Genomic DNA, 72,089 nt, shown 5'->3' with positions numbered 1-72,089 from the left:
CCCGTGTGAATTTCACAGCAAAATGCCCTTCTTTTCTTGTTTCTTGAAAGTTCTCAACACGTTAGGAGAAAGATCTGTTTGAGCAAGAGTGATGCAGTGTGCATTTTTCTGCATAACAAGTGATTGGGAAACATACTCCTTATTTTTCCACATTGTGTAAGAAACAACGTGAGGCTTGCAAGAGTTTGAACAATGCACCCCAAAACGTATTCCAGGAGTGAAAACACACGTTACTAGAAAGACTCTGAAGCAGCAAGTAAAAGCATAGTGGCTGAGTGTTCCATCAATGAGAAACACACGCATTTCACTCTTCTGGAGTCAGTTTTCAGCCAGGAATTCATATGCATTTTGTACTGTGCAGAATGTAGCTACATGCTCGGAGGTTGTGTCATAGAAGCACCTCTTCTGCAGGAGCTTATTGCAACATTCATTATTTGGCTAAGTTCATTAGGGTTGGTTTTGGAAGGTGTTTCATCTTTGGTGAAATCCCGCTTTGTACGAAATATTTTCACAGCGCTGTTTCCAAGTGTCCACAAAGATCTGCTGCTTGAAACTGCCTACATGCACATCTCCCATACTGCTGTGCTCGTTTCACTACCTGGATTTTGGTTTCCTCTTCTTGCTTTGAAATGACAAGCCTTCATTCTGCATGCTACACACACCTTGTAGCAGTTTCAGTTTGAAGCATGTTGGTGCTCTCAAAAAGCTGTGTAACCTAGTTAGAGTGTGTCACTCTCCGGCACTGAATACACAACTTAGAGCTCCTTTCACCACAGACACGCAAACACATCTTTTTGGAAAAGTGCTACCTCAAGTCACTTGCAAATGTAAGGCTTTCATAGAGAAAATGAAGTCAATCATGGTTTTGCACTCTGCAACAGTAGAAATGACCTCTTGTGCATGCCCGTGTGAATTTCACAGCAAAATGCCCTTCTTTTCTTGTTTCTTGAAAGTTCTCAACACATTAGGAGAAAGATCTGTTTGAGCAAGAGTGATGCAGTGTGCATTTTTTGCATTACAAGTGATTGGGAAACATACTCCTTATTTTTCCACATTGTGTAAGAAACAACGTGAGGCTTGCAAGAGTTTGAACAATGCACCCCAAAACGTATTCCAGGAGTGAAAACACACGTTTCTAGAAAGACTCTGAAGCAGCAAGCAAAAGCATAGTGGCTGAGTGTTCCATCAATGAGAAACACACGCATTTCACTCTTCTGGAGTCAGTTTTCAGCCAGGAATTCATATGCATTTTGTACTGTGCAGAATGTAGCTACATGCTCGGGGGTTGTGTCATAGAAGCACCTCTCTTGCAGGAGCTTATTGCAGCATTCATTGTTTGGCTAAGTTCTTTAGGGTTGGTTTTGGAAGGTGTTTCATATTTGGTCAAATCCCGCTTCGTACGAAATATTTTCACAGCGCTGTTTCCAAGTGTCCACAAAGATCTGCTGCTTGAAACTGCCTACATGCACATCTCCCATACTGCTGTGCTCGTTTCACTACCTGGATTTTGGTTTCCTCTTCTTGCTTTGAAATGACAAGCCTTCATTCTGCATGCTACACACACCTTGTAGCAGTTTCAGTTTGAAGCATGTTGGTGCTCTCAAAAAGCTGTGTAACCTAGTTAGAGTGTGTCACTCTCCGGCACTGAATACACAACTTAGAGCTCCTTTCACCACAGACACGCAAACACATCTTTTTGGGAAAGTGCTACCTCAAGTCACTTGCAAATGTAAGGCTTTACTAGAGAAAATGAAGTCAATCATGGTTTTGCACTCTGCAAACAGTAGAAATGACCTCTTGTGCATGCCCGTGTGAATTTCACAGCAAAATGCCCTTCTTTTCTTGTTTCTTGAAAGTTCTCAACACATTAGGAGAAAGATCTGTTTGAGCAAGAATGATGCAGTGTGCATTTTTCTGCATTACAATTGATTGGGAAACATACTCCTTATTTTTCCACATTGTGTAAGAAACAACGTGAGGCTTGCAAGAGTTTGAACAATGCTCCGCAAAACGTATTCCAGGAGTGAAAACACACGTTTCTAGAAAGACTCTGAAGCAGCAAGCAAAAGCATAGTGGCTGAGTGTTCTTTCAATGAGAAACACACGCATTTCACTCTTCTGAAGTCAGTTTTCAGCCAGGAATTCATATGCATTTTGTACTGTGCAGAATGTAGCTACATGCTCGGGGGTTGTGTCATAGAAGCACCTCTCCTGCAGGAGCTTATTGCAACATTCATTGTTTGGCTAAGTTCTTTAGGGTTGGTTTTGGAAGGTGTTTCATATTTGGTCAAATCCCGCTTCGTACGAAATATTTTCACAGCGCTGTTTCCAAGTGTCCACAAAGATCTGCTGGTTGAAACTGCCTACATGCACATCTCCCATACTGCTGTGTTCGTTTCACTACCTGGATTTTGGTTTCCTCTTCTTGCTTTGAAATGACAAGCCTTCATTCTGCATGCTACACACACCTTGTAGCAGTTTCAGTTTGAAGCATGTTTGTGCTCTCAAAAACTCTGTAACCTATTTAGAGTGTGTCACTCTCCAGCACTGAATACACAACTTAGAGCTCCTTTCACCACAGACACGCAACCACATCTTTTTGGGAAAGTGCTACATCAAGTCACTTGCAAATGTAAGGGTTTCAAGGAGAAAATGAAGTCAATCATGGTTTTGCACTCTGCAAACAATAGAAATGACCTCTTGTACATGCCCGTGTGAATTTCACAGCAAAATGCCCTTCTTTTCTTGTTTCTTGAAAGTTCTCAACACGTTAGGAGAAAGATCTGTTTGAGCAAGAGTGATGCAGTGTGCATTTTACTGCATTACAAGTGATTGGGAAACATACTCCTTATTTTTCCACATTGTGTAAGAAACAACGTGAGGCTTGCAAGAGTTTGAACAATGCACCCCAAAACGTATTCCAGGAGTGAAAACACACGTTTCTAGAAAGACTCTGAAGCAGCAAGCAAAAGCATAGTGGTTGAGTGTTCCATCAATGAGAAACACACGCATTTCACTCTTCTGGAGTCAGTTTTCAGCCAGGAATTCATATGCATTTTGTACTGTGCAGAATGTAGCTACATGCTCGGGGGTTGTGTCATAGAAGCACCTCTCTTGCAGGAGCTTATTGCAGCATTCATTGTTTGGCTAAGTTCTTTAGGGTTGGTTTTGGAAGGTGTTTCATATTTGGTCAAATCCCGCTTCGTACGAAATATTTTCACAGCGCTGTTTCCAAGTGTCCACAAAGATCTGCTGCTTGAAACTGCCTACATGCACATCTCCCATACTGCTGTGCTCGTTTCACTACCTGGATTTTGGTTTCCTCTTCTTGCTTTGAAATGACAAGCCTTCATTCTGCATGCTACACACACCTTGTAGCAGTTTCAGTTTGAAGCATGTTGGTGCTCTCAAAAAGCTGTGTAACCTAGTTAGAGTGTGTCACTCTCCGGCACTGAATACACAACTTAGAGCTCCTTTCACCACAGACACGCAAACACATCTTTTTGGGAAAGTGCTACCTCAAGTCACTTGCAAATGTAAGGGTTTCAAGGAGAAAATGAAGTCAATCATGGTTTTGCACTCTGCAAACAATAGAAATGACCTCTTGTACATGCCCGTGTGAATTTCACAGCAAAATGCCCTTCTTTTCTTGTTTCTTGAAAGTTCTCAACACATTAGGAGAAAGATCTGTGTGAGCAAGAGTGCTGCAGTCTGCATTTTTCTGCATTACAAGTGATTGGGAAACATACTCCTTATTTTTCCACATTGTGTAAGAAACAACGTGAGGCTTGCAAGCGTTTGAACAATGCTCCCCAAAACGTATTCCAGGAGTGAAAACACACGTTTCTAGAAAGACTCTGAAGCAGCAAGCAAAAGCATAGTGGCTGAGTGTTCTTTCAATGAGAAACACACGCATTTCACTCTTCTGGAGTCAGTTTTCAGCCAGGAATTCATATGCATTTTGTACTGTGCAGAATGTAGCTACATGCTCGGGGGTTGTGTCATAGAAGCACCTCTCCTGCAGGAGCTTATTGCAACATTCATTGTTTGGCTAAGTTCTTTAGGGTTGGTTTTAGAAGGTGTTTCATATTTGGTCAAATCCCGCTTCGTACGAAATATTTTCACAGCGCTGTTTCCAAGTGTCCACAAAGATCTGCTGCTTGAAACTGCCTACATGCACATCTCCCATACTGCTTTGCTCGTTTCACTACCTGAATTTTGGTTTCCTCTTCTTGCTTTGAAATGGCAAGCCTTCATTCTGCATGCTACACACACCTTGTAGCAGTTTCAGTTAGAAGCATATTGGTGCTCTCAAAAAGCTGTGTAACCTAGTTAGAGTGTGTCACTCTCCCGCACTGAATACACAACTTAGAGCTACTTTCACCACAGACACGCAAATACATCTTTTTGGGAAAGTGCTACCTCAAGTCACTTGCAAATGTAAGGCTTTCATAGAGAAAATGAAGTCAATCATGATTTTGCACTCTGCAAACAATATAAATGACCTCTTGTACATGCCCGTGTGAATTTCACAGCAAAATGCCCTTCTTTTCTTGTTTCTTGAAAGTTCTCAACACATTAGGAGAAAGATCTGTGTGAGCAAGAGTGCTGCAGTGTGCATTTTTCTGCATTACAAGTGATTGGGAAACATACTCCTTATTTTTCCACATTATGTAAGAAACAACGTTAGGCTTGCAAGAGTTTGAACAATGCACCCCAAAACGTATTCCAGGAGTGAAAACACACGTTTCTAGAAAGACTCTGAAGCAGCAAGCAAAAGCATAGTGGCTGAGTGTTCCATCAATGAAAAACACACGCATTTCACTCTTCTGGAGTCAGTTTTCAGCCAGGAATTCATATGCATTTTGTACTGTGCAGAATGTAGCTACATGCTCGGGGGTTGTGTCATAGAAGCACCTCTCCTGCAGGAGCTTATTGCAGCCTTCATTGTTTGGCTAAGTTCTTTAGGGTTGGTTTTGGACGGTCTTTTATCTTTGGTCAAATCCCGCTTCGTACGAAATATTTTCACAGCGCTGTTTCCAAGTGTCCACAAAGATCTGCTGCTTGAAACTGCCTACATGCACATCTCCCATACTGCTGTGCTCGTTTCACTACCTGGATTTTGGTTTCCTCTTCTTGCTTTGAAATGACAAGCCTTCATTCTGCATGCTACACACACCTTGTAGCAGTTTCAGTTTGAAGCATGTTGGTGCTCTCAAAAAGCTGTGTAACCTAGTTAGAGTGTGTCACTCTCCGGCACTGAATACACAACTTAGAGATCCTTTCACCACAGACACGCAAACACATCTTTTTGGGAAAGTGCTACCTCAAGTCACTTGCAAATGTAAGGCTTTCATAGAGAAAATGAAGTCAATCATGGTTTTGCACTCTGCAAACTGTAGAAATGACCTCTTGTGCATGCCCGTGTGAATTTCACAGCAAAATGCCCTTCTTTTCTTGTTTCTTGAAAGTTCTCAACACATTAGGAGAAAGATCTGTTTGAGCAAGAGTGATGCAGTGTGCATTTTTCTGCATTACACGTGATTGGGAAACATACTCCTTATTTTTCCACATTGTGTAAGAAACAACATGAGGCTTGCAAGACTTTGAACAATGCACCCCAAACGTATTCCAGGAGTGAAAACACACGTTTCTAGAAAGACTCTGAAGCAGCAAGCAAAAGCATAGTGGCTGATTGTTCTTTCAATGAGAAACACACGCATTTCACTCTTCTGGAGTCAGTTTTCAGCCAGGAATTCATATGCATTTTGTACTGTGCAGAATGTAGCTACATGCTCGGGGGTTGTGTCATAGAAGCACCTCTCCTGCAGGAGCTTATTGCAGCATTCATTGTTTGGCTAAGTTCTTTAGGGTTGGTTTTGGAAGGTGTTTCATATTTGGTCAAATCCCGCTTCGGACGAAATATTTTCACAGCGCTGTTTCCAAGTGTCCACAAAGATCTGCTGCTTGAAACTGCCTACATGCACATCTCCCATACTGCTGTGCTCGTTTCACTACCTGGATTTTGGTTTCCTCTTCTTGCTTTGAAATGACAAGCCTTCATTCTGCATGCTACACACACCTTGTAGCAGTTTCAGATTGAAGCATGTTGGTGCTCTCAAAAAGCTGTGTAACCTAGTTAGAGTGTGTCACTCTCCGACACTGAATACACAACTTAGAGCTCCTTTCACCACAGACACGCAAACACATCTTTTTGGGAAAGTGCTACCTCAAGTCACTTGCAAATGTAAGGCTTTCATAGAGAAAATGAAGTCAATCATGGTTTTGCACTCTGCAAACTGTAGAAATGACCTCTTGTGCATGCCCGTGTGAATTTCACAGCAAAATGCCCTTCTTTTCTTGTTTCTTGAAAGTTCTCAACACATTAGGAGAAAGATCTGTTTGAGCAAGAGTGATGCAGTGTGCATTTTTCTGCATTAAAAGTGATTGGGAAACATACTCCTTATTTTTCCACATTGTGTAAGAAACAACGTGAGGCTTGCAAGAGTTTGAACAATGCACCCCAAAACGTATTCCAGGAGTGAAAACACACGTTTCTAGAAAGACTCTGAAGCAGCAAGCAAAAGCATAGTGGCTGAGTGTTCCATCAATGAGAAACACACGCATTTCACTCTTCTGGAGTCAGTTTTCAGCCAGGAATTCATATGCATTTTGTACTGTGCATAATGTAGCTACATGCTCGGGGGTTGTGTCATAGAAGCACCTCTCCTGCAGGAGCTTATTGCAGCATTCATTGTTTGGCTAAGTTCTTTAGGGTTGGTTTTGGAAGGTGTTTCATATTTGGTCAAATCCCGCTTCGGGCGAAATATTTTCACAGCGCTGTTTCCAAGTGTCCACAAAGATCTGCTGCTTGAAACTGCCTACATGCACATCTCCCATACTGCTGTGCTCGTTTCACTACCTGGATTTTGGTTTCCTCTTCTTGCTTTGAAATGACAAGCCTTCATTCTGCATGCTACACACACCTTGTAGCAGTTTCAGATTGAAGCATGTTGGTGCTCTCAAAAAGCTGTGTAACCTAGTTAGAGTGTGTCACTCTCCGACACTGAATACACAACTTAGAGCTCCTTTCACCACAGACACGCAAACAAATCTTTTTGGGAAAGTGCTACCTCAAGTCACTTGCAAATGTAAGGCTTTCATTGAGAAAATGAAGTCAATCATGGTTTTGCACTCTGCAAACAGTAGAAATGACCTCTTGTGCCTGCCCGTGTGAATTTCACAGCAAAATGCCCTTCTTTTCTTGTTTCTTGAAAGTTCTCAACACATTAGGAGAAAGATCTGTTTGAGCAAGAATGATGCAGTGTGCATTTTTCTGCATTACAATTGATTGGGAAACATACTCCTTATTTTTCCACATTGTGTAAGAAACAACGTGAGGCTTGCAAGAGTTTGAACAATGCTCCCCAAAACGTATTCCAGGAGTGAAAACACACGTTTCTAGAAAGACTCTGAAGCAGCAAGCAAAAGCATAGTGGCTGAGTGTTCTTTCAATGAGAAACACACGCATTTCACTCTTCTGAAGTCAGTTTTCAGCCAGGAATTCATATGCATTTTGTACTGTGCAGAATGTAGCTACATGCTCGGGGGTTGTGTCATAGAAGCACCTCTCCTGCAGGAGCTTATTGCAACATTCATTGTTTGGCTAAGTTCTTTAGGGTTGGTTTTGGAAGGTGTTTCATATTTGGTCAAATCCCGCTTCGTACGAAATATTTTCACAGCGCTGTTTCCAAGTGTCCACAAAGATCTGCTGCTTGAAACTGCCTCCATGCACATCTCCCATACTGCTGTGTTCGTTTCACTACCTGGATTTTGGTTTCCTCTTCTTGCTTTGAAATGACAAGCCTTCATTCTGCATGCTACACACACCTTGTAGCAGTTTCAGTTTGAAGCATGTTTGTGCTCTCAAAAACTCTGTAACCTATTTAGAGTGTGTCACTCTCCAGCACTGAATACACAACTTAGAGCTCCTTTCACCACAGACACGCAACCACATCTTTTTGGGAAAGTGCTACCTCAAGTCACTTGCAAATGTAAGGGTTTCAAGGAGAAAATGAAGTCAATCATGGTTTTGCACTCTGCAAACAATAGAAATGACCTCTTGTACATGCCCGTGTGAATTTCACAGCAAAATACCCTTCTTTTCTTTTTTCTTGAAAGTTCTCAACACGTTAGGAGAAAGATCTGTTTGAGCAAGAGTGATGCAGTGTGCATTTTTCTGCATTACAAGTAATTGGGAAACATACTCCTTATTTTTCCACATTGTGTAAGAAACAACGTGAGGCTTGCAAGAGTTTGAACAATGCTCCGCAAAACGTATTCCAGGAGTGAAAACACACGTTTCTAGAAAGACTCTGAAGCAGCAAGCAAAAGCATAGTGGCTGAGTGTTCTTTCAATGAGAAACACACGCATTTCACTCTTCTGGAGTCAGTTTTCAGCCAGGAATTCATATGCATTTTGTACTGTGCAGAATGTAGCTACATGCTCGGGGGTTGTGTCATAGAAGCACCTCTCCTGCAGGAGCTTATTGCAACATTCATTGTTTGGCTAAGTTCTTTAGGGTTGGTTTTGGAAGGTGTTTCATATTTGGTCAAATCCCGCTTCGTACGAAATATTTTCACAGCGCTGTTTCCAAGTGTCCACAAATATCTGCTGGTTGAAACTGCCTACATGCACATCTCCCATACTGCTGTGCTCGTTTCACTACCTGGATTTTGGTTTCCTCTTCTTGCTTTGAAATGCAAGCCTTCATTCTCCATGCTACACACACCTTGTAGCAGTTTCAGTTAGAAGCATATTGGTGCTCTCAAAAAGCTGTGTAATCTAGTTAGAGTGTGTCACTCTCCGGCACTGAATACACAACTTAGAGCTCCTTTCACCACAGACACGCAAACACATCTTTTTGGGAAAGTGCTACCTCAAGTCACTTGCAAATGTAAGGGTTTCAAGGAAAAAATGAAGTCAATCATGGTTTTGCACTCTGCAAACAATAGAAATGACCTCTTGTACATGCCCGTGTGAATTTCACAGCAAAATGCCCTTCTTTTCTTGTTTCTTGAAAGTTCTCAACACGTTAGGAGAAAGATCTGTTTGAGCAAGAGTGATGCAGTGTGCATTTTTCTGCATTACAAGTGATTGGGAAACATACTCCTTATTTTTCCACATTGTGTAAGAAACAACGTGAGGCTTGCAAGAGTTTGAACAATGCACCCCAAAACGTATTCCAGGAGTGAAAACACACGTTTCTAGAAAGACTCTGAAGCAGCAAGCAAAAGCATAGTGGTTGAGTGTTCCATCAATGAGAAACACACGCATTTCACTCTTCTGGAGTCAGTTTTCAGCCAGGAATTCATATGCATTTTGTACTGTGCAGAATGTAGCTACATGCTCGGGGGTTGTGTCATAGAAGCACCTCTCTTGCAGGAGCTTATTGCAGCATTCATTGTTTGGCTAAGTTCTTTAGGGTTGGTTTTGGAAGGTGTTTCATATTTGGTCAAATCCCGCTTCGGACGAAATATTTTCACAGCGCTGTTTCCAAGTGTCCACAAAGATCTGCTGCTTGAAACTGCCTACATGCACATCTCCCATACTGCTGTGCTCGTTTCACTACCTGGATTTTGGTTTCCTCTTCTTGCTTTGAAATGACAAGCCTTCATTCTGCATGCTACACACACCTTGTAGCAGTTTCAGTTTGAAGCATGTTTGTGCTCTCAAAAACTCTGTAACCTATTTAGAGTGTGTCACTCTCCAGCACTGAATACACAACTTAGAGCTCCTTTCACCACAGACACGCAACCACATCTTTTTGGGAAAGTGCTACCTCAAGTCACTTGCAAATGTAAGGGTTTCAAGGAGAAAATGAAGTCAATCATGGTTTTGCACTCTGCAAACAATAGAAATGACCTCTTGTACATGCCCGTGTGAATTTCACAGCAAAATGCCCTTCTTTTCTTGTTTCTTGAAAGTTCTCAACACGTTAGGAGAAAGATCTGTTTGAGCAAGAGTGATGCAGTGTGCATTTTTCTGCATTACAAGTAATTGGGAAACATACTCCTTATTTTTCCACATTGTGTAAGAAACAACGTGAGGCTTGCAAGAGTTTGAACAATGCTCCGCAAAACGTATTCCAGGAGTGAAAACACACGTTTCTAGAAAGACTCTGAAGCAGCAAGCAAAAGCATAGTGGCTGAGTGTTCTTTCAATGAGAAACACACGCATTTCACTCTTCTGGAGTCAGTTTTCAGCCAGGAATTCATATGCATTTTGTACTGTGCAGAATGTAGCTACATGCTCGGGGGTTGTGTCATAGAAGCACCTCTCCTGCAGGAGCTTATTGCAACATTCATTGTTTGGCTAAGTTCTTTAGGGTTGGTTTTGGAAGGTGTTTCATATTTGGTCAAATCCCGCTTCGTACGAAATATTTTCACAGCGCTGTTTCCAAGTGTCCACAAATATCTGCTGGTTGAAACTGCCTACATGCACATCTCCCATACTGCTGTGCTCGTTTCACTACCTGAATTTTGGTTTCCTCTTCTTGCTTTGAAATGCAAGCCTTCATTCTCCATGCTACACACACCTTGTAGCAGTTTCAGTTAGAAGCATATTGGTGCTCTCAAAAAGCTGTGTAATCTAGTTAGAGTGTGTCACTCTCCGGCACTGAATACACAACTTAGAGCTCCTTTCACCACAGACACGCAAACACATCTTTTTGGGAAAGTGCTACCTCAAGTCACTTGCAAATGTAAGGGTTTCAAGGAAAAAATGAAGTCAATCATGGTTTTGCACTCTGCAAACAATAGAAATGACCTCTTGTACATGCCCGTGTGAATTTCACAGCAAAATGCCCTTCTTTTCTTGTTTCTTGAAAGTTCTCAACACGTTAGGAGAAAGATCTGTTTGAGCAAGAGTGATGCAGTGTGCATTTTTCTGCATTAGAAGTGATTGGGAAACATACTCCTTATTTTTCCACATTGTGTAAGAAACAACGTGAGGCTTGCAAGAGTTTGAACAATGCACCCCAAAACGTATTCCAGGAGTGAAAACACACGTTTCTAGAAAGACTCTGAAGCAGCAAGCAAAAGCATAGTGGTTGAGTGTTCCATCAATGAGAAACACACGCATTTCACTCTTCTGGAGTCAGTTTTCAGCCAGGAATTCATATGCATTTTGTACTGTGCAGAATGTAGCTACATGCTCGGGGGTTGTGTCATAGAAGCACCTCTCTTGCAGGAGCTTATTGCAGCATTCATTGTTTGGCTAAGTTCTTTAGGGTTGGTTTTGGAAGGTGTTTCATATTTGGTCAAATCCCGCTTCGTACGAAATATTTTCACAGCGCTGTTTCCAAGTGTCCACAAAGATCTGCTGCTTGAAACTGCCTACATGCACATCTCCCATACTGCTGTGCTCGTTTCACTACCTGGATTTTGGCTTCCTCTTCTTGCTTTGAAATGACAAGCCTTCATTCTGCATGCTACACACACCTTGTAGCAGTTTCAGTTTGAAGCATGTTGGTGCTCTCAAAAAGCTGTGTAACCTAGTTAGAGTGTGTCACTCTCCGGCAGTGAATACACAACTTAGAGCTCCTTTCACCACAGACACGCAAACACATCTTTTTGGGAAAGTGCTACCTCAAGTCACTTGCAAATGTAAGGCTTTCCTAGAGAAAATGAAGTCAATCATGGTTTTGCACTCTGCAAACAGTAGAAATGACCTCTTGTGCCTGCCCGTGTGAATTTCACAGCAAAATGCCCTTCTTTTCTTGTTTCTTGAAAGTTCTCAACACATTAGGAGAAAGATCTGTTTGAGCAAGAATGATGCAGTGTGCATTTTTCTGCATTACAATTGATTGGGAAACATACTCCTTATTTTTCCACATTGTGTAAGAAACAACGTGAGGCTTGCAAGAGTTTGAACAATGCTCCCCAAAACGTATTCCAGGAGTGAAAACACACGTTTCTAGAAAGACTCTGAAGCAGCAAGCAAAAGCATAGTGGCTGAGTGTTCTTTCAATGAGAAACACACGCATTTCACTCTTCTGAAGTCAGTTTTCAGCCAGGAATTCATATGCATTTTGTACTGTGCAGAATGTAGCTACATGCTCGGGGGTTGTGTCATAGAAGCACCTCTCCTGCAGGAGCTTATTGCAACATTCATTGTTTGGCTAAGTTCTTTAGGGTTGGTTTTGGAAGGTGTTTCATATTTGGTCAAATCCCGCTTCGTACGAAATATTTTCACAGCGCTGTTTCCAAGTGTCCACAAAGATCTGCTGCTTGAAACTGCCTCCATGCACATCTCCCATACTGCTGTGTTCGTTTCACTACCTGGATTTTGGTTTCCTCTTCTTGCTTTGAAATGACAAGCCTTCATTCTGCATGCTACACACACCTTGTAGCAGTTTCAGTTTGAAGCATGTTTGTGCTCTCAAAAACTCTGTAACCTATTTAGAGTGTGTCACTCTCCAGCACTGAATACACAACTTAGAGCTCCTTTCACCACAGACACGCAACCACATCTTTTTGGGAAAGTGCTACCTCAAGTCACTTGCAAATGTAAGGGTTTCAAGGAGAAAATGAAGTCAATCATGGTTTTGCACTCTGCAAACAATAGAAATGACCTCTTGTACATGCCCGTGTGAATTTCACAGCAAAATACCCTTCTTTTCTTTTTTCTTGAAAGTTCTCAACACGTTAGGAGAAAGATCTGTTTGAGCAAGAGTGATGCAGTGTGCATTTTTCTGCATTACAAGTAATTGGGAAACATACTCCTTATTTTTCCACATTGTGTAAGAAACAACGTGAGGCTTGCAAGAGTTTGAACAATGCTCCGCAAAACGTATTCCAGGAGTGAAAACACACGTTTCTAGAAAGACTCTGAAGCAGCAAGCAAAAGCATAGTGGCTGAGTGTTCTTTCAATGAGAAACACACGCATTTCACTCTTCTGGAGTCAGTTTTCAGCCAGGAATTCATATGCATTTTGTACTGTGCAGAATGTAGCTACATGCTCGGGGGTTGTGTCATAGAAGCACCTCTCCTGCAGGAGCTTATTGCAACATTCATTGTTTGGCTAAGTTCTTTAGGGTTGGTTTTGGAAGGTGTTTCATATTTGGTCAAATCCCGCTTCGTACGAAATATTTTCACAGCGCTGTTTCCAAGTGTCCACAAATATCTGCTGGTTGAAACTGCCTACATGCACATCTCCCATACTGCTGTGCTCGTTTCACTACCTGGATTTTGGTTTCCTCTTCTTGCTTTGAAATGCAAGCCTTCATTCTCCATGCTACACACACCTTGTAGCAGTTTCAGTTAGAAGCATATTGGTGCTCTCAAAAAGCTGTGTAATCTAGTTAGAGTGTGTCACTCTCCGGCACTGAATACACAACTTAGAGCTCCTTTCACCACAGACACGCAAACACATCTTTTTGGGAAAGTGCTACCTCAAGTCACTTGCAAATGTAAGGGTTTCAAGGAAAAAATGAAGTCAATCATGGTTTTGCACTCTGCAAACAATAGAAATGACCTCTTGTACATGCCCGTGTGAATTTCACAGCAAAATGCCCTTCTTTTCTTGTTTCTTGAAAGTTCTCAACACGTTAGGAGAAAGATCTGTTTGAGCAAGAGTGATGCAGTGTGCATTTTTCTGCATTACAAGTGATTGGGAAACATACTCCTTATTTTTCCACATTGTGTAAGAAACAACGTGAGGCTTGCAAGAGTTTGAACAATGCACCCCAAAACGTATTCCAGGAGTGAAAACACACGTTTCTAGAAAGACTCTGAAGCAGCAAGCAAAAGCATAGTGGTTGAGTGTTCCATCAATGAGAAACACACGCATTTCACTCTTCTGGAGTCAGTTTTCAGCCAGGAATTCATATGCATTTTGTACTGTGCAGAATGTAGCTACATGCTCGGGGGTTGTGTCATAGAAGCACCTCTCTTGCAGGAGCTTATTGCAGCATTCATTGTTTGGCTAAGTTCTTTAGGGTTGGTTTTGGAAGGTGTTTCATATTTGGTCAAATCCCGCTTCGGACGAAATATTTTCACAGCGCTGTTTCCAAGTGTCCACAAAGATCTGCTGCTTGAAACTGCCTACATGCACATCTCCCATACTGCTGTGCTCGTTTCACTACCTGGATTTTGGTTTCCTCTTCTTGCTTTGAAATGACAAGCCTTCATTCTGCATGCTACACACACCTTGTAGCAGTTTCAGTTTGAAGCATGTTGGTGCTCTCAAAAAGCTGTGTAACCTAGTTAGAGTGTGTCACTCTCCGGCAGTGAATACACAACTTAGAGCTCCTTTCACCACAGACACGCAAACACATCTTTTTGGGAAAGTGCTACCTCAAGTCACTTGCAAATGTAAGGCTTTCCTAGAGAAAATGAAGTCAATCATGGTTTTGCACTCTGCAAACAGTAGAAATGACCTCTTGTGCCTGCCCGTGTGAATTTCACAGCAAAATGCCCTTCTTTTCTTGTTTCTTGAAAGTTCTCAACACATTAGGAGAAAGATCTGTTTGAGCAAGAATGATGCAGTGTGCATTTTTCTGCATTACAATTGATTGGGAAACATACTCCTTATTTTTCCACATTGTGTAAGAAACAACGTGAGGCTTGCAAGAGTTTGAACAATGCTCCCCAAAACGTATTCCAGGAGTGAAAACACACGTTTCTAGAAAGACTCTGAAGCAGCAAGCAAAAGCATAGTGGCTGAGTGTTCTTTCAATGAGAAACACACGCATTTCACTCTTCTGAAGTCAGTTTTCAGCCAGGAATTCATATGCATTTTGTACTGTGCAGAATGTAGCTACATGCTCGGGGGTTGTGTCATAGAAGCACCTCTCCTGCAGGAGCTTATTGCAACATTCATTGTTTGGCTAAGTTCTTTAGGGTTGGTTTTGGAAGGTGTTTCATATTTGGTCAAATCCCGCTTCGTACGAAATATTTTCACAGCGCTGTTTCCAAGTGTCCACAAAGATCTGCTGCTTGAAACTGCCTCCATGCACATCTCCCATACTGCTGTGTTCGTTTCACTACCTGGATTTTGGTTTCCTCTTCTTGCTTTGAAATGACAAGCCTTCATTCTGCATGCTACACACACCTTGTAGCAGTTTCAGTTTGAAGCATGTTTGTGCTCTCAAAAACTCTGTAACCTATTTAGAGTGTGTCACTCTCCAGCACTGAATACACAACTTAGAGCTCCTTTCACCACAGACACGCAACCACATCTTTTTGGGAAAGTGCTACCTCAAGTCACTTGCAAATGTAAGGGTTTCAAGGAGAAAATGAAGTCAATCATGGTTTTGCACTCTGCAAACAATAGAAATGACCTCTTGTACATGCCCGTGTGAATTTCACAGCAAAATACCCTTCTTTTCTTTTTTCTTGAAAGTTCTCAACACGTTAGGAGAAAGATCTGTTTGAGCAAGAGTGATGCAGTGTGCATTTTTCTGCATTACAAGTAATTGGGAAACATACTCCTTATTTTTCCACATTGTGTAAGAAACAACGTGAGGCTTGCAAGAGTTTGAACAATGCTCCGCAAAACGTATTCCAGGAGTGAAAACACACGTTTCTAGAAAGACTCTGAAGCAGCAAGCAAAAGCATAGTGGCTGAGTGTTCTTTCAATGAGAAACACACGCATTTCACTCTTCTGGAGTCAGTTTTCAGCCAGGAATTCATATGCATTTTGTACTGTGCAGAATGTAGCTACATGCTCGGGGGTTGTGTCATAGAAGCACCTCTCCTGCAGGAGCTTATTGCAACATTCATTGTTTGGCTAAGTTCTTTAGGGTTGGTTTTGGAAGGTGTTTCATATTTGGTCAAATCCCGCTTCGTACGAAATATTTTCACAGCGCTGTTTCCAAGTGTCCACAAATATCTGCTGGTTGAAACTGCCTACATGCACATCTCCCATACTGCTGTGCTCGTTTCACTACCTGGATTTTGGTTTCCTCTTCTTGCTTTGAAATGCAAGCCTTCATTCTCCATGCTACACACACCTTGTAGCAGTTTCAGTTAGAAGCATATTGGTGCTCTCAAAAAGCTGTGTAATCTAGTTAGAGTGTGTCACTCTCCGGCACTGAATACACAACTTAGAGCTCCTTTCACCACAGACACGCAAACACATCTTTTTGGGAAAGTGCTACCTCAAGTCACTTGCAAATGTAAGGGTTTCAAGGAAAAAATGAAGTCAATCATGGTTTTGCACTCTGCAAACAATAGAAATGACCTCTTGTACATGCCCGTGTGAATTTCACAGCAAAATGCCCTTCTTTTCTTGTTTCTTGAAAGTTCTCAACACGTTAGGAGAAAGATCTGTTTGAGCAAGAGTGATGCAGTGTGCATTTTTCTGCATTACAAGTGATTGGGAAACATACTCCTTATTTTTCCACATTGTGTAAGAAACAACGTGAGGCTTGCAAGAGTTTGAACAATGCACCCCAAAACGTATTCCAGGAGTGAAAACACACGTTTCTAGAAAGACTCTGAAGCAGCAAGCAAAAGCATAGTGGTTGAGTGTTCCATCAATGAGAAACACACGCATTTCACTCTTCTGGAGTCAGTTTTCAGCCAGGAATTCATATGCATTTTGTACTGTGCAGAATGTAGCTACATGCTCGGGGGTTGTGTCATAGAAGCACCTCTCTTGCAGGAGCTTATTGCAGCATTCATTGTTTGGCTAAGTTCTTTAGGGTTGGTTTTGGAAGGTGTTTCATATTTGGTCAAATCCCGCTTCGGACGAAATATTTTCACAGCGCTGTTTCCAAGTGTCCACAAAGATCTGCTGCTTGAAACTGCCTACATGCACATCTCCCATACTGCTGTGCTCGTTTCACTACCTGGATTTTGGTTTCCTCTTCTTGCTTTGAAATGACAAGCCTTCATTCTGCATGCTACACACACCTTGTAGCAGTTTCAGTTTGAAGCATGTTGGTGCTCTCAAAAAGCTGTGTAACCTAGTTAGAGTGTGTCACTCTCCGGCAGTGAATACACAACTTAGAGCTCCTTTCACCACAGACACGCAAACACATCTTTTTGGGAAAGTGCTACCTCAAGTCACTTGCAAATGTAAGGCTTTCCTAGAGAAAATGAAGTCAATCATGGTTTTGCACTCTGCAAACAGTAGAAATGACCTCTTGTGCCTGCCCGTGTGAATTTCACAGCAAAATGCCCTTCTTTTCTTGTTTCTTGAAAGTTCTCAACACATTAGGAGAAAGATCTGTTTGAGCAAGAATGATGCAGTGTGCATTTTTCTGCATTACAATTGATTGGGAAACATACTCCTTATTTTTCCACATTGTGTAAGAAACAACGTGAGGCTTGCAAGAGTTTGAACAATGCTCCCCAAAACGTATTCCAGGAGTGAAAACACACGTTTCTAGAAAGACTCTGAAGCAGCAAGCAAAAGCATAGTGGCTGAGTGTTCTTTCAATGAGAAACACACGCATTTCACTCTTCTGAAGTCAGTTTTCAGCCAGGAATTCATATGCATTTTGTACTGTGCAGAATGTAGCTACATGCTCGGGGGTTGTGTCATAGAAGCACCTCTCCTGCAGGAGCTTATTGCAACATTCATTGTTTGGCTAAGTTCTTTAGGGTTGGTTTTGGAAGGTGTTTCATATTTGGTCAAATCCCGCTTCGTACGAAATATTTTCACAGCGCTGTTTCCAAGTGTCCACAAAGATCTGCTGCTTGAAACTGCCTCCATGCACATCTCCCATACTGCTGTGTTCGTTTCACTACCTGGATTTTGGTTTCCTCTTCTTGCTTTGAAATGACAAGCCTTCATTCTGCATGCTACACACACCTTGTAGCAGTTTCAGTTTGAAGCATGTTTGTGCTCTCAAAAACTCTGTAACCTATTTAGAGTGTGTCACTCTCCAGCACTGAATACACAACTTAGAGCTCCTTTCACCACAGACACGCAACCACATCTTTTTGGGAAAGTGCTACCTCAAGTCACTTGCAAATGTAAGGGTTTCAAGGAGAAAATGAAGTCAATCATGGTTTTGCACTCTGCAAACAATAGAAATGACCTCTTGTACATGCCCGTGTGAATTTCACAGCAAAATACCCTTCTTTTCTTTTTTCTTGAAAGTTCTCAACACGTTAGGAGAAAGATCTGTTTGAGCAAGAGTGATGCAGTGTGCATTTTTCTGCATTACAAGTAATTGGGAAACATACTCCTTATTTTTCCACATTGTGTAAGAAACAACGTGAGGCTTGCAAGAGTTTGAACAATGCTCCGCAAAACGTATTCCAGGAGTGAAAACACACGTTTCTAGAAAGACTCTGAAGCAGCAAGCAAAAGCATAGTGGCTGAGTGTTCTTTCAATGAGAAACACACGCATTTCACTCTTCTGGAGTCAGTTTTCAGCCAGGAATTCATATGCATTTTGTACTGTGCAGAATGTAGCTACATGCTCGGGGGTTGTGTCATAGAAGCACCTCTCCTGCAGGAGCTTATTGCAACATTCATTGTTTGGCTAAGTTCTTTAGGGTTGGTTTTGGAAGGTGTTTCATATTTGGTCAAATCCCGCTTCGTACGAAATATTTTCACAGCGCTGTTTCCAAGTGTCCACAAATATCTGCTGGTTGAAACTGCCTACATGCACATCTCCCATACTGCTGTGCTCGTTTCACTACCTGGATTTTGGTTTCCTCTTCTTGCTTTGAAATGCAAGCCTTCATTCTCCATGCTACACACACCTTGTAGCAGTTTCAGTTAGAAGCATATTGGTGCTCTCAAAAAGCTGTGTAATCTAGTTAGAGTGTGTCACTCTCCGGCACTGAATACACAACTTAGAGCTCCTTTCACCACAGACACGCAAACACATCTTTTTGGGAAAGTGCTACCTCAAGTCACTTGCAAATGTAAGGGTTTCAAGGAAAAAATGAAGTCAATCATGGTTTTGCACTCTGCAAACAATAGAAATGACCTCTTGTACATGCCCGTGTGAATTTCACAGCAAAATGCCCTTCTTTTCTTGTTTCTTGAAAGTTCTCAACACGTTAGGAGAAAGATCTGTTTGAGCAAGAGTGATGCAGTGTGCATTTTTCTGCATTACAAGTGATTGGGAAACATACTCCTTATTTTTCCACATTGTGTAAGAAACAACGTGAGGCTTGCAAGAGTTTGAACAATGCACCCCAAAACGTATTCCAGGAGTGAAAACACACGTTTCTAGAAAGACTCTGAAGCAGCAAGCAAAAGCATAGTGGTTGAGTGTTCCATCAATGAGAAACACACGCATTTCACTCTTCTGGAGTCAGTTTTCAGCCAGGAATTCATATGCATTTTGTACTGTGCAGAATGTAGCTACATGCTCGGGGGTTGTGTCATAGAAGCACCTCTCTTGCAGGAGCTTATTGCAGCATTCATTGTTTGGCTAAGTTCTTTAGGGTTGGTTTTGGAAGGTGTTTCATATTTGGTCAAATCCCGCTTCGTACGAAATATTTTCACAGCGCTGTTTCCAAGTGTCCACAAAGATCTGCTGCTTGAAACTGCCTACATGCACATCTCCCATACTGCTGTGCTCGTTTCACTACCTGGATTTTGGTTTCCTCTTCTTGCTTTGAAATGACAAGCCTTCATTCTGCATGCTACACACACCTTGTAGCAGTTTCAGTTTGAAGCATGTTGGTGCTCTCAAAAAGCTGTGTAACCTAGTTAGAGTGTGTCACTCTCCGGCAGTGAATACACAACTTAGAGCTCCTTTCACCACAGACACGCAAACACATCTTTTTGGGAAAGTGCTACCTCAAGTCACTTGCAAATGTAAGGCTTTCCTAGAGAAAATGAAGTCAATCATGGTTTTGCACTCTGCAAACAGTAGAAATGACCTCTTGTGCCTGCCCGTGTGAATTTCACAGCAAAATGCCCTTCTTTTCTTGTTTCTTGAAAGTTCTCAACACATTAGGAGAAAGATCTGTTTGAGCAAGAATGATGCAGTGTGCATTTTTCTGCATTACAATTGATTGGGAAACATACTCCTTATTTTTCCACATTGTGTAAGAAACAACGTGAGGCTTGCAAGAGTTTGAACAATGCTCCCCAAAACGTATTCCAGGAGTGAAAACACACGTTTCTAGAAAGACTCTGAAGCAGCAAGCAAAAGCATAGTGGCTGAGTGTTCTTTCAATGAGAAACACACGCATTTCACTCTTCTGAAGTCAGTTTTCAGCCAGGAATTCATATGCATTTTGTACTGTGCAGAATGTAGCTACATGCTCGGGGGTTGTGTCATAGAAGCACCTCTCCTGCAGGAGCTTATTGCAACATTCATTGTTTGGCTAAGTTCTTTAGGGTTGGTTTTGGAAGGTGTTTCATATTTGGTCAAATCCCGCTTCGTACGAAATATTTTCACAGCGCTGTTTCCAAGTGTCCACAAAGATCTGCTGCTTGAAACTGCCTCCATGCACATCTCCCATACTGCTGTGTTCGTTTCACTACCTGGATTTTGGTTTCCTCTTCTTGCTTTGAAATGACAAGCCTTCATTCTGCATGCTACACACACCTTGTAGCAGTTTCAGTTTGAAGCATGTTTGTGCTCTCAAAAACTCTGTAACCTATTTAGAGTGTGTCACTCTCCAGCACTGAATACACAACTTAGAGCTCCTTTCACCACAGACACGCAACCACATCTTTTTGGGAAAGTGCTACCTCAAGTCACTTGCAAATGTAAGGGTTTCAAGGAGAAAATGAAGTCAATCATGGTTTTGCACTCTGCAAACAATAGAAATGACCTCTTGTACATGCCCGTGTGAATTTCACAGCAAAATGCCCTTCTTTTCTTTTTTCTTGAAAGTTCTCAACACGTTAGGAGAAAGATCTGTTTGAGCAAGAGTGATGCAGTGTGCATTTTTCTGCATTACAAGTAATTGGGAAACATACTCCTTATTTTTCCACATTGTGTAAGAAACAACGTGAGGCTTGCAAGAGTTTGAACAATGCTCCGCAAAACGTATTCCAGGAGTGAAAACACACGTTTCTAGAAAGACTCTGAAGCAGCAAGCAAAAGCATAGTGGCTGAGTGTTCTTTCAATGAGAAACACACGCATTTCACTCTTCTGGAGTCAGTTTTCAGCCAGGAATTCATATGCATTTTGTACTGTGCAGAATGTAGCTACATGCTCGGGGGTTGTGTCATAGAAGCACCTCTCCTGCAGGAGCTTATTGCAACATTCATTGTTTGGCTAAGTTCTTTAGGGTTGGTTTTGGAAGGTGTTTCATATTTGGTCAAATCCCGCTTCGTACGAAATATTTTCACAGCGCTGTTTCCAAGTGTCCACAAATATCTGCTGGTTGAAACTGCCTACATGCACATCTCACATACTGCTGTGCTCGTTTCACTACCTGGATTTTGGTTTCCTCTTCTTGCTTTGAAATGCAAGCCTTCATTCTCCATGCTACACACACCTTGTAGCAGTTTCAGTTAGAAGCATATTGGTGCTCTCAAAAAGCTGTGTAACCTAGTTAGAGTGTGTCACTCTCCGGCACTGAATACACAACTTAGAGCTCCTTTCACCACAGACACGCAAACACATCTTTTTGGGAAAGTGCTACCTCAAGTCACTTGCAAATGTAAGGGTTTCAAGGAAAAAATGAAGTCAATCATGGTTTTGCACTCTGCAAACAATAGAAATGACCTCTTGTACATGCCCGTGTGAATTTCACAGCAAAATGCCCTTCTTTTCTTGTTTCTTGAAAGTTCTCAACACGTTAGGAGAAAGATCTGTTTGAGCAAGAGTGATGCAGTGTGCATTTTTCTGCATTACAAGTGATTGGGAAACATACTCCTTATTTTTCCACATTGTGTAAGAAACAACGTGAGGCTTGCAAGAGTTTGAACAATGCACCCCAAAACGTATTCCAGGAGTGAAAACACACGTTTCTAGAAAGACTCTGAAGCAGCAAGCAAAAGCATAGTGGTTGAGTGTTCCATCAATGAGAAACACACGCATTTCACTCTTCTGGAGTCAGTTTTCAGCCAGGAATTCATATGCATTTTGTACTGTGCAGAATGTAGCTACATGCTCGGGGGTTGTGTCATAGAAGCACCTCTCTTGCAGGAGCTTATTGCAGCATTCATTGTTTGGCTAAGTTCTTTAGGGTTGGTTTTGGAAGGTGTTTCATATTTGGTCAAATCCCGCTTCGTACGAAATATTTTCACAGCGCTGTTTCCAAGTGTCCACAAAGATCTGCTGCTTGAAACTGCCTACATGCACATCTCCCATACTGCTGTGCTCGTTTCACTACCTGGATTTTGGTTTCCTCTTCTTGCTTTGAAATGACAAGCCTTCATTCTGCATGCTACACACACCTTGTAGCAGTTTCAGTTTGAAGCATGTTGGTGCTCTCAAAAAGCTGTGTAACCTAGTTAGAGTGTGTCACTCTCCGGCAGTGAATACACAACTTAGAGCTCCTTTCACCACAGACACGCAAACACATCTTTTTGGGAAAGTGCTACCTCAAGTCACTTGCAAATGTAAGGCTTTCCTAGAGAAAATGAAGTCAATCATGGTTTTGCACTCTGCAAACAGTAGAAATGACCTCTTGTGCCTGCCCGTGTGAATTTCACAGCAAAATGCCCTTCTTTTCTTGTTTCTTGAAAGTTCTCAACACATTAGGAGAAAGATCTGTTTGAGCAAGAATGATGCAGTGTGCATTTTTCTGCATTACAATTGATTGGGAAACATACTCCTTATTTTTCCACATTGTGTAAGAAACAACGTGAGGCTTGCAAGAGTTTGAACAATGCTCCCCAAAACGTATTCCAGGAGTGAAAACACACGTTTCTAGAAAGACTCTGAAGCAGCAAGCAAAAGCATAGTGGCTGAGTGTTCTTTCAATGAGAAACACACGCATTTCACTCTTCTGAAGTCAGTTTTCAGCCAGGAATTCATATGCATTTTGTACTGTGCAGAATGTAGCTACATGCTCGGGGGTTGTGTCATAGAAGCACCTCTCCTGCAGGAGCTTATTGCAACATTCATTGTTTGGCTAAGTTCTTTAGGGTTGGTTTTGGAAGGTGTTTCATATTTGGTCAAATCCCGCTTCGTACGAAATATTTTCACAGCGCTGTTTCCAAGTGTCCACAAAGATCTGCTGCTTGAAACTGCCTCCATGCACATCTCCCATACTGCTTTGCTCGTTTCACTACCTGGATTTTGGTTTCCTCTTCTTGCTTTGAAATGACAAGCCTTCATTCTGCATGATACAAACACCTTGTAGCAGTTTCAGTTAGAAGCATATTGGTGCTCTCAAAAAGCTGTGTAACCTAGTTAGAGTGTGTCACTCTCCGGCACTGAATACACAACTTAGAGCTCCTTTGACCACAGACACGCAAACACATCTTTTTGGGAAAGTGCTACCTCAAGTCACTTGCAAATGTAAGGGTTTCAAGGAGAAAATGAAGTCAATCATGGTTTTGCACTCTGCAAACAATAGAAATGACCTCTTGTACATGCCCGTGTGAATTTCACAGCAAAATGCCCTTCTTTTCTTGTTTCTTGAAAGTTCTCAACACATTAGGAGAAAGATCTGTGTGAGCAAGAGTGCTGCAGTCTGCATTTTTCTGCATTACAAGTGATTGGGAAACATACTCCTTATTTTTCCACATTGTGTAAGAAACAACGTGAGGCTTGCAAGCGTTTGAACAATGCTCCCCAAAACGTATTCCAGGAGTGAAAACACACGTTTCTAGAAAGACTCTGAAGCAGCAAGCAAAATCATAGTGGCTGAGTGTTCTTTCAATGAGAAACAACCGCATTTCACTCTTCTGGAGTCAGTTTTCAGCCAGGAATTCATATGCATTTTGTACTGTGCAGAATGTAGCTACATGCTCGGGGGTTGTGTCATAGAAGCACCTCTCCTGCAGGAGCTTATTGCAACATTCATTGTTTGGCTAAGTTCTTTAGGGTTGGTTTTAGAAGGTGTTTCATATTTGGTCAAATCCCGCTTCGTACGAAATATTTTCACAGCGCTGTTTCCAAGTGTCCACAAAGATCTGCTGCTTGAAACTGCCTACATGCACATCTCCCATACTGCTTTGCTCGTTTCACTACCTGGATTTTGGTTTCCTCTTCTTGCTTTGAAATGACAAGCCTTCATTCTGCATGCTACACACACCTTGTAGCAGTTTCAGTTTGAAGCATGTTGGTGCTCTCAAAAAGCTGTGTAACCTAGTTAGAGTGTGTCACTCTCCGGCACTGAATACACAACTTAGAGCTCCTTTCACCACAGACACGCAAACACATCTTTTTGGGAAAGTGCTACCTCAAGTCACTTGCAAATGTAAGGCTTTCATAGAGAAAATGAAGTCAATCATGGTTTTGCACTCTGCAAACTGTAGAAATGACCTCTTGTGCATGCCCGTGTGAATTTCACAGCAAAATGCCCTTCTTTTCTTGTTTCTTGAAAGTTCTCAACACATTAGGAGAAAGATCTGTTTGAGCAAGAGTGATGCAGTGTGCATTTTTCTGCATTACACGTGATTGGGAAACATACTCCTTATTTTTCCACATTGTGTAAGAAACAACATGAGGCTTGCAAGACTTTGAACAATGCACCCCAAAACGTATTCCAGGAGTGAAAACACACGTTTCTAGAAAGACTCTGAAGCAGCAAGCAAAAGCATAGTGGCTGATTGTTCTTTCAATGAGAAACACACGAATTTCACTCTTCTGGAGTCAGTTTTCAGCCAGGAATTCATATGCATTTTGTACTGTGCAGAATGTAGCTACATGCTCGGGGGTTGTGTCATAGAAGCACCTCTCCTGCAGGAGCTTATTGCAGCATTCATTGTTTGGCTAAGTTCTTTAGGGTTGGTTTTGGAAGGTGTTTCATATTTGGTCAAATCCCGCTTCGGACGAAATATTTTCACAGCGCTGTTTCCAAGTGTCCACAAAGATCTGCTGCTTGAAACTGCCTACATGCACATCTCCCATACTGCTGTGCTCGTTTCACTACCTGGATTTTGGTTTCCTCTTCTTGCTTTGAAATGACAAGCCTTCATTCTGCATGCTACACACACCTTGTAGCAGTTTCAGATTGAAGCATGTTGGTGCTCTCAAAAAGCTGTGTAACCTAGTTAGAGTGTGTCGCTCTCCGACACTGAATACACAACTTAGAGCTCCTTTCACCACAGACACGCAAACACATCTTTTTGGGAAAGTGCTACCTCAAGTCACTTGCAAATGTAAGGCTTTCATAGAGAAAATGAAGTCAATCATGGTTTTGCACTCTGCAAACTGTAGAAATGACCTCTTGTGCATGCCCGTGTGAATTTCACAGCAAAATTCCCTTCTTTTCTTGTTTTTTGAAAGTTCTCAACACATTAGGAGAAAGATCTGTTTGAGCAAGAGTGATGCAGTGTGCATTTTTCTGCATTACAAGTGATTGGGAAACATACTCCTTATTTTTCCACATTGTGTAAGAAACAACATGAGGCTTGCAAGAGTTTGAACAATGCACCCCAAAACGTATTCCAGGAGTGAAAACACACGTTTCTAGAAAGACTCTGAAGCAGCAAGAAAAAGCATAGTGGCTGATTGTTCTTTCAATGAGAAACACACGCATTTCACTCTTCTGGAGTCAGTTTTCAGCCAGGAATTCATATGCATTTTGTACTGTGCAGAATGTAGCTACATGCTCGGGGGTTGTGTCATAGAAGCACCTCTCCTGCAGGAGCTTATTGCAGCATTCATTGCTTGGCTAAGTTCTTTAGGGTTGGTTTTGGAAGTTGTTTCATATTTGGTCAAATCCCGCTTCGTACGAAATATTTTCACAGCGCTGTTTCCAAGTGTCCACAAAGATCTGCTGCTTGAAACTGCCTACATGCATATGTCCCATACTGCTGTGCTCGTTTCACTACCTGGATTTTGGTTTCCTCTTCTTGCTTTGAAATGACAAGCCTTCATTCTGCATGCTACACACAACTTGTAGCAGTTTCAGATTGAAGCATGTTGGTGCTCTCAAAAAGCTGTGTAACCTAGTTAGAGTGTGTCACTCTCCGACAGTGAATACACAACTTAGAGCTCCTTTCACCACAGACACGCAAACACATCTTTTTGGGAAAGTGCTACCTCAAGTCACTTGCAAATGTAAGGCTTTCATAGAGAAAATGAAGTCAATCATGGTTTTGCACTCTGCAAACTGTAGAAATGACCTCTTGTGCATGCCCGTGTGAATTTCACAGCAAAATGCCCTTCTTTTCTTGTTTCTTGAAAGTTCTCAACACATTAGGAGAAAGATCTGTTTGAGCAAGAGTGATGCAGTGTGCATTTTTCTGCATTACAAGTGATTGGGAAACATACTCCTTATTTTTCCACATTGTGTAAGAAACAACGTGAGGCTTGCAAGAGTTTGAACAATGCACCCCAAAACGTATTCCAGGAGTGAAAACACACGTTTCTAGAAAGACTCTGAAGCAGCAAGCAAAAGCATAGTGGCTGAGTGTTCCATCAATGAGAAACACACGCATTTCACTCTTCTGGAGTCAGTTTTCAGCCAGGAATTCATATGCATTTTGTACTGTGCAGAATGTAGCTACATGCTCTGGGGTTGTGTCATAGAAGCACCTCTCCTGCAGGAGCTTATTGCAGCATTCATTGTTTGGCTAAGTTCTTTAGGGTTGGTTTTGGAAGGTGTTTCACATTTGGTCAAATCCCGCTTCGGACGAAATATTTTCACAGCGCTGTTTCCAAGTGTCCACAAAGATCTGCTGCTTGAAACTGCCTACATGCACATCTCCCATACTGCTGTGCTCGTTTCACTACCTGGATTTTGGTTTCCTCTTCTTGCTTTGAAATGACAAGCCTTCATTCTGCATGCTACACACACCTTGTAGCAGTTTCAGATTGAAGCATGTTGGTGCTCTCAAAAAGCTGTGTAACCTAGTTAGAGTGTGTCACTCTCCGACACTGAATACACAACTTAGAGCTCCTTTCACCACAGACACGCAAACAAATCTTTTTGGGAAAGTGCTACCTCAAGTCACTTGCAAATGTAAGGCTTTCATTGAGAAAATGAAGTCAATCATGGTTTTGCACTCTGCAAACTGTAGAAATGACCTCTTGTGCATGCCCGTGTGAATTTCACAGCAAAATGCCCTTCTTTTCTTTTTTCTTGAAAGTTCTCAACACGTTAGGAGAAAGATCTGTTTGAGCAAGAGTGATGCAGTGTGCATTTTTCTGCATTACAAGTGATTGGGAAACATACTCCTTATTTTTCCACATTGTGTAAGAAACAACGTGAGACTTGCAAGAGTTTGAACAATGCACCCCAAAACGTATTCCAGGAGTGAAAACACACGTTTCTAGAAAGACTCTGAAGCAGCAAGCAAAAGCATAGTGGCTGAGTGTTCCATCAATGAGAAACACACGCATTTCACTCTTCTGGAGTCAGTTTTCAGCCAGGAATTCATATGCATTTTGTACTGTGCAGAATGTAGCTACATGCTCGGGGGTTGTGTCATAGAAGCACCTCTCTTGCAGGAGCTTATTGCAGCATTCATTGTTTGGCTAAGTTCTTTAGGGTTGGTTTTGGAAGGTGTTTCATATTTGGTCAAATCCCGCTTCGTACGAAATATTTTCACAGCGCTGTTTCCAAGTGTCCACAAAGATCTGCTGCTTGAAACTGCCTACATGCACATCTCCCATACTGCTGTGCTCGTTTCACTACCTGGATTTTGGTTTCCTCTTCTTGCTTTGAAATGACAAGCCTTCATTCTGCATGCTACACACACCTTGTAGCAGTTTCAGTTTGAAGCATGTTGGTGCTCTCAAAAAGCTGTGTAACCTAGTTAGAGTGTGTCACTCTCCGGCACTGAATACACAACTTAGAGCTCCTTTCACCACAGACACGCAAACACATCTTTTTGGGAAAGTGCTACCTCAAGTCACTTGCAAATGTAAGGCTTTCCTAGAGAAAATGAAGTCAATCATGGTTTTGCACTCTGCAAACAGTAGAAATGACCTCTTGTGCATGCCCGTGTGAATTTCACAGCAAAATGCCCTTCTTTTCTTGTTTCTTGAAAGTTCTCAACACATTAGGAGAAAGATCTGTTTGAGCAAGAATGATGCAGTGTGCATTTTTCTGCATTACAATTGATTGGGAAACATACTCCTTATTTTTCCACATTGTGTAAGAAACAACGTGAGGCTTGCAAGAGTTTGAACAATGCTCCCCAAAACGTATTCCAGGAGTGAAAACACACGTTTCTAGAAAGACTCTGAAGCAGCAAGCAAAAGCATAGTGGCTGAGTGTTCTTTCAATGAGAAACACACGCATTTCACTCTTCTGAAGTCAGTTTTCAGCCAGGAATTCATATGCATTTTGTACTGTGCAGAATGTAGCTACATGCTCGGGGGTTGTGTCATAGAAGCACCTCTCCTGCAGGAGCTTATTGCAGCATTCATTGTTTGGCTAAGTTCTTTAGGGTTGGTTTTGGAAGGTGTTTCATATTTGGTCAAATCCCGCTTCGGACGAAATATTTTCACAGCGCTGTTTCCAAGTGTCCACAAAGATCTGCTGCTTGAAACTGCCTACATGCACATCTCCCATACTGCTGTGCTCGTTTCACTACCTGGATTTTGGTTTCCTCTTCTTGCTTTGAAATGACAAGCCTTCATTCTGCATGCTACACACACCTTGTAGCAGTTTCAGTTTGAAGCATGTTGGTGCTCTCAAAAAGCTGTGTAACCTAGTTAGAGTGTGTCACTCTCCGGCACTGAATACACAACTTAGAGCTCCTTTCACCACAGACACGCAAACACATCTTTTTGGGAAAGTGCTACCTCAAGTCACTTGCAAATGTAAGGCTTTCATAGAGAAAATGAAGTCAATCATGGTTTTGCACTCTGCAAACTGTAGAAATGACCTCTTGTGCATGCCCGTGTGAATTTCACAGCAAAATGCCCTTCTTTTCTTGTTTCTTGAAAGTTCTCAACACATTAGGAGAAAGATCTGTTTGAGCAAGAGTGATGCAGTGTGCATTTTTCTGCATTACAAGTGATTGGGAAACATACTCCTTATTTTTCCACATTGTGTAAGAAACAACATGAGGCTTGCAAGAGTTTGAACAATGCACCCCAAAACGTATTCCAGGAGTGAAAACACACGTTTCTAGAAAGACTCTGAAGCAGCAAGAAAAAGCATAGTGGCTGATTGTTCTTTCAATGAGAAACACACGCATTTCACTCTTCTGGAGTCAGTTTTCAGCCAGGAATTCATATGCATTTTGTACTGTGCAGAATGTAGCTACATGCTCGGGGGTTGTGTCATAGAAGCACCTCTCCTGCAGGAGCTTATTGCAGCATTCATTGCTTGGCTAAGTTCTTTAGGGTTTGTTTTGGAAGTTGTTTCATATTTGGTCAAATCCCGCTTCGTACGAAATATTTTCACAGCGCTGTTTCCAAGTGTCCACAAAGATCTGCTGCTTGAAACTGCCTACATGCATATCTCCCATACTGCTGTGCTCGTTTCACTACCTGGATTTTGGTTTCCTCTTCTTGCTTTGAAATGACAAGCCTTCATTCTGCATGCTACACACAACTTGTAGCAGTTTCAGATTGAAGCATGTTGGTGCTCTCAAAAAGCTGTGTAACCTAGTTAGAGTGTGTCACTCTCCGACAGTGAATACACAACTTAGAGCTCCTTTCACCACAGACACGCAAACACATCTTTTTGGGAAAGTGCTACCTCAAGTCACTTGCAAATCTAAGGCTTTCATAGAGAAAATGAAGTCAATCATGGTTTTGCACTCTGCAAACTGTAGAAATGACCTCTTGTGCATGCCCGTGTGAATTTCACAGCAAAATGCCCTTCTTTTCTTGTTTCTTGAAAGTTCTCAACACATTAGGAGAAAGATCTGTTTGAGCAAGAGTGATGCAGTGTGCATTTTTCTGCATTACAAGTGATTGGGAAACATACTCCTTATTTTTCCACATTGTGTAAGAAACAACGTGAGGCTTGCAAGAGTTTGAACAATGCACCCCAAAACGTATTCCAGGAGTGAAAACACACGTTTCTAGAAAGACTCTGAAGCAGCAAGCAAAAGCATAGTGGCTGAGTGTTCCATCAATGAGAAACACACGCATTTCACTCTTCTGGAGTCAGTTTTCAGCCAGGAATTCATATGCATTTTGTACTGTGCAGAATGTAGCTACATGCTCTGGGGTTGTGTCATAGAAGCACCTCTCCTGCAGGAGCTTATTGCAGCATTCATTGTTTGGCTAAGTTCTTTAGGGTTGGTTTTGGAAGGTGTTTCATATTTGGTCAAATCCCGCTTCGGACGAAATATTTTCACAGCGCTGTTTCCAAGTGTCCACAAAGATCTGTTGCTTGAAACTGCCTACATGCACATCTCCCATACTGCTGTGCTCGTTTCACTACCTGGATTTTGGTTTCCTCTTCTTGCTTTGAAATGACAAGCCTTCATTCTGCATGCTACACACACCTTGTAGCAGTTTCAGATTGAAGCATGTTGGTGGTCTCAAAAAGCTGTGTAACCTAGTTAGAGTGTGTCACTCTCCGACACTGAATACACAACTTAGAGCTCCTTTCACCACAGACACGCAAACAAATCTTTTTGGGAAAGTGCTACCTCAAGTCACTTGCAAATGTAAGGCTTTCATTGAGAAAATGAAGTCAATCATGGTTTTGCACTCTACAAACTGTAGAAATGACCTCTTGTGCATGCCCGTGTGAATTTCACAGCAAAATGCCCTTCTTTTCTTTTTTCTTGAAAGTTCTCAACACGTTAGGAGAAAGATCTGTTTGAGCAAGAGTGATGCAGTGTGCATTTTTCTGCATTACAAGTGATTGGGAAACATACTCCTTATTTTTCCACATTGTGTAAGAAACAACGTGAGACTTGCAAGAGTTTGAACAATGCACCCCAAAACGTATTCCAGGAGTGAAAACACACGTTTCTAGAAAGACTCTGAAGCAGCAAGCAAAAGCATAGTGGCTGAGTGTTCCATCAATGAGAAACACACGCATTTCACTCTTCTGGAGTCAGTTTTCAGCCAGGAATTCATATGCATTTTGTACTGTGCAGAATGTAGCTACATGCTCGGGGGTTGTGTCATAGAAGCACCTCTCTTGCAGGAGCTTATTGCAGCATTCATTGTTTGGCTAAGTTCTTTAGGGTTGGTTTTGGAAGGTGTTTCATATTTGGTCAAATCCCGCTTCGTACGAAATATTTTCACAGCGCTGTTTCCAAGTGTCCACAAAGATCTGATGCTTGAAACTGCCTATATGCACATCTCCCATACTGCTGTGCTCGTTTCACTACCTGGATTTTGGTTTCCTCTTCTTGCTTTGAAATGACAAGCCTTCATTCTGCATGCTACACACACCTTGTAGCAGTTTCAGTTTGAAGCATGTTGGTGCTCTCAAAAAGCTGTGTAACCTAGTTAGAGTGTGTCACTCTCCGGCAGTGAATACACAACTTAGAGCTCCTTTCACCACAGACACGCAAACACATCTTTTTGGGAAAGTGCTACCTCAAGTCACTTGCAAATGTAAGGCTTTCCTAGAGAAAATGAAGTCAATCATGGTTTTGCACTCTGCAAACAGTAGAAATGACCTCTTGTGCATGCCCGTGTGAATTTCACAGCAAAATGCCCTTCTTTTCTTGTTTCTTGAAAGTTCTCAACACATTAGGAGAAAGATCTGTTTGAGCAAGAATGATGCAGTGTGCATTTTTCTGCATTACAATTGATTGGGAAACATACTCCTTATTTTTCCACATTGTGTAAGAAACAACGTGAGGCTTGCAAGAGTTTGAACAATGCTCCCCAAAACGTATTCCAGGAGTGAAAACACACGTTTCTAGAAAGACTCTGAAGCAGCAAGCAAAAGCATAGTGGCTGAGTGTTCTTTCAATGAGAAACACACGCATTTCACTCTTCTGAAGTCAGTTTTCAGCCAGGAATTCATATGCATTTTGTACTGTGCAGAATGTAGCTACATGCTCGGGGGTTGTGTCATAGAAGCACCTCTCCTGCAGGAGCTTATTGCAACATTCATTGTTTGGCTAAGTTCTTTAGGGTTGGTTTTGGAAGGTGTTTCATATTTGGTCAAATCCCGCTTCGTACGAAATATTTTCACAGCGCTGTTTCCAAGTGTCCACAAAGATCTGCTGCTTGAAACTGCCTACATGCACATCTCCCATACTGCTGTGCTCGTTTCACTACCTGGATTTTGGTTTCCTCTTCTTGCTTTGAAATGACAAGCCTTCATTCTGCATGCTACACACACCTTGTAGCAGTTTCAGTTAGAAGCATATTGGTGCTCTCAAAAAGCTGTGTAACCTAGTTAGAGTGTGTCACTCTCCGGCACTGAATACACAACTTAGAGCTCCTTTGACCACAGACACGCAAACACATCTTTTTGGGAAAGTGCTACCTCAAGTCACTTGCAAATGTAAGGCTTTCATAGAGAAAATGAAGTCAATCATGATTTTGCACTCTGCAAACAATATAAATGACCTCTTGTACATGCCCGTGTGAATTTCACAGCAAAATGCCCTTCTTTTCTTGTTTCTTGAAAGTTCTCAACACATTAGGAGAAAGATCTGTGTGAGCAAGAGTGCTGCAGTGTGAATTTTTCTGCATTACAAGTGATTGGGAAACATACTCCTTATTTTTCCACATTGTGTAAGAAACAACGTTAGGCTTGCAAGAGTTTGAACAATGCACCCCAAAACGTATTCCAGGAGTGAAAACACACGTTTCTAGAAAGACTCTGAAGCAGCAAGCAAAAGCATAGTGGCTGAGTGTTCCATCAATGAAAAACACACGCATTTCACTCTTCTGGAGTCAGTTTTCAGCCAGGAATTCATATGCATTTTGTACTGTGCAGAATGTAGCTACATGCTCGGGGGTTGTGTCATAGAAGCACCTCTCCTGCAGGAGCTTATTGCAGCATTCATTGTTTGGCTAAGTTCTTTAGGGTTGGTTTTGGAAGGTGTTTCATATTTGGTCAAATCCCGCTTCGGACGAAATATTTTCACAGCGCTGTTTCCAAGTGTCCACAAAGATCTGCTGCTTGAAACTGCCTACATGCACATCTCCCATACTGCTGTGCTCGTTTCACTACCTGGATTTTGGTTTCCTCTTCTTGCTTTGAAATGACAAGCCTTCATTCTGCATGCTACACACACCTTGTAGCAGTTTCAGATTGAAGCATGTTGGTGCTCTCAAAAAGCTGTGTAACCTAGTTAGAGTGTGTCACTCTCCGACACTGAATACACAACTTAGAGCTCCTTTCACCACAGACACGCAAACACATCTTTTTGGGAAAGTGCTACCTCAAGTCACTTGCAAATGTAAGGCTTTCATAGAGAAAATGAAGTCAATCATGGTTTTGCACTCTGCAAACTGTAGAAATGACCTCTTGTGCATGCCCGTGTGAATTTCACAGCAAAATGCCCTTCTTTTCTTGTTTCTTGAAAGTTCTCAACACATTAGGAGAAAGATCTGTTTGAGCAAGAGTGATGCAGTGTGCATTTTTCTGCATTACAAGTGATTGGGAAACATACTCCTTATTTTTCCACATTGTGTAAGAAACAACATGAGGCTTACAAGAGTTTGAACAATGCACCCCAAAACGTATTCCAGGAGTGAAAACACACGTTTCTAGAAAGACTCTGAAGCAGCAAGAAAAAGCATAGTGGCTGATTGTTCTTTCAATGAGAAACACACGCATTTCACTCTTCTGGAGTCAGTTTTCAGCCAGGAATTCATATGCATTTTGTACTGTGCAGAATGTAGCTACATGCTCGGGGGTTGTGTCATAGAAGCACCTCTCCTGCAGGAGCTTATTGCAGCATTCATTGTTTGGCTAAGTTCTTTAGGGTTGGTTTTGGAAGTTGTTTCATATTTGGTCAAATCCCGCTTCGTACGAAATATTTTCACAGCGCTGTTTCCAAGTGTCCACAAAGATCTGCTGCTTGAAACTGCCTACATGCATATCTCCCATACTGCTGTGCTCGTTTCACTACCTGGATTTTGGTTTCCTCTTCTTGCTTTGAAATGACAAGCCTTCATTCTGCATGCTACACACAACTTGTAGCAGTTTCAGATTGAAGCATGTTGGTGCTCTCAAAAAGCTGTGTAACCTAGTTAGAGTGTGTCACTCTCCGACAGTGAATACACAACTTAGAGCTCCTTTCACCACAGACACGCAAACACATCTTTTTGGGAAAGTGCTACCTCAAGTCACTTGCAAATGTAAGGCTTTCATTGAGAAAATGAAGTCAATCATGGTTTTGCACTCTGCAAACTGTAGAAATGACCTCTTGTGCATGCCCGTGTGAATTTCACAGCAAAATGCCCTTCTTTTCTTTTTTCTTGAAAGTTCTCAACACGTTAGGAGAAAGATCTGTTTGAGCAAGAGTGATGCAGTATGCATTTTTCTGCATTACAAGTGATTGGGAAACATACTCCTTATTTTTCCACATTGTGTAAGAAACAACGTGAGACTTGCAAGAGTTTGAACAATGCACCCCAAAACGTATTCCAGGAGTGAAAACACACGTTTCTAGAAAGACTCTGAAGCAGCAAGCAAAAGCATAGTGGCTGAGTGTTCCATCAATGAGAAACACACGCATTTCACTCTTCTGGAGTCAGTTTTCAGCCAGGAATTCATATGCATTTTGTACTGTGCAGAATGTAGCTACATGCTCGGGGGTTGTGTCATAGAAGCACCTCTCTTGCAGGAGCTTATTGCAGCATTCATTGTTTGGCTAAGTTCTTTAGGGTTGGTTTTGGAAGGTGTTTCATATTTGGTCAAATCCCGCTTCGTACGAAATATTTTCACAGCGCTGTTTCCAAGTGTCCACAAAGATCTGCTGCTTGAAACTGCCTACATGCACATCTCCCATACTGCTGTGCTCGTTTCACTACCTGGATTTTGGTTTCCTCTTCTTGCTTTGAAATGACAAGCCTTCATTCTGCATGCTACACGCACCTTGTAGCAGTTTCAGTTTGAAGCATGTTGGTGCTCTCAAAAAGCTGTGTAACCTAGTTAGAGTGTGTCACTCTCCGGCACTGAATACACAACTTAGAGCTCCTTTCACCACAGACACGCAAACACATCTTTTTGGGAAAGTGCTACCTCAAGTCACTTGCAAATGTAAGGCTTTCCTAGAGAAAATGAAGTCAATCATGGTTTTGCACTCTGCAAACAGTAGAAATGACCTCTTGTGCATGCCCGTGTGAATTTCACAGCAAAATGCCCTTCTTTTCTTGTTTCTTGAAAGTTCTCAACACATTAGGAGAAAGATCTGTTTGAGCAAGAATGATGCAGTGTGCATTTTTCTGCATTACAATTGATTGGGAAACATACTCCTTATTTTTCCACATTGTGTAAGAAACAACGTGAGGCTTGCAAGAGTTTGAACAATGCTCCCCAAAACGTATTCCAGGAGTGAAAACACACGTTTCTAGAAAGACTCTGAAGCAGCAAGCAAAAGCATAGTGGCTGAGTGTTCTTTCAATGAGAAACACACGCATTTCACTCTTCTGAAGTCAGTTTTCAGCCAGGAATTCATATGCATTTTGTACTGTGCAGAATGTAGCTACATGCTCGGGGGTTGTGTCATAGAAGCACCTCTCCTGCAGGAGCTTATTGCAACATTCATTGTTTGGCTAAGTTCTTTAGGGTTGGTTTTGGAAGGTGTTTCATATTTGGTCAAATCCCGCTTCGTACGAAATATTTTCACAGCGCTGTTTCCAAGTGTCCACAAAGATCTGCTGCTTGAAACTGCCTACATGCACATCTCCCATACTGCTGTGTTCGTTTCACTACCTGGATTTTGGTTTCCTCTTCTTGCTTTGAAATGACAAGCCTTCATTCTGCATGCTACACACACCTTGTAGCAGTTTCAGTTAGAAGTATATTGGTGCTCTCAAAAAGCTGTGTAACCTAGTTAGAGTGTGTCACTCTCCGGCACTGAATACACAACTTAGAGCTCCTTTGACCACAGACACGCAAACACATCTTTTTGGGAAAGTGCTACCTCAAGTCACTTGCAAATGTAAGGCTTTCATAGAGAAAATGAAGTCAATCATGATTTTGCACTCTGCAAACAATATAAATGACCTCTTGTACATGCCCGTGTGAATTTCACAGCAAAATGCCCTTCTTTTCTTGTTTTTTGAAAGTTCTCAACACATTAGGAGAAAGATCTGTGTGAGCAAGAGTGCTGCAGTGTGCATTTTTCTGCATTACAAGTGATTGGGAAACATACTCCTTATTTTTCCACATTGTGTAAGAAACAACGTTAGGCTTGCAAGAGTTTGAACAATGCACCCCAAAACGTATTCCAGGAGTGAAAACACACGTTTCTAGAAAGACTCTGAAGCAGCAAGCAAAAGCATAGTGGCTGAGTGTTCCATCAATGAAAAACACACGCATTTCACTCTTCTGGAGTCAGTTTTCAGCCAGGAATTCATATGCATTTTGTACTGTGCAGAATGTAGCTACATGCTCGGGGGTTGTGTCATAGAAGCACCTCTCCTGCTGGAGCTTATTGCAGCATTCATTGTTTGGCTAAGTTCTTTAGGGTTGGTTTTGGAAAGTGTTTCATCTTTGGTGAAATCCCACTTCGTACGAAATATTTTCACAGCGCTGTTTCCAAGTGTCCACAAAGATCTGCTGCTTGAAACTGCCTACATGCACATCTCCCATACTGCTGTGCTCGTTTCACTACCTGGATTTTGGTTTCCTCTTCTTGCTTTGAAATGACAAGCCTTCATTCTGCATGCTACACACACCTTGTAGCAGTTTCAGTTTGAAGCATGTTGGTGCTCTCAAAAAGCTGTGTAACCTAGTTAGAGTGTGTCACTCTCCGGCACTGAATACACAACTTAGAGCTCCTTTCACCACAGACACGCAAACACATCTTTTTGGGAAAGTGCTACCTCAAGTCACTTGCAAATGTAAGGCTTTCATAGAGAAAATGAAGTCAATCATGGTTTTGCACTCTGCAAACTGTAGAAATGACCTCTTGTGCATGCCCGTGTGAATTTCACAGCAAAATGCCCTTCTTTTCTTGTTTCTTGAAAGTTCTCAACACATTAGGAGAAAGATCTGTTTGAGCAAGAGTGATGCAGTGTGCATTTTTCTGCATTACAAGTGATTGGGAAACATACTCCTTATTTTTCCACATTGTGTAAGAAACAACGTGAGGCTTGCAAGACTTTGAACAATGCACCCCAAAACGTATTCCAGGAGTGAAAACACACGTTTCTAGAAAGACTCTGAAGCAGCAAGCAAAAGCATAGTGGCTGAGTGTTCCATCAATGAGAAACACACGCATTTCACTCTTCTGGAGTCAGTTTTCAGCCAGGAATTCATATGCATTTTGTACTGTGCAGAATGTAGCTACATGCTCGGGGGTTGTGTCATAGAAGCACCTCTCCTGCAGGAGCTTATTGCAGCATTCATTGTTTGGCTAAGTTCTTTAGGGTTGGTTTTGGAAGGTGTTTCATATTTGGTCAAATCCCGCTTCGGACGAAATATTTTCACAGCGCTGTTTCCAAGTGTCCACAAAGATCTGCTGCTTGAAACTGCCTACATGCACATCTCCCATACTGCTGTGCTCGTTTCACTACCTGGATTTTGGTTTCCTCTTCTTGCTTTGAAATGACAAGCCTTCATTCTGCATGCTACACACACCTTGTAGCAGTTTCAGATTGAAGCATGTTGGTGCTCTCAAAAAGCTGTGTAACCTAGTTAGAGTGTGTCACTCTCCGACACTGAATACACAACTTAGAGCTCCTTTCACCACAGACACGCAAACAAATCTTTTTGGGAAAGTGCTACCTCAAGTCACTTGCAAATGTAAGGCTTTCATAGAGAAAATGAAGTCAATCATGATTTTGCACTCTGCAAACAATATAAATGACCTCTTGTACATGCCCGTGTGAATTTCACAGCAAAATGCCCTTCTTTTCTTGTTTCTTGAAAGTTCTCAACACATTAGGAGAAAGATCTGTGTGAGCAAGAGTGCTGCAGTGTGCATTTTTCTGCATTACAAGTGATTGGGAAACATACTCCTTATTTTTCCACATTGTGTAAGAAACAACGTTAGGCTTGCAAGAGTTTGAACAATGCACCCCAAAACGTATTCCAGGAGTGAAAACACACGTTTCTAGAAAGACTCTGAAGCAGCAAGCAAAAGCATAGTGGCTGAGTGTTCCATCAATGAAAAACACACGCATTTCACTCTTCTGGAGTCAGTTTTCAGCCAGGAATTCATATGCATTTTGTACTGTGCAGAATGTAGCTACATGCTCGGGGGTTGTGTCATAGAAGCACCTCTCCTGCTGGAGCTTATTGCAGCATTCATTGTTTGGCTAAGTTCTTTAGGGTTGGTTTTGGAAAGTGTTTCATCTTTGGTGAAATCCCACTTCGTACGAAATATTTTCACAGCGCTGTTTCCAAGTGTCCACAAAGATCTGCTGCTTGAAACTGCCTACATGCACATCTCCCATACTGCTGTGCTCGTTTCACTACCTGGATTTTGGTTTCCTCTTCTTGCTTTGAAATGACAAGCCTTCATTCTGCATGCTACACACACCTTGTAGCAGTTTCAGTTTGAAGCATGTTGGTGCTCTCAAAAAGCTGTGTAACCTAGTTAGAGTGTGTCACTCTCCGACAGTGAATACACAACTTAGAGCTCCTTTCACCACAGACACGCAAACACATCTTTTTGGGAAAGTGCTACCTCAAGTCACTTGCAAATGTAAGGCTTTCATAGAGAAAATGAAGTCAATCATGGTTTTGCACTCTGCAAACTGTAGAAATGACCTCTTGTGCATGCCCGTGTGAATTTCACAGCAAAATGCCCTTCTTTTCTTGTTTCTTGAAAGTTCTCAACACATTAGGAGAAAGATCTGTTTGAGCAAGAGTGATGCAGTGTGCATTTTTCTGCATTACAAGTGATTGGGAAACATACTCCTTATTTTTCCACATTGTGTAAGAAACAACATGAGGCTTGCAAGAGTTTGAACAATGCACCCCAAAACGTATTCCAGGAGTGAAAACACACGTTTCTAGAAAGACTCTGAAGCAGCAAGAAAAAGCATAGTGGCTGATTGTTCTTTCAATGAGAAACACACGCATTTCACTCTTCTGGAGTCAGTTTTCAGCCAGGAATTCATATGCATTTTGTACTGTGCAGAATGTAGCTACATGCTCGGGGGTTGTGTCATAGAAGCACCTCTCCTGCAGGAGCTTATTGCAGCATTCATTGTTTGGCTAAGTTCTTTAGGGTTGGTTTTGGAAGTTGTTTCATATTTGGTCAAATCCCGCTTCGTACGAAATATTTTCACAGCGCTGTTTCCAAGTGTCCACAAAGATCTGCTGCTTGAAACTGCCTACATGCATATCTCCCATACTGCTGTGCTCGTTTCACTACCTGGATTTTGGTTTCCTCTTCTTGCTTTGAAATGACAAGCCTTCATTCTGCATGCTACACACAACTTGTAGCAGTTTCAGATTGAAGCATGTTGGTGCTCTCAAAAAGCTGTGTAACCTAGTTAGAGTGTGTCACTCTCCGACAGTGAATACACAACTTAGAGCTCCTTTCACCACAGACACGCAAACACATCTTTTTGGGAAAGTGCTACCTCAAGTCACTTGCAAATGTAAGGCTTTCATTGAGAAAATGAAGTCAATCATGGTTTTGCACTCTGCAAACTGTAGAAATGACCTCTTGTGCATGCCCGTGTGAATTTCACAGCAAAATGCCCTTCTTTTCTTTTTTCTTGAAAGTTCTCAACACGTTAGGAGAAAGATCTGTTTGAGCAAGAGTGATGCAGTATGCATTTTTCTGCATTACAAGTGATTGGGAAACATACTCCTTATTTTTCCACATTGTGTAAGAAACAACGTGAGACTTGCAAGAGTTTGAACAATGCACCCCAAAACGTATTCCAGGAGTGAAAACACACGTTTCTAGAAAGACTCTGAAGCAGCAAGCAAAAGCATAGTGGCTGAGTGTTCCATCAATGAGAAACACACGCATTTCACTCTTCTGGAGTCAGTTTTCAGCCAGGAATTCATATGCATTTTGTACTGTGCAGAATGTAGCTACATGCTCGGGGGTTGTGTCATAGAAGCACCTCTCTTGCAGGAGCTTATTGCAGCATTCATTGTTTGGCTAAGTTCTTTAGGGTTGGTTTTGGAAGGTGTTTCATATTTGGTCAAATCCCGCTTCGTACGAAATATTTTCACAGCGCTGTTTCCAAGTGTCCACAAAGATCTGCTGCTTGAAACTGCCTACATGCACATCTCCCATACTGCTGTGCTCGTTTCACTACCTGGATTTTGGTTTCCTCTTCTTGCTTTGAAATGACAAGCCTTCATTCTGCATGCTACACGCACCTTGTAGCAGTTTCAGTTTGAAGCATGTTGGTGCTCTCAAAAAGCTGTGTAACCTAGTTAGAGTGTGTCACTCTCCGGCACTGAATACACAACTTAGAGCTCCTTTCACCACAGACACGCAAACACATCTTTTTGGGAAAGTGCTACCTCAAGTCACTTGCAAATGTAAGGCTTTCCTAGAGAAAATGAAGTCAATCATGGTTTTGCACTCTGCAAACAGTAGAAATGACCTCTTGTGCATGCCCGTGTGAATTTCACAGCAAAATGCCCTTCTTTTCTTGTTTCTTGAAAGTTCTCAACACATTAGGAGAAAGATCTGTTTGAGCAAGAATGATGCAGTGTGCATTTTTCTGCATTACAATTGATTGGGAAACATACTCCTTATTTTTCCACATTGTGTAAGAAACAACGTGAGGCTTGCAAGAGTTTGAACAATGCTCCCCAAAACGTATTCCAGGAGTGAAAACACACGTTTCTAGAAAGACTCTGAAGCAGCAAGCAAAAGCATAGTGGCTGAGTGTTCTTTCAATGAGAAACACACGCATTTCACTCTTCTGAAGTCAGTTTTCAGCCAGGAATTCATATGCATTTTGTACTGTGCAGAATGTAGCTACATGCTCGGGGGTTGTGTCATAGAAGCACCTCTCCTGCAGGAGCTTATTGCAACATTCATTGTTTGGCTAAGTTCTTTAGGGTTGGTTTTGGAAGGTGTTTCATATTTGGTCAAATCCCGCTTCGTACGAAATATTTTCACAGCGCTGTTTCCAAGTGTCCACAAAGATCTGCTGCTTGAAACTGCCTACATGCACATCTCCCATACTGCTGTGTTCGTTTCACTACCTGGATTTTGGTTTCCTCTTCTTGCTTTGAAATGACAAGCCTTCATTCTGCATGCTACACACACCTTGTAGCAGTTTCAGTTAGAAGTATATTGGTGCTCTCAAAAAGCTGTGTAACCTAGTTAGAGTGTGTCACTCTCCGGCACTGAATACACAACTTAGAGCTCCTTTGACCACAGACACGCAAACACATCTTTTTGGGAAAGTGCTACCTCAAGTCACTTGCAAATGTAAGGCTTTCATAGAGAAAATGAAGTCAATCATGATTTTGCACTCTGCAAACAATATAAATGACCTCTTGTACATGCCCGTGTGAATTTCACAGCAAAATGCCCTTCTTTTCTTGTTTTTTGAAAGTTCTCAACACATTAGGAGAAAGATCTGTGTGAGCAAGAGTGCTGCAGTGTGCATTTTTCTGCATTACAAGTGATTGGGAAACATACTCCTTATTTTTCCACATTGTGTAAGAAACAACGTTAGGCTTGCAAGAGTTTGAACAATGCACCCCAAAACGTATTCCAGGAGTGAAAACACACGTTTCTAGAAAGACTCTGAAGCAGCAAGCAAAAGCATAGTGGCTGAGTGTTCCATCAATGAAAAACACACGCATTTCACTCTTCTGGAGTCAGTTTTCAGCCAGGAATTCATATGCATTTTGTACTGTGCAGAATGTAGCTACATGCTCGGGGGTTGTGTCATAGAAGCACCTCTCCTGCTGGAGCTTATTGCAGCATTCATTGTTTGGCTAAGTTCTTTAGGGTTGGTTTTGGAAAGTGTTTCATCTTTGGTGAAATCCCACTTCGTACGAAATATTTTCACAGCGCTGTTTCCAAGTGTCCACAAAGATCTGCTGCTTGAAACTGCCTACATGCACATCTCCCATACTGCTGTGCTCGTTTCACTACCTGGATTTTGGTTTCCTCTTCTTGCTTTGAAATGACAAGCCTTCATTCTGCATGCTACACACACCTTGTAGCAGTTTCAGTTTGAAGCATGTTGGTGCTCTCAAAAAGCTGTGTAACCTAGTTAGAGTGTGTCACTCTCCGGCACTGAATACACAACTTAGAGCTCCTTTCACCACAGACACGCAAACACATCTTTTTGGGAAAGTGCTACCTCAAGTCACTTGCAAATGTAAGGCTTTCATAGAGAAAATGAAGTCAATCATGGTTTTGCACTCTGCAAACTGTAGAAATGACCTCTTGTGCATGCCCGTGTGAATTTCACAGCAAAATGCCCTTCTTTTCTTGTTTCTTGAAAGTTCTCAACACATTAGGAGAAAGATCTGTTTGAGCAAGAGTGATGCAGTGTGCATTTTTCTGCATTACAAGTGATTGGGAAACATACTCCTTATTTTTCCACATTGTGTAAGAAACAACGTGAGGCTTGCAAGACTTTGAACAATGCACCCCAAAACGTATTCCAGGAGTGAAAACACACGTTTCTAGAAAGACTCTGAAGCAGCAAGCAAAAGCATAGTGGCTGAGTGTTCCATCAATGAGAAACACACGCATTTCACTCTTCTGGAGTCAGTTTTCAGCCAGGAATTCATATGCATTTTGTACTGTGCAGAATGTAGCTACATGCTCGGGGGTTGTGTCATAGAAGCACCTCTCCTGCAGGAGCTTATTGCAGCATTCATTGTTTGGCTAAGTTCTTTAGGGTTGGTTTTGGAAGGTGTTTCATATTTGGTCAAATCCCGCTTCGGACGAAATATTTTCACAGCGCTGTTTCCAAGTGTCCACAAAGATCTGCTGCTTGAAACTGCCTACATGCACATCTCCCATACTGCTGTGCTCGTTTCACTACCTGGATTTTGGTTTCCTCTTCTTGCTTTGAAATGACAAGCCTTCATTCTGCATGCTACACACACCTTGTAGCAGTTTCAGATTGAAGCATGTTGGTGCTCTCAAAAAGCTGTGTAACCTAGTTAGAGTGTGTCACTCTCCGACACTGAATACACAACTTAGAGCTCCTTTCACCACAGACACGCAAACAAATCTTTTTGGGAAAGTGCTACCTCAAGTCACTTGCAAATGTAAGGCTTTCATAGAGAAAATGAAGTCAATCATGATTTTGCACTCTGCAAACAATATAAATGACCTCTTGTACATGCCCGTGTGAATTTCACAGCAAAATGCCCTTCTTTTCTTGTTTCTTGAAAGTTCTCAACACATTAGGAGAAAGATCTGTGTGAGCAAGAGTGCTGCAGTGTGCATTTTTCTGCATTACAAGTGATTGGGAAACATACTCCTTATTTTTCCACATTGTGTAAGAAACAACGTTAGGCTTGCAAGAGTTTGAACAATGCACCCCAAAACGTATTCCAGGAGTGAAAACACACGTTTCTAGAAAGACTCTGAAGCAGCAAGCAAAAGCATAGTGGCTGAGTGTTCCATCAATGAAAAACACACGCATTTCACTCTTCTGGAGTCAGTTTTCAGCCAGGAATTCATATGCATTTTGTACTGTGCAGAATGTAGCTACATGCTCGGGGGTTGTGTCATAGAAGCACCTCTCCTGCTGGAGCTTATTGCAGCATTCATTGTTTGGCTAAGTTCTTTAGGGTTGGTTTTGGAAAGTGTTTCATCTTTGGTGAAATCCCACTTCGTACGAAATATTTTCACAGCGCTGTTTCCAAGTGTCCACAAAGATCTGCTGCTTGAAACTGCCTACATGCACATCTCCCATACTGCTGTGCTCGTTTCACTACCTGGATTTTGGTTTCCTCTTCTTGCTTTGAAATGACAAGCCTTCATTCTGCATGCTACACACACCTTGTAGCAGTTTCAGTTTGAAGCATGTTGGTGCTCTCAAAAAGCTGTGTAACCTAGTTAGAGTGTGTCACTCTCCGACAGTGAATACACAACTTAGAGCTCCTTTCACCACAGACACGCAAACACATCTTTTTGGGAAAGTGCTACCTCAAGTCACTTGCAAATGTAAGGCTTTCATAGAGAAAATGAAGTCAATCATGGTTTTGCACTCTGCAAACTGTAGAAATGACCTCTTGTGCATGCCCGTGTGAATTTCACAGCAAAATGCCCTTCTTTTCTTGTTTCTTGAAAGTTCTCAACACATTAGGAGAAAGATCTGTTTGAGCAAGAGTGATGCAGTGTGCATTTTTCTGCATTACAAGTGATTGGGAAACATACTCCTTATTTTTCCACATTGTGTAAGAAACAACATGAGGCTTGCAAGACTTTGAACAATGCACCCCAAAACGTATTCCAGGAGTGAAAACACACGTTTCTAGAAAGACTCTGAAGCAGCAAGCAAAAGCATAGTGGCTGATTGTTCTTTCAATGAGAAACACACGCATTTCACTCTTCTGGAGTCAGTTTTCAGCCAGGAATTCATATGCATTTTGTACTGTGCAGAATGTAGCTACATGCTCGGGGGTTGTGTCATAGAAGCACCTCTTCTGCAAGAGCTTATTGCAGCATTCATTGTTTGGCTAAGTTCTTTAGGGTTGGTTTTGGAAGGTGTTTCATATTTGGTCAAATCCCGCTTCGTACGAAATATTTTCACAGCGCTGTTTCCAAGTGTCCACAAAGATCTGCTGCTTGAAACTGCCTACATGCACATCTCCCATACTGCTGTGCTCGTTTCACTACCTGGATTTTGGTTTCCTCTTCTTGCTTTGAAATGACAAGCCTTCATTCTGCATGCTACACACACCTTGTAGCAGTTTCAGATTGAAGCATGTTGGTGCTCTCAAAAAGCTGTGTAACCTAGTTAGAGTGTGTCACTCTCCGACAGTGAATACACAACTTAGAGCTCCTTTCACCACAGACACGCAAACACATCTTTTTGGGAAAGTGCTACCTCAAGTCACTTGCAAATGTAAGGCTTTCCTAGAGAAAATGAAGTCAATCATGGTTTTGCACTCTGCAAACTGTAGAAATGACCTCTTGTGCATGCCCGTGTGAATTTCACAGCAAAATGCCCTTCTTTTCTTGTTTCTTGAAAGTTCTCAACACATTAGGAGAAAGATCTGTTTGAGCAAGAGTGATGCAGTGTGCATTTTTCTGCATTACAAGTGATTGGGAAACATACTCCTTATTTTTCCACATTGTGTAAGAAACAACGTGAGGCTTGCAAGAGTTTGAACAATGCACCCCAAAACGTATTCCAGGAGTGAAAACACACGTTTCTAGAAAGACTCTGAAGCAGCAAGCAAAAGCATAGTGGCTGAGTGTTCCATCAATGAGAAACACACGCATTTCACTCTTCTGGAGTCAGTTTTCAGCCAGGAATTCATATGCATTTTGTACTGTGCAGAATGTAGCTACATGCTCGGGGGTTGTGTCATAGAAGCACCTCTCCTGCAGGAGCTTATTGCAGCATTCATTGTTTGGCTAAGTTCTTTAGGGTTGGTTTTGGAAGGTGTTTCATATTTGGTCAAATCCCGCTTCGGACGAAATATTTTCACAGCGCTGTTTCCAAGTGTCCACAAAGATCTGCTGCTTGAAACTGCCTACATGCACATCTCCCATACTGCTGTGCTCGTTTCACTACCTGGATTTTGGTTTCATCTTCTTGCTTTGAAATGACAAGCCTTCATTCTGCATGCTACACACACCTTGTAGCAGTTTCAGTTTGAAGCATGTTGGTGCTCTCAAAAAGCTGTGTAACCTAGTTAGAGTGTGTCACTCTCCGGCACTGAATACACAACTTAGAGCTCCTTTCACCACAGACACGCAAACACATCTTTTTGGGAAAGTGCTACCTCAAGTCACTTGCAAATGTAAGGGTTTCCTAGAGAAAATGAAGTCAATCATGGTTTTGCACTCTGCAAACAGTAGAAATGACCTCTTGTGCATGCCCGTGTGAATTTCACAGCAAAATGCCCTTCTTTTCTTGTTTCTTGAAAGTTCTCAACACATTAGGAGAAAGATCTGTTTGAGCAAGAGTGATGCAGTGTGCATTTTTCTGCATAACAAGTGATTGGGAAACATACTCCTTATTTTTCCACATTGTGTAAGAAACAACGTGAGGCTTGCAAGAGTTTGAACAATGCACCCCAAAACGTATTCCAGGAGTGAAAACACACGTTACTAGAAAGACTCTGAAGCAGCAAGTAAAAGCATAGTGGCTGAGTGTTCCATCAATGAGAAACACACGCATTTCACTCTTCTGGAGTCAGTTTTCAGCCAGGAATTCATATGCATTTTGTACTGTGCAGAATGTAGCTACATGCTCGGGGGTTGTGTCATAGAAGCACCTCTCCTGCAGGAGCTTATTGCAACATTCATTATTTGGCTAAGTTCATTAGGGTTGGTTTTGGAAGGTGTTTCATCTTTGGTGAAATCCCGCTTTGTACGAAATATTTTCACAGCGCTGTTTCCAAGTGTCCACAAAGATCTGCTGCTTGAAACTGCCTACATGCACATCTCCCATACTGCTGTGCTCGTTTCACTACCTGGATTTTGGTTTCCTCTTCTTGCTTTGAAATGACAAGCCTTCATTCTGCATGCTACACACACCTTGTAGCAGTTTCAGTTTGAAGCATGTTGGTGCTCTCAAAAAGCTGTGTAACCTAGTTAGAGTGTGTCACTCTCCGGCACTGAATACACAACTTAGAGCTCCTTTCACCACAGACACGCAAACACATCTTTTTGGAAAAGTGCTACCTCAAGTCACTTGCAAATGTAAGGCTTTCATAGAGAAAATGAAGTCAATCATGGTTTTGCACTCTGCAAACAGTAGAAATGACCTCTTGTGCATGCCCGTGTGAATTTCACAGCAAAATGCCCTTCTTTTCTTGTTTCTTGAAAGTTCTCAACACATTAGGAGAAAGATCTGTTTGAGCAAGAGTGATGCAGTGTGCATTTTTCTGCATTACAAGTGATTGGGAAACATACTCCTTATTTTTCCACATTGTGTAAGAAACAACGTGAGGCTTGCAAGACTTTGAACAATGCACCCCAAAACGTATTCCAGGAGTGAAAACACACGTTTCTAGAAAGACTCTGAAGCAGCAAGCAAAAGCATAGTGGCTGAGTGTTCTTTCAATGAGAAACACACGCATTTCACTCTTCTGGAGTCAGTTTTCAGCCAGGAATTCATATGCATTTTGTACTGTGCAGAATGTAGCTACATGCTCGGGGGTTGTGTCATAGAAGCACCTCTCCTGCAGGAGCTTATTGCAACATTCATTGTTTGGCTAAGTTCTTTAGGGTTGGTTTTGGAAGGTGTTTCATATTTGGTCAAATCCCGCTTCGTACGAAATATTTTCACAGCGCTGTTTCCAAGTGTCCACAAAGATCTGCTGCTTGAAACTGCCTACATGCACATCTCCCATACTGCTGTGCTCGTTTCACTACCTGGATTTTGGTTTCCTCTTCTTGCTTTGAAATGACAAGCCTTCATTCTGCATGCTACACACACCTTGTAGCAGTTTCAGTTAGAAGCATATTGGTGCTCTCAAAAAGCTGTGTAACCTAGTTAGAGTGTGTCACTCTCCGGCACTGAATACACAACTTAGAGCTCCTTTCACCACAGACACGCAAACACATCTTTTTGGGAAAGTGCTACCTCAAGTCACTTGCAAATGTAAGGGTTTCCAGGAGAAAATGAAGTCAATCATGGTTTTGCACTCTGCAAACAATAGAAATGACCTCTTGTACATGCCCGTGTGAATTTCAAAGCAAAATGCCCTTCTTTTCTTGTTTCTTGAAAGTTCTCAACACGTTAGGAGAAAGATCTGTTTGAGCAAGAGTGATGCAGTGTGCATTTTTCTGCATAACAAGTGATTGGGAAACATACTCCTTATTTTTCCACATTGTGTAAGAAACAACGTGAGGCTTGCAAGAGTTTGAACAATGCACCCCAAAACGTATTCCAGGAGTGAAAACACACGTTTCTAGAAAGACTCTGAAGCAGCAAGCAAAAGCATAGTGGCTGAGTGTTCCATCAATGAGAAACACACGCATTTCACTCTTCTGGAGTCAGTTTTCAGCCAGGAATTCATATGCATTTTGTACTGTGCAGAATGTAGCTACATGCTCGGGGGTTGTGTCATAGAAGCACCTCTCCTGCAGGAGCTTATTGCAGCATTCATTGTTTGGCTAAGTTCTTTAGGGTTGGTTTTGGACGGTCTTTTATCTTTGGTCAAATCCCGCTTCGTACGAAATATTTTCACAGCGCTGTTTCCAAGTGTCCACAAAGATCTGCTGCTTGAAACTGCCTACATGCACATCTCCCATACTGCTGTGCTCGTTTCACTACCTGGATTTTGGTTTCCTCTTCTTGCTTTGAAATGACAAGCCTTCATTCTGCATGCTACACACACCTTGTAGCAGTTTCAGCTTGAAGCATGTTGGTGCTCTCAAAAAGCTGTGTAAGCTAGTTAGAGTGTGTCACTCTCCAGCACTGAATACACAACTTAGAGCTCCTTTCACCACAGACACGCAACCACATCTTTTTGGGAAAGTGCTACCTCAAGTCACTTGCAAATGTAAGGCTTTCATAGAGAAAATGAAGTCAATCATGGTTTTGCACTCTGCAAACAGTAGAAATGACCTCTTGTGCATGCCCGTGTGAATTTCACAGCAAAATGCCCTTCTTTTCTTGTTTCTTGAAAGTTCTCAACACATTAGGAGAAAGATCTGTTTGAGCAAGAGTGATGCATTGTGCATTTTTCTGCATTACAAGTGATTGGGAAACATACTCCTTATTTTTCCACATTGTGTAAGAAACAACGTGAGGCTTGCAAGAGTTTGAACAATGCACCCCAAAACGTATTCCAGGAGTGAAAACACACGTTTCTAGAAAGACTCTGAATCAGCAAGCAAAAGCATAGTGGCTGAGTGTTCTTTCAATGAGAAACACACGCGTTTCACTCTTCTGGAGTCAGTTTTCAACCAGGAATTCATATGCATTTTGTACTGTGCAGAATGTAGCTACATGCTCGGGGGTTGTGTCATAGAAGCACCTCTCCTGCAGGAGCTTATTGCAACATTCATTGTTTGGCTAAGTTCTTTAGGGTTGGTTTTGGAAGGTGTTTCATATTTGGTCAAATCCCGCTTCGTACGAAATATTTTCACAGCGCTGTTTCCAAGTGTCCACGAAGATCTGCTGCTTGAAACTGCCTACATGCACATCTCCCATACTGCTGTGCTCGTTTCACTACCTGGATTTTGGTTTCCTCTTCTTGCTTTGAAATGACAAGCCTTCATTCTGCATGCTACACACACCTTGTAGCAGTTTCAGTTTGAAGCATGTTGGTGCTCTCAAAAAGCTGTGTAACCTAGTTAGAGTGTGTCACTCTCCAGCACTGAATACACAACTTAGAGCTCCTTTCACCACAGACACGCAACCACATCTTTTTGGGAAAGTGCTACCTCAAGTCACTTGCAAATGTAAGGGTTTCAAGGAGAAAATGAAGTCAATCATGGTTTTGCACTCTGCAAACAATAGAAATGACCTCTTGTACATGCCCGTGTGAATTTCACAGCAAAATGCCCTTCTTTTCTTGTTTCTTGAAAGTTCTCAACACGTTAGGAGAAAGATCTGTTTGAGCAAGAGTGATGCAGTGTCCATTTTTCTGCATAACAAGTGATTGGGAAACATACTCCTTATTTTTCCACATTGTGTAAGAAACAACGTGAGGCTTGCAAGAGTTTGAACAATGCACCCAAAAACGTATTCCAGGAGTGAAAACACACGTTTCTAGAAAGACTCTGAAGCAGCAAGCAAAAGCATAGTGGCTGAGTGTTCCATCAATGAGAAACACACGCATTTCACTCTTCTGGAGTCAGTTTTCAGCCAGGAATTCATATGCATTTTGTACTGTGCAGAATGTAGCTACATGCTCGGGGGTTGTGTCATAGAAGCACCTCTCCTGCAGGAGCTTATTGCAGCATTCATTGTTTGGCTAAGTTCTTTAGGGTTGGTTTTGGACGGTCTTTTATCTTTGGTCAAATCCCGCTTCGTACGAAATATTTTCACAGCGCTGTTTCCAAGTGTCCACAAAGATCTGCTGCTTGAAACTGCCTACATGCACATCTCCCATACTGCTGTGCTCGTTTCACTACCTGGATTTTGGTTTCCTCTTCTTGCTTTGAAATGACAAGCCTTCATTCTGCATGCTACACACACCTTGTAGCAGTTTCAGTTTGAAGCATGTTGGTGCTCTCAAAAAGCTGTGTAACCTAGTTAGAGTGTGTCACTCTCCAGCACTGAATACACAACTTAGAGCTCCTTTGACCACAGACACGCAACCACATCTTTTTGGGAAAGTGCTACCTCAAGTCACTTGCAAATGTAAGGCTTTCATAGAGAAAATGAAGTCAACCATGGTTTTGCACTCTGCAAACAGTAGAAATGACCTCTTGTGCATGCCCGTGTGAATTTCACAGCAAAATGCCCTTCTTTTCTTGTTTCTTGAAAGTTCTCAACACATTAGGAGAAAGATCTGTTTGAGCAAGAGTGATGCAGTGTGCATTTTTCTGCATAACAAGTGATTGGGAAACATACTCCTTATTTTTCCACATTGTGTAAGAAACAACGTGAGGCTTGCAAGAGTTTGAACAATGCACCCCAAAACGTATTCCAGGTGTGAAAACACACGTTACTAGAAAGACTCTGAAGCAGCAAGCAAAAGCATAGTGGCTGAGTGTTCTTTCAATGAGAAACACACGCATTTCACTCTTCTGGAGTCAGTTTTCAGCCAGGAATTCATATGCATTTTGTACTGTGCAGAATGTAGCTACATGCTCGGGGGTTGTGTCATAGAAGCACCTCTCCTGCAGGAGCTTATTGCAACATTCATTGTTTGGCTAAGTTCTTTAGGGTTGGTTTTGGAAGGTGTTTCATATTTGGTCAAATCCCGCTTCGGACGAAATATTTTCACAGCGCTGTTTCCAAGTGTCCACAAAGATCTGCTGCTTGAAACTGCCTACATGCACATCTCCCATACTGCTGTGCTCGTTTCACTACCTGGATTTTGGTTTCCTCTTCTTGCTTTGAAATGACAAGCCTTCATACTGCATGCTACACACACCTTGTAGCAGTTTCAGTTTGAAGCATGTTGGTGCTCTCAAAAAGCTGTGTAACCTAGTTAGAGTGTGTCACTCTCCAGCACTGAATACACAACTTAGAGCTCCTTTGACCACAGACACGCAACGACATCTTTTTGGGAAAGTGCTACCTCAAGTCACTTGCAAATGTAAGGCTTTCATAGAGAAAATGAAGTCAATCATGGTTTTGCACTCTGCAAACAGTAGAAATGACCTCTTGTGCATGCCCGTGTGAATTTCACAGCAAAATGCCCTTCCTTTCTTGTTTCTTGAAAGTTCTCAACACGTTAGGAGAAAGATCTGTGTGAGCAAGAGTGCTGCAGTGTGCATTTTTCTGCATTACAAGTGATTGGGAAACATACTCCTTATTTTTCCACATTGTGTAAGAAACAACGTGAGGCTTGCAAGAGTTTGAACAATGCACCCCAAAACGTATTCCAGGAGTGAAAACACACGTTTCTAGAAAGACTCTGAAGCAACAAGCAAAAGCATAGTGGCTGAGTGTTCCATCAATGAAAAACACACGCATTTCACTCTTCTGGAGTCAGTTTTCAGCCAGGAATTCATATGCATTTTGTACTGTGCAGAATGTAGCTACATGCTCGGGGGTTGTGTCATAGAAGCACCTCTCCTGCAGGAGCTTATTGCAGCATTCATTGTTTGGCTAAGTTCTTTAGGGTTGGTTTTGGAAGGTGTTTCATCTTTGGTGAAATCCCGCTTCGTATGAAATATTTTCACAGCGCTGTTTCCAAGTGTCCACAAAGATCTGCTGCTTGAAACTGCCTACATGCACATCTCCCATACTGCTGTGCTCGTTTCACTACCTGGATTTTGGTTTCCTCTTCTTGCTTTGAAATGACAAGCCTTCATTCTGCATGATACAAACACCTTGTAGCAGTTTCAGTTAGAAGCATATTGGTGCTCTCAAAAAGCTGTGTAACCTAGTTAGAGTGTGTCACTCTCCGGCACTGAATACACAACTTAGAGCTCCTTTGACCACAGACACGCAAACACATCTTTTTGGGAAAGTGCTACCTCAAGTCACTTGCAAATGTAAGGGTTTCAAGGAGAAAATGAAGTTAATCATGGTTTTGCACTCTGCAAACAATAGAAATGACCTCTTGTACATGCCCGTGTGAATTTCACAGCAAAATGCCCTTCTTTTCTTGTTTCTTGAAAGTTCTCAACACGTTAGGAGAAAGATCTGTTTGAGCAAGAGTGATGCAGTGTCCATTTTTCTGCATAACAAGTGATTGGGAAACATACTCCTTATTTTTCCACATTGTGTAAGAAACAACGTGAGGCTTGCAAGAGTTTGAACAACGCACCCCAAAACGTATTCCAGGAGTGAAAACACACTTCTAGAAAGACTCTGAAGCAGCAAGCAAAAGCATAGTGGCTGAGTGTTCCATCAATGAGAAATACACGCATTTCACTCTTCTGGAGTCAGTTTTCAGCCAGGAATTCATATGCATTTTGTACTGTGCAGAATGTAGCTACATGCTCGGGGGTTGTGTCATAGAAGCACCTCTCCTGCAGGAGCTTATTGCAACATTCATTGTTTGGCTAAGTTCTTTAGGGTTGGTTTTGGAAGGTGTTTCATATTTGGTCAAATCCCGCTTCGGACGAAATATTTTCACAGCGCTGTTTCCAAGTGTCCACAAAGATCTGCTGCTTGAAACTGCCTACATGCACATCTCCCATACTGCTGTGCTCGTTTCACTACCTGGATTTTGGTTTCCTCTTCTTGCTTTGAAATGCAAGCCTTCATTCTCCATGCTACACACACCTTGTAGCAGTTTCAGTTAGAAGCATGTTGGTGCTCTCAAAAACTGTGTAACCTAGTTAGAGTGTGTCACTCTCCAGCACTGAATACACAACTTAGAGCTCCTTTGACCACAGACACGCAACCACATCTTTTTGGGAAAGTGCTACCTCAAGTCACTTGCAAATGTAAGGGTTTCCAGGAGAAAATGAAGTCAATCATGGTTTTGCACTCTGCAAACAATAGAAATGACCTCTTGTACATGCCCGTGTGAATTTCACAGCAAAATGCCCTTCCTTTCTTGTTTCTTGAAAGTTCTCAACACGTTAGGAGAAAGATCTGTTTGAGCAAGAGTGATGCAGTGTGCATTTTTCTGCATAACAAGTGATTGGGAAACATACTCCTTATTTTTCCACATTGTGTAAGAAACAACGTGAGGCTTGCAAGAGTTTGAACAATGCACCCCAAAACGTATTCCAGGAGTGAAAACACACGTTTCTAGAAAGACTCTGAAGCAGCAAGCAAAAGCATAGTGGCTGAGTGTTCCATCAATGAGAAACACACGCATTTCACTCTTCTGGAGTCAGTTTTCAGCCAGGAATTCATATGCATTTTGTACTGTGCAGAATGTAGCTACATGCTCGGGGGTTGTGTCATAGAAGCACCTCTCCTGCAGGAGCTTATTGCAGCATTCATTGTTTGGCTAAGTTCTTTAGGGTTGGTTTTGGACGGTCTTTTATCTTTGGTCAAATCCCGCTTCGTACGAAATATTTTCACAGCGCTGTTTCCAAGTGTCCACAAAGATCTGCTGCTTGAAACTGCCTACATGCACATCTCCCATACTACTGTGCTCGTTTCACTACCTGGATTTTGGTTTCCTCTTCTTGCTTTGAAATGACAAGCCTTCATTCTGCATGCTACACACACCTTGTAGCAGTTTCAGTTTGAAGCATGTTGGTGCTCTCAAAAAGCTGTGTAACCTAGTTAGAGTGTGTCACTCTCCAGCACTGAATACACAACTTAGAGCTCCTTTCACCACAGACACGCAACCACATCTTTTTGGGAAAGTGCTACCTCAAGTCACTTGCAAATGTAAGGCTTTCATAGAGAAAATGAAGTCAATCATGGTTTTGCACTCTGCAAACAGTAGAAATGACCTCTTGTGCATGCCCGTGTGAATTTCACAGCAAAATGCCCTTCTTTTCTTGTTTCTTGAAAGTTCTCAACACATTAGGAGAAAGATCTGTTTGAGCAAGAGTGATGCAGTGTGCATTTTTCTGCATAACAAGTGATTGGGAAACATACTCCTTATTTTTCCACATTGTGTAAGAAACAACGTGAGGCTTGCAAGAGTTTGAACAATGCACCCCAAAACGTATTCCAGGTGTGAAAACACACGTTACTAGAAAGACTCTGAAGCAGCAAGCAAAAGCATAGTGGCTGAGTGTTCTTTCAATGAGAAACACACGCATTTCACTCTTCTGGAGTCAGTTTTCAGCAAGGAATTCATATGCATTTTGTACTGTGCAGAATGTAGCTACATGCTCGGGGGTTGTGTCATAGAAGCACCTCTCCTGCAGGAGCTTATTGCAACATTCATTGTTTGGCTAAGTTCTTTAGGGTTGGTTTTGGAAGGTGTTTCATATTTGGTCAAATCCCGCTTCGGACGAAATATTTTCACAGCGCTGTTTCCAAGTGTCCACAAAGATCTGCTGCTTGAAACTGCCTACATGCACATCTCCCATACTGCTGTGCTCGTTTCACTACCTGGATTTTGGTTTCCTCTTCTTGCTTTGAAATGACAAGCCTTCATACTGCATGCTACACACACCTTGTAGCAGTTTCAGTTTGAAGCATGTTGGTGCTCTCAAAAAGCTGTGTAACCTAGTTAGAGTGTGTCACTCTCCAGCACTGAATACACAACTTAGAGCTCCTTTCACCACAGACACGCAACCACATCTTTTTGGGAAAGTGCTACCTCAAGTCACTTGCAAATGTAAGGCTTTCATAGAGAAAATGAAGTCAATCATGGTTTTGCACTCAGCAAACAGTAGAAATGACCTCTTGTGCATGCCCGTGTGAATTTCACAGCAAATGCCCTTCTTTTCTTGTTTCTTGAAAGTTCTCAACACATTAGGAGAAAGATCTGTTTGAGCAAGAGTGATGCAGTGTGCATTTTTCTGCATTACAATTGATTGGGAAACATACTCGTTATTTTTCCACACTGTGTAAGAAACAACGTGAGGCTTGCAAGAGTTTGAACAATGCTCCCCAAAACGTATTCCAGGAGTGAAAACACACGTTTCTAGAAAGACTCTGAAGCAGCAAGCAAAAGCATAGTGGCTGAGTGTTCTTTCAATGAGAAACACACGCATTTCACTCTTCTGAAGTCAGTTTTCAACCAGGAATTCATATGCATTTTGTACTGTGCAGAATGTAGCTACATGCTCGGGGGTTGTGTCATAGAAGCACCTCTCCTGCAGGAGCTTATTGCAACATTCATTGTTTGGCTAAGTTCTTTAGGGTTGGTTTTGGAAGGTGTTTCATATTTTTTCAAATCCCGCTTCGTACGAAATATTTTCACAGCGCTGTTTCCAAGTGTCCACAAAGATCTGCTGCTTGAAACTGCCTACATGCACATCTCCCATACTGCTGTGCTCGTTTCACTACCTGGATTTTGGTTTCCTCTTCTTGCTTTGAAATGACAAGCCTTCATTCTGCATGCTACACACACCTTGTAGCAGTTTCAGTTAGAAGCATATTGGTGCTCTCAAAAAGCTGTGTAACCTAGTTAGAGTGTGTCACTCTCCGGCACTGAATACACAACTTAGAGCTCCTTTGACCACAGACACGCAAACACATCTTTTTGGAAAGTGCTACATCAAGTCACTTGCAAATGTAAGGCTTTCATAGAGAAAATGAAGTCAATCATGATTTTGCACTCTGCAAACAATATAAATGACCTCTTGTACATGCCCGTGTGAATTTCACAGCAAAATTCCCTTCTTTTCTTGTTTCTTGAAAGTTCTCAACACATTAGGAGAAAGATCTGTGTGAGCAAGAGTGCTGCAGTGTGCATTTTTCTGCATTACAAGTGATTGGGAAACATACTCCTTATTTTTCCACATTGTGTAAGATACAACGTTAGGCTTGCAAGAGTTTGAACAATGCACCCCAAAACGTATTCCAGGAGTGAAAACACACGTTTCTAGAAAGACTCTGAAGCAGCAAGCAAAAGCATAGTGGCTGAGTGTTCCATCAATGAAAAACACACGCATTTCACTCTTCTGGAGTCAGTTTTCAGCCAGGAATTCATATGCATTTTGTACTGTGCAGAATGTAGCTACATGCTCGGGGGTTGTGTCATAGAAGCACCTCTCCTGCAGGAGCTTATTGCAGCATTCATTGTTTGGCTAAGTTCTTTAGGGTTGGTTTTGGAAAGTGTTTCATCTTTGGTGAAATCCCTCTTCGTACGAAATATTTTCACAGCGCTGTTTCCAAGTGTCCACAAAGATCTGCTGCTTGAAACTGCCTACATGCACATCTCCCATACTGCTGTGCTCGTTTCACTACCTGGATTTTGGTTTCCTCTTCTTGCTTTGAAATGACAAGCCTTCATTCTGCATGCTACACACACCTTGTAGCAGTTTCAGTTTGAAGCATGTTGGTGCTCTCAAAAAGCTGTGTAACCTAGTTAGAGTGTGTCACTCTCCGGCACTGAATACACAACTTAGACCTCCTTTCACCACAGACACGCAAACACATCTTTTTGGGAAAGTGCTACCTCAAGTCACTTGCAAATGTAAGGCTTTCATAGAGAAAATGAAGTCAATCATGGTTTTGCACTCTGCAAACTGTAGAAATGACCTCTTGTGCATGCCCGTGTGAATTTCACAGCAAAATGCCCTTCTTTTCTTGTTTCTTGAAAGTTCTCAACACATTAGGAGAAAGATCTGTTTGAGCAAGAGTGATGCAGTGTGCATTTTTCTGCATTACAAGTGATTGGGAAACATACTCCTTATTTTTCCACATTGTGTAAGAAACAACATGAGGCTTGCAAGACTTTGAACAATGCACCCCAAAACGTATTCCAGGAGTGAAAACACACGTTTCTAGAAAGACTCTGAAGCAGCAAGCAAAAGCATAGTGGCTGATTGTTCTTTCAATGAGAAACACACGCATTTCACTCTTCTGGAGTCAGTTTTCAGCCAGGAATTCATATGCATTTTGTACTGTGCAGAATGTAGCTACATGCTCGGGGGTTGTGTCATAGAAGCACCTCTCCTGCAGGAGCTTATTGCAGCATTCATTGTTTGGCTAAGTTCTTTAGGGTTGGTTTTGGAAGGTGTTTCATATTTGGTCAAATCCCGCTTCGGACGAAATATTTTCACAGCGCTGTTTCCAAGTGTCCACAAAGATCTGCTGCTTGAAACTGCCTACATGCACATCTCCCATACTGCTGTGCTCGTTTCACTACCTGGATTTTGGTTTCCTCTTCTTGCTTTGAAATGACAAGCCTTCATTCTGCATGCTACACACACCTTGTAGCAGTTTCAGATTGAAGCATGTTGGTGCTCTCAAAAAGCTGTGTAACCTAGTTAGAGTGTGTCACTCTCCGACACTGAATACACAACTTAGAGCTCCTTTCACCACAGACACGCAAACACATCTTTTTGGGAAAGTGCTACCTCAAGTCACTTGCAAATGTAAGGCTTTCATAGAGAAAATGAAGTCAATCATGGTTTTGCACTCTGCAAACTGTAGAAATGACCTCTTGTGCATGCCCGTGTGAATTTCACAGCAAAATGCCCTTCTTTTCTTGTTTCTTGAAAGTTCTCAACACATTAGGAAAAAGATCTGTTTGAGCAAGAGTGATGCAGTGTGCATTTTCTGCATTACAAGTGATTGGGAAACATACTCCTTATTTTTCCACATTGTGTAAGAAACAACATGAGGCTTGCAAGAGTTCGAACAATGCACCCCAAAACGTATTCCAGGAGTGAAAACACACGTTTCTAGAAACACTCTGAAGCAGCAAGAAAAAGCATAGTGGCTGATTGTTCTTTCAATGAGAAACACACGCATTTCACTCTTCTGGAGTCAGTTTTCAGCCAGGAATTCATATGCATTTTGTACTGTGCAGAATGTAGCTACATGCTCGGGGGTTGTGTCATAGAAGCACCTGTCCTGCAGGAGCTTATTGTAGCATTCATTGTTTGGCTAAGTTCTTTAGGGTTGGTTTTGGAAGGTGTTTCATATTTGGTCAATTCCCGCTTCGGACGAAATATTTTCACAGCGCTGTTTCCAAGTGTCCACAAAGATCTGCTGCTTGAAACTGCCTACATGCACATCTCCCATACTGCTGTGCTCGTTTCACTACCTGGATTTTGGTTTCCTCTTCTTGCTTTGAAATGACAAGCCTTCATTCTGCATGCTACACACACCTTGTAGCAGTTTCAGATTGAAGCATGTTGGTGCTCTCAAAAAGCTGTGTAACCTAGTTAGAGTGTGTCACTCTGCGACAGTGAATACACAACTTAGAGCTCCTTTCACCACAGACACGCAAACACATCTTTTTGGGAAAGTGCTACCTCAAGTCACTTGCAAATGTAAGGCTTTCATAGAGAAAATGAAGTCAATCATGGTTTTGCACTCTGCAAACTGTAGAAATGACCTCTTGTGCATGCCCGTGTGAATTTCACAGCAAAATGCCCTTCTTTTCTTGTTTCTTGAAAGTTCTCAACACATTAGGAGAAAGATCTGTTTGAGCAAGAGTGATGCAGTGTGCATTTTTCTGCATTACAAGTGATTGGGAAACATACTCCTTATTTTTCCACATTGTGTAAGAAACAACGTGAGGCTTGCAAGAGTTTGAACAATGCACCCCAAAACGTATTCCAGGAGTGAAAACACACGTTTCTAGAAAGACTCTGAAGCAGCAAGCAAAAGCATAGTGGCTGAGTGTTCCATCAATGAGAAACACACGCATTTCACTCTTCTGGAGTCAGTTTTCAGCCAGGAATTCATATGCATTTTGTACTGTGCAGATTGTAGCTACATGCTCGGGGGTTGTGTCATAGAAGCACCTCTCCTGCAGGAGCTTATTGCAACATTCATTATTTGGCTAAGTTCATTAGGGTTGGTTTTGGAAGGTGTTTCATCTTTGGTGAAATCCCGCTTTGTACGAAATATTTTCACAGCGCTGTTTCCAAGTGTCCACAAAGATCTGCTGCTTGAAACTGCCTACATGCACATCTCCCATACTGCTGTGCTCGTTTCACTACCTGGATTTTGGTTTCCTCTTCTTGCTTTGAAATGACAAGCCTTCATTCTGCATGCTACACACACCTTGTAGCAGTTTCAGTTTGAAGCATGTTGGTGCTCTCAAAAAGCTGTGTAACCTAGTTAGAGTGTGTCACTCTCCGGCACTGAATACACAACTTAGAGCTCCTTTCACCACAGACACGCAAACACATCTTTTTGGAAAAGTGCTACCTCAAGTCACTTGCAAATGTAAGGGTTTCCTAGAGAAAATGAAGTCAATCATGGTTTTGCACTCTGCAAACAGTAGAAATGACCTCTTGTGCATGCCCGTGTGAATTTCACAGCAAAATGCCCTTCTTTTCTTGTTTCTTGAAAGTTCTCAACACATTAGGAGAAAGATCTGTTTGAGCAAGAGTGATGCAGTGTGCATTTTTCTGCATAACAAGTGATTGGGAAACATACTCCTTATTTTTCCACATTGTGTAAGAAACAACGTGAGGCTTGCAAGACTTTGAACAATGCACCCCAAAACGTATTCCAGGAGTGAAAACACACGTTTCTAGAAAGACTCTGAAGCAGCAAGCAAAAGCATAGTGGCTGAGTGTTCTTTCAATGAGAAACACACGCATTTCACTCTTCTGGAGTCAGTTTTCAGCCAGGAATTCATATGCATTTTGTACTGTGCAGAATGTAGCTACATGCTCGGGGGTTGTGTCATAGAAGCACCTCTCCTGCAGGAGCTTATTGCAACATTCATTGTTTGGCTAAGTTCTTTAGGGTTGGTTTTGGAAGGTGTTTCATATTTGGTCAAATACCGCTTCGTACGAAATATTTTCACAGCGCTGTTTCCAAGTGTCCACAAAGATCTGCTGCTTGAAACTGCCTACATGCACATCTCCCATACTGCTGTGTTCGTTTCACTACCTGGATTTTGGTTTCCTCTTCTTGCTTTGAAATGACAAGCCTTCATTCTGCATGCTACACACACCTTGTAGCAGTTTCAGTTTGAAGCATGTTGGTGCTCTCAAAAACTGTGTAACCTAGTTAGAGTGTGTCACTCTCCAGCACTGAATACACAACTTAGAGCTCCTTTCACCACAGACACGCAACCACATCTTTTTGGGAAAGTGCTACCTCAAGTCACTTGCAAATGTAAGGGTTTCAAGGAGAAAATGAAGTCAATCATGGTTTTGCACTCTGCAAACAATAGAAGTGACCTCTTGTACATGCCCGTGTGAATTTCACAGCAAAATGCCCTTCTTTTCTTGTTTCTTGAAAGTTCTCACACGTTAGGAGAAAGATCTGTTTGAGCAAGAGTGATGCAGTGTGCATTTTTCTGCATTACAAGTAATTGGGAAACATACTCCTTATTTTTCCACATTGTGTAAGAAACAACGTGAGGCTTGCAAGAGTTTGAACAATGCACCCCAAAACGTATTCCAGGTGTGAAAACACACGTTACTAGAAAGACTCTGAAGCAGCAAGCAAAAGCATAGTGGCTGAGTGTTCTTTCAATGAGAAACACACGCATTTCACTCTTCTGGAGTCAGTTTTCAGCCAGGAATTCATATGCATTTTGTACTGTGCAGAATGTAGCTACATGCTCGGGGGTTGTGTCATAGAAGCACCTCTCCTGCAGGAGCTTATTGCAACATTCATTGTTTGGCTAAGTTCTTTAGGGTTGGTTTTGGAAGGTGTTTCATATTTGGTCAAATCCCGCTTCGTACGAAATATTTTCACAGCGCTGTTTCCAAGTGTCCACAAAGATCTTCTGGTTGAAACTGCCTACATGCACATCTCCCATACTGCTGTGCTCGTTTCACTACCTGGATTTTGGTTTCCTCTTCTTGCTTTGAAATGCAAGCCTTCATTCTCCATGCTACACACACCTTGTAGCAGTTTCAGTTAGAAGCATATTGGTGCTCTCAAAAAGCTGTGTAATCTAGTTAGAGTGTGTCACTCTCCGGCACTGAATACACAACTTAGAGCTCCTTTCACCACAGACACGCAAACACATCTTTTTGGGAAAGTGCTACCTCAAGTCACTTGCAAATGTAAGGGTTTCAAGGAAAAAATGAAGTCAATCATGGTTTTGCACTCTGCAAACAATAGAAATGACCTCTTGTACATGCCCGTGTGAATTTCACAGCAAAATGCCCTTCTTTTCTTGTTTCTTGAAAGTTCTCAACACGTTAGGAGAAAGATCTGTTTGAGCAAGAGTGATGCAGTGTGCATTTTTCTGCATTACAAGTGATTGGGAAACATACTCCTTATTTTTCCACATTGTGTAAGAAACAACGTGAGGCTTGCAAGAGTTTGAACAATGCACCCCAAAACGTATTCCAGGAGTGAAAACACACGTTTCTAGAAAGACTCTGAAGCAGCAAGCAAAAGCATAGTGGCTGAGTGTTCCATCAATGAAAAACACACGCATTTCACTCTTCTGGAGTCAGTTTTCAGCCAGGAATTCATATGCATTTTGTACTGTGCAGAATGTAGCTACATGCTCGGGGGTTGTGTCATAGAAGCACCTCTCCTGCAGGAGCTTATTGCAGCCTTCATTGTTTGGCTAAGTTCTTTAGGGTTGGTTTTGGATGGTCTTTTATCTTTGGTCAAATCCCGCTTCGTACGAAATATTTTCACAGCGCTGTTTCCAAGTGTCCACAAAGATCTGCTGCTTGAAACTGCCTACATGCACATCTCCCATACTGCTGTGCTCGTTTCACTACCTGGATTTTGGTTTCCTCTTCTTGCTTTGAAATGACAAGCCTTCATTCTGCATGCTACACACACCTTGTAGCAGTTTCAGTTTGAAGCATGTTGGTGCTCTCAAAAAGCTGTGTAACCTAGTTAGAGTGTGTCACTCTCCGGCACTGAATACACAACTTAGAGCTCCTTTCACCACAGACACGCAAACACATCTTTTTGGGAAAGTGCTACCTCAAGTCACTTGCAAATGTAAGGCTTTCATAGAGAAAATGAAGTCAATCATGGTTTTGCACTCTGCAAACTGTAGAAATGACCTCTTGTGCATGCCCGTGTGAATTTCACAGCAAAATGCCCTTCTTTTCTTGTTTCTTGAAAGTTCTCAACACATTAGGAGAAAGATCTGTTTGAGCAAGAGTGATGCAGTGTGCATTTTTCTGCATTACAAGTGATTGGGAAACATACTCCTTATTTTTCCACATTGTGTAAGAAACAACATGAGGCTTGCAAGAGTTTGAACAATGCACCCCAAAACGTATTCCAGGAGTGAAAACACACGTTTCTAGAAAGACTCTGAAGCAGCAAGAAAAAGCATAGTGGCTGATTGTTCTTTCAATGAGAAACACACGCATTTCACTCTTCTGGAGTCAGTTTTCAGCCAGGAATTCATATGCATTTTGTACTGTGCAGAATGTAGCTACATGCTCGGGGGTTGTGTCATAGAAGCACCTCTCCTGCAGGAGCTTATTGCAGCATTCATTGTTTGGCTAAGTTCTTTAGGGTTGGTTTTGGAAGGTGTTTCATATTTGGTCAAATCCCGCTTCGTACGAAATATTTTCACAGCTCTGTTTCCAAGTGTCCACAAAGATCTGCTGCTTGAAACTGCCTACATGCATATCTCCCATACTGCTGTGCTCGTTTCACTACCTGGATTTTTGTTTCCTCTTCTTGCTTTGAAATGACAAGCCTTCATTCTGCATGCTACACACAACTTGTAGCAGTTTCAGATTGAAGCATGTTGGTGCTCTCAAAAAGCTGTGTAACCTAGTTAGAGTGTGTCACTCTCCGACAGTGAATACACAACTTAGAGCTCCTTTCACCACAGACACGCAAACACATCTTTTTGGGAAAGTGCTACCTCAAGTCACTTGCAAATGTAAGGCTTTCATAGAGAAAATGAAGTCAATCATGGTTTTGCACTCTGCAAACTGTAGAAATGACCTCTTGTGCATGCCCGTGTGAATTTCACAGCAAAATGCCCTTCTTTTCTTGTTTCTTGAAAGTTCTCAACACATTAGGAGAAAGATCTGTTTGAGCAAGAGTGATGCAGTGTGCATTTTTCTGCATTACAAGTGATTGGGAAACATACTCCTTATTTTTCCACATTGTGTAAGAAACAACGTGAGGCTTGCAAGAGTTTGAACAATGCACCCCAAAACGTATTCCAGGAGTGAAAACACACGTTTCTAGAAAGACTCTGAAGCAGCAAGCAAAAGCATAGTGGCTGATTGTTCCATCAATGAGAAACACACGCATTTCACTCTTCTGGAGTCAGTTTTCAGCCAGGAATTCATATGCATTTTGTACTGTGCAGAATGTAGCTACATGCTCGGGGGTTGTGTCATAGAAGCACCTCTCCTGCAGGAGCTTATTGCAGCATTCATTGTTTGGCTAAGTTCTTTAGGGTTGGTTTTGGAAGGTGTTTCATATTTGGTCAAATCCCGCTTCGGACGAAATATTTTCACAGCGCTGTTTCCAAGTGTCCACAAAGATCTGCTGCTTGAAACTGCCTACATGCACATCTCCCATACTGCTGTGCTCGTTTCACTACCTGGATTTTGGTTTCCTCTTCTTGCTTTGAAATGACAAGCCTTCATTCTGCATGCTACACACACCTTGTAGCAGTTTCAGATTGAAGCATGTTGGTGCTCTCAAAAAGCTGTGTAACCTAGTTAGAGTGTGTCACTCTCCGACACTGAATACACAACTTAGAGCTCCTTTCACCACAGACACGCAAACACATCTTTTTGGGAAAGTGCTACCTCAAGTCACTTGCAAATGTAAGGGTTTCAAGGAGAAAATGAAGTCAATCATGGTTTTGCACTCTGCAAACAATAGAAATGACCTCTTGTACATGCCCGTGTGAATTTCACAGCAAAATGCCCTTCTTTTCTTGTTTCTTGAAAGTTCTCAACACATTAGGAGAAAGATCTGTGTGAGCAAGAGTGCTGCAGTCTGCATTTTTCTGCATTACAAGTGATTGGGAAACATACTCCTTATTTTTCCACATTGTGTAAGAAACAACGTGAGGCTTGCAAGCGTTTGAACAATGCTCCCCAAAACGTATTCCAGGAGTGAAAACACACGTTTCTAGAAAGACTCTGAAGCAGCAAGCAAAAGCATAATGGCTGAGTGTTCTTTCAATGAGAAACACACGCATTTCACTCTTCTGGAGTCAGTTTTCAGCCAGGAATTCATATGCATTTTGTACTGTGCAGAATGTAGCTACATGCTCGGGGGTTGTGTCATAGAAGCACCTCTCCTGCAGGAGCTTATTGCAACATTCATTGTTTGGCTAAGTTCTTTAGGGTTGGTTTTGGAAGGTGTTTCATATTTGGTCAAATCCCGCTTCGTACGAAATATTTTCACAGCGCTGTTTCCAAGTGTCCACAAAGATCTGCTGCTTGAAACTGCCTACATGCACATCTCCCATACTGCTGTGCTCGTTTCACTACCTGGATTTTGGTTTCCTCTTCTTGCTTTGAAATGCAAGCCTTCATTCTCCATGCTACACACACCTTGTAGCAGTTTCAGTTAGAAGCATATTGGTGCTCTCAAAAAGCTGTGTAATCTAGTTAGAGTGTGTCACTCTCCGGCACTGAATACACAACTTAGAGCTCCTTTCACCACAGACACGCAAACACATCTTTTTGGGAAAGTGCTACCTCAAGTCACTTGCAAATGTAAGGGTTTCAAGGAAAAAATGAAGTCAATCATGGTTTTGCACTCTGCAAACAATAGAAATGACCTCTTGTACATGCCCGTGTGAATTTCACAGCAAAATGCCCTTCTTTTCTTGTTTCTTGAAAGTTCTCAACACGTTAGGAGAAAGATCTGTTTGAGCAAGAGTGATGCAGTGTGCATTTTTCTGCATTACAAGTGATTGGGAAACATACTCCTTATTTTTCCACATTGTGTAAGAAACAACGTGAGGCTTGCAAGAGTTTGAACAATGCACCCCAAAACGTATTCCAGGAGTGAAAACACACGTTTCTAGAAAGACTCTGAAGCAGCAAGCAAAAGCATAGTGGCTGAGTGTTCCATCAATGAAAAACACACGCATTTCACTCTTCTGGAGTCAGTTTTCAGCCAGGAATTCATATGCATTTTGTACTGTGCAGAATGTAGCTACATGCTCGGGGGTTGTGTCATAGAAGCACCTCTCCTGCAGGAGCTTATTGCAGCCTTCATTGTTTGGCTAAGTTCTTTAGGGTTGGTTTTGGATGGTCTTTTATCTTTGGTCAAATCCCGCTTCGTACGAAATATTTTCACAGCGCTGTTTCCAAGTGTCCACAAAGATCTGCTGCTTGAAACTGCCTACATGCACATCTCCCATACTGCTGTGCTCGTTTCACTACCTGGATTTTGGTTTCCTCTTCTTGCTTTGAAATGACAAGCCTTCATTCTGCATGCTACACACACCTTGTAGCAGTTTCAGTTTGAAGCATGTTGGTGCTCTCAAAAAGCTGTGTAACCTAGTTAGAGTGTGTCACTCTCCGGCACTGAATACACAACTTAGAGCTCCTTTCACCACAGACACGCAAACACATCTTTTTGGGAAAGTGCTACCTCAAGTCACTTGCAAATGTAAGGCTTTCATAGAGAAAATGAAGTCAATCATGGTTTTGCACTCTGCAAACTGTAGAAATGACCTCTTGTGCATGCCCGTGTGAATTTCACAGCAAAATGCCCTTCTTTTCTTGTTTCTTGAAAGTTCTCAACACATTAGGAGAAAGATCTGTTTGAGCAAGAGTGATGCAGTGTGCATTTTTCTGCATTACAAGTGATTGGGAAACATACTCCTTATTTTTCCACATTGTGTAAGAAACAACATGAGGCTTGCAAGAGTTTGAACAATGCACCCCAAAACGTATTCCAGGAGTGAAAACACACGTTTCTAGAAAGACTCTGAAGCAGCAAGAAAAAGCATAGTGGCTGATTGTTCTTTCAATGAGAAACACACGCATTTCACTCTTCTGGAGTCAGTTTTCAGCCAGGAATTCATATGCATTTTGTACTGTGCAGAATGTAGCTACATGCTCGGGGGTTGTGTCATAGAAGCACCTCTCCTGCAGGAGCTTATTGCAGCATTCATTGTTTGGCTAAGTTCTTTAGGGTTGGTTTTGGAAGGTGTTTCATATTTGGTCAAATCCCGCTTCGTACGAAATATTTTCACAGCTCTGTTTCCAAGTGTCCACAAAGATCTGCTGCTTGAAACTGCCTACATGCATATCTCCCATACTGCTGTGCTCGTTTCACTACCTGGATTTTTGTTTCCTCTTCTTGCTTTGAAATGACAAGCCTTCATTCTGCATGCTACACACAACTTGTAGCAGTTTCAGATTGAAGCATGTTGGTGCTCTCAAAAAGCTGTGTAACCTAGTTAGAGTGTGTCACTCTCCGACAGTGAATACACAACTTAGAGCTCCTTTCACCACAGACACGCAAACACATCTTTTTGGGAAAGTGCTACCTCAAGTCACTTGCAAATGTAAGGCTTTCATAGAGAAAATGAAGTCAATCATGGTTTTGCACTCTGCAAACTGTAGAAATGACCTCTTGTGCATGCCCGTGTGAATTTCACAGCAAAATGCCCTTCTTTTCTTGTTTCTTGAAAGTTCTCAACACATTAGGAGAAAGATCTGTTTGAGCAAGAGTGATGCAGTGTGCATTTTTCTGCATTACAAGTGATTGGGAAACATACTCCTTATTTTTCCACATTGTGTAAGAAACAACGTGAGGCTTGCAAGAGTTTGAACAATGCACCCCAAAACGTATTCCAGGAGTGAAAACACACGTTTCTAGAAAGACTCTGAAGCAGCAAGCAAAAGCATAGTGGCTGAGTGTTCCATCAATGAGAAACACACGCATTTCACTCTTCTGGAGTCAGTTTTCAGCCAGGAATTCATATGCATTTTGTACTGTGCAGAATGTAGCTACATGCTCGGGGGTTGTGTCATAGAAGCACCTCTCCTGCAGGAGCTTATTGCAGCATTCATTGTTTGGCTAAGTTCTTTAGGGTTGGTTTTGGAAGGTGTTTCATATTTGGTCAAATCCCGCTTCGGACGAAATATTTTCACAGCGCTGTTTCCAAGTGTCCACAAAGATCTGCTGCTTGAAACTGCCTACATGCACATCTCCCATACTGCTGTGCTCGTTTCACTACCTGGATTTTGGTTTCCTCTTCTTGCTTTGAAATGACAAGCCTTCATTCTGCATGCTACACACACCTTGTAGCAGTTTCAGATTGAAGCATGTTGGTGCTCTCAAAAAGCTGTGTAACCTAGTTAGAGTGTGTCACTCTCCGACACTGAATACACAACTTAGAGCTCCTTTCACCACAGACACGCAAACACATCTTTTTGGGAAAGTGCTACCTCAAGTCACTTGCAAATGTAAGGGTTTCAAGGAGAAAATGAAGTCAATCATGGTTTTGCACTCTGCAAACAATAGAAATGACCTCTTGTACATGCCCGTGTGAATTTCACAGCAAAATGCCCTTCTTTTCTTGTTTCTTGAAAGTTCTCAACACATTAGGAGAAAGATCTGTGTGAGCAAGAGTGCTGCAGTCTGCATTTTTCTGCATTACAAGTGATTGGGAAACATACTCCTTATTTTTCCACATTGTGTAAGAAACAACGTGAGGCTTGCAAGCGTTTGAACAATGCTCCCCAAAACGTATTCCAGGAGTGAAAACACACGTTTCTAGAAAGACTCTGAAGCAGCAAGCAAAAGCATAATGGCTGAGTGTTCTTTCAATGAGAAACACACGCATTTCACTCTTCTGGAGTCAGTTTTCAGCCAGGAATTCATATGCATTTTGTACTGTGCAGAATGTAGCTACATGCTCGGGGGTTGTGTCATAGAAGCACCTCTCCTGCAGGAGCTTATTGCAACATTCATTGTTTGGCTAAGTTCTTTAGGGTTGGTTTTGGAAGGTGTTTCATATTTGGTCAAATCCCGCTTCGTACGAAATATTTTCACAGCGCTGTTTCCAAGTGTCCACAAAGATCTGCTGCTTGAAACTGCCTACATGCACATCTCCCATACTGCTGTGCTCGTTTCACTACCTGGATTTTGGTTTCCTCTTCTTGCTTTGAAATGCAAGCCTTCATTCTCCATGCTACACACACCTTGTAGCAGTTTCAGTTAGAAGCATATTGGTGCTCTCAAAAAGCTGTGTAATCTAGTTAGAGTGTGTCACTCTCCGGCACTGAATACACAACTTAGAGCTCCTTTCACCACAGACACGCAAACACATCTTTTTGGGAAAGTGCTACCTCAAGTCACTTGCAAATGTAAGGGTTTCAAGGAAAAAATGAAGTCAATCATGGTTTTGCACTCTGCAAACAATAGAAATGACCTCTTGTACATGCCCGTGTGAATTTCACAGCAAAATGCCCTTCTTTTCTTGTTTCTTGAAAGTTCTCAACACGTTAGGAGAAAGATCTGTTTGAGCAAGAGTGATGCAGTGTGCATTTTTCTGCATTACAAGTGATTGGGAAACATACTCCTTATTTTTCCACATTGTGTAAGAAACAACGTGAGGCTTGCAAGAGTTTGAACAATGCACCCCAAAACGTATTCCAGGAGTGAAAACACACGTTTCTAGAAAGACTCTGAAGCAGCAAGCAAAAGCATAGTGGCTGAGTGTTCCATCAATGAAAAACACACGCATTTCACTCTTCTGGAGTCAGTTTTCAGCCAGGAATTCATATGCATTTTGTACTGTGCAGAATGTAGCTACATGCTCGGGGGTTGTGTCATAGAAGCACCTCTCCTGCAGGAGCTTATTGCAGCCTTCATTGTTTGGCTAAGTTCTTTAGGGTTGGTTTTGGATGGTCTTTTATCTTTGGTCAAATCCCGCTTCGTACGAAATATTTTCACAGCGCTGTTTCCAAGTGTCCACAAAGATCTGCTGCTTGAAACTGCCTACATGCACATCTCCCATACTGCTGTGCTCGTTTCACTACCTGGATTTTGGTTTCCTCTTCTTGCTTTGAAATGACAAGCCTTCATTCTGCATGCTACACACACCTTGTAGCAGTTTCAGTTTGAAGCATGTTGGTGCTCTCAAAAAGCTGTGTAACCTAGTTAGAGTGTGTCACTCTCCGGCACTGAATACACAACTTAGAGCTCCTTTCACCACAGACACGCAAACACATCTTTTTGGGAAAGTGCTACCTCAAGTCACTTGCAAATGTAAGGCTTTCATAGAGAAAATGAAGTCAATCATGGTTTTGCACTCTGCAAACTGTAGAAATGACCTCTTGTGCATGCCCGTGTGAATTTCACAGCAAAATGCCCTTCTTTTCTTGTTTCTTGAAAGTTCTCAACACATTAGGAGAAAGATCTGTTAGAGCAAGAGTGATGCAGTGTGCATTTTTCTGCATTACAAGTGATTGGTAAACATACTCCTTATTTTTCCACATTGTGTAAGAAACAACATGAGGCTTGCAAGACTTTGAACAATGCACCCCAAAACGTATTCCAGCAGTGAAAACACACGTTTCTAGAAAGACTCTGAAGCAGCAAGCAAAAGCATAGTGGCTGATTGTTCTTTCAATGAGAAACACACGCATTTCACTCTTCTGGAGTCAGTTTTCAGCCAGGAATTCATATGCATTTTGTACTGTGCAGAATGTAGCTACATGCTCGGGGGTTGTGTCATAGAAGCACCTCTCCTGCAGGAGCTTATTGCAGCATTCATTGTTTGGCTAAGTTCTTTAGGGTTGGTTTTGGAAGGTGTTTCATATTTGGTCAAATCCCGCTTCGGACGAAATATTTTCACAGCGCTGTTTCCAAGTGTCCACAAAGATCTGCTGCTTGAAACTGCCTACATGCACATCTCCCATACTGCTGTGCTCGTTTCACTACCTGGATTTTGGTTTCCTCTTCTTGCTTTGAAATGACAAGCCTTCATTCTGCATGCTACACACACCTTGTAGCAGTTTCAGATTGAAGCATGTTGGTGCTCTCAAAAAGCTGTGTAACCTAGTTAGAGTGTGTCACTCTCCGACACTGAATACACAACTTAGAGCTCCTTTCACCACAGACACGCAAACACATCTTTTTGGGAAAGTGCTACCTCAAGTCACTTGCAAATGTAAGGCTTTCATAGAGAAAATGAAGTCAATCATGGTTTTGCACTCTGCAAACTGTAGAAATGACCTCTTGTGCATGCCCGTGTGAATTTCACAGCAAAATGCCCTTCTTTTCTTGTTTCTTGAAAGTTCTCAACACATTAGGAGAAAGATCTGTTTGAGCAAGAGTGATGCAGTGTGCATTTTTCTGCATTACAAATGATTGGGAAACATACTCCTTATTTTTCCACATTGTGTAAGAAACAACGTGAGGCTTGCAAGAGTTTGAACAATGCACCCCAAAACGTATTCCAGGAGTGAAAACACACGTTTCTAGAAAGACTCTGAAGCAGCAAGCAAAAGCATAGTGGCTGAGTGTTCCATCAATGAGAAACACACGCTTTTCACTCTTCTGGAGTCAGTTTTCAGCCAGGAATTCATATGCATTTTGTACTGTGCAGAATGTAGCTACATGCTCGGGGGTTGTGTCATAGAAGCACCTCTCCTGCAGGAGCTTATTGCAGCATTCATTGTTTGGCTAAGTTCTTTAGGGTTGGTTTTGGAAGGTGTTTCATATTTGGTCAAATCCCGCTTCGGACGAAATATTTTCACAGCGCTGTTTCCAAGTGTCCACAAAGATCTGCTGCTTGAAACTGCCTACATGCACATCTCCCATACTGCTGTGCTCGTTTCACTACCTGGATTTTGGTTTCCTCTTCTTGCTTTGAAATGACAAGCCTTCATTCTGCATGCTACACACACCTTGTAGCAGTTTCAGATTGAAGCATGTTGGTGCTCTCAAAAAGCTGTGTAACCTAGTTAGAGTGTGTCACTCTCCGGCACTGAATACACAACTTAGAGCTCCTTTCACCACAGACACGCAAACACATCTTTTTGGGAAAGTGCTACCTCAAGTCACTTGCAAATGTAAGGGTTTCAAGGAGAAAATGAAGTCAATCATGGTTTTGCACTCTGCAAACAATAGAAATGACCTCTTGTACATGCCCGTGTGAATTTCACAGCAAAATGCCCTTCTTTTCTTGTTTCTTGAAAGTTCTCAACACATTAGGAGAAAGATCTGTGTGAGCAAGAGTGCTGCAGTCTGCATTTTTCTGCATTACAAGTGATTGGGAAACATACTCCTTATTTTTCCACATTGTGTAAGAAACAACGTGAGGCTTGCAAGCGTTTGAACAATGCTCCCCAAAACGTATTCCAGGAGTGAAAACACACGTTTCTAGAAAGACTCTGAAGCAGCAAGCAAAAGCATAGTGGCTGAGTGTTCTTTCAATGAGAAACACACGCATTTCACTCTTCTGGAGTCAGTTTTCAGCCAGGAATTCATATGCATTTTGTACTGTGCAGAATGTAGCTACATGCTCGGGGGTTGTGTCATAGAAGCACCTCTCCTGCAGGAGCTTATTGCAACATTCATTGTTTGGCTAAGTTCTTTAGGGTTGGTTTTGGAAGGTGTTTCATATTTGGTCAAATCCCGCTTCGTACGAAATATTTTCACAGCGCTGTTTCCAAGTGTCCACAAAGATCTGCTGCTTGAAACTGCCTACATGCACATCTCCCATACTGCTGTGCTCGTTTCACTACCTGGATTTTGGTTTCCTCTTCTTGCTTTGAAATGCAAGCCTTCATTCTCCATGCTACACACACCTTGTAGCAGTTTCAGTTAGAAGCATATTGGTGCTCTCAA

Source organism: Miniopterus schreibersii (genome assembly GCF_964146895.1).
Source record: "Miniopterus schreibersii genome assembly, chromosome: 1".
NCBI classification, from domain to species: domain Eukaryota; kingdom Metazoa; phylum Chordata; class Mammalia; order Chiroptera; family Miniopteridae; genus Miniopterus; species Miniopterus schreibersii.
This window is presented reverse-complemented; position numbering follows the sequence as displayed.